General features: G+C 35.5%; 3 protein-coding genes across 6 annotated transcripts in view; all 3 read left to right on the forward strand.

Annotated features, from left to right (window-relative positions):
* Window positions 1-24,300: 24,300 nt before the first annotated feature.
* LOC120074777 (guanosine-3',5'-bis (diphosphate) 3'-pyrophosphohydrolase, putative (DUF2215)) lies at window positions 24,301-30,961 on the forward strand. Its single transcript, XM_039028023.2, has 10 exons — window positions 24,301-24,550; window positions 25,305-25,506; window positions 25,746-25,909; window positions 25,994-26,139; window positions 27,105-27,167; window positions 27,247-27,339; window positions 28,494-28,655; window positions 28,934-29,025; window positions 29,669-29,832; window positions 29,947-30,961. The coding sequence occupies exons 1-10, from the start codon at window positions 24,349-24,351 to the stop codon at window positions 30,243-30,245; spliced, it is 1,587 nt and encodes a 528-aa protein (XP_038883951.1). The 5' UTR covers window positions 24,301-24,348; the 3' UTR covers window positions 30,246-30,961.
* Window positions 30,962-40,200: 9,239 nt separating this feature from the next.
* On the forward strand, window positions 40,201-51,373 carry LOC120073320 (BTB/POZ and MATH domain-containing protein 4-like). Of its 4 annotated transcripts, none has more exons than XR_016528551.1 (5): window positions 40,263-40,938; window positions 48,967-49,312; window positions 49,433-49,819; window positions 49,915-50,043; window positions 50,846-51,373. XR_016528551.1 is itself a non-coding variant. In XM_039026089.2 (4 exons), exons 1-4 carry the CDS (start codon window positions 40,553-40,555, stop codon window positions 51,118-51,120), a joined length of 1,287 nt encoding a protein of 428 aa, XP_038882017.1. In that variant the 5' UTR covers window positions 40,201-40,552; the 3' UTR covers window positions 51,121-51,373. The 4 variants fall into 4 exon arrangements, 1 of the variants encoding a protein (XP_038882017.1); XR_005480737.2 differs by having other exon boundaries at window positions 49,433-49,712; window positions 49,938-50,043; window positions 50,835-51,373; XR_005480736.2 differs by having other exon boundaries at window positions 49,433-49,712; window positions 49,938-50,043.
* An 11,736-nt stretch (window positions 51,374-63,109) lies between these two features.
* LOC120074708 (cationic amino acid transporter 4, vacuolar-like) overlaps window positions 63,110-72,089 on the forward strand; it is a 10,510-nt gene continuing 1,530 nt past the window's right edge. The window contains exons 1-12 of the mRNA XM_039027927.2: window positions 63,110-63,858; window positions 64,846-65,047; window positions 65,907-65,991; window positions 67,432-67,572; window positions 67,667-67,785; window positions 67,866-67,962; window positions 68,696-68,868; window positions 68,995-69,061; window positions 69,544-69,702; window positions 69,804-70,071; window positions 70,772-70,868; window positions 71,865-71,977. Coding sequence (XP_038883855.1) covers window positions 63,687-63,858; window positions 64,846-65,047; window positions 65,907-65,991; window positions 67,432-67,572; window positions 67,667-67,785; window positions 67,866-67,962; window positions 68,696-68,868; window positions 68,995-69,061; window positions 69,544-69,702; window positions 69,804-70,071; window positions 70,772-70,868; window positions 71,865-71,977 — 1,693 coding nt within the window. The 5' untranslated portion in view covers window positions 63,110-63,686. The remainder of the gene's footprint in view (window positions 63,859-64,845; window positions 65,048-65,906; window positions 65,992-67,431; window positions 67,573-67,666; window positions 67,786-67,865; window positions 67,963-68,695; window positions 68,869-68,994; window positions 69,062-69,543; window positions 69,703-69,803; window positions 70,072-70,771; window positions 70,869-71,864; window positions 71,978-72,089) is intronic.

The following is a 72,089-nucleotide window of genomic DNA, read 5'->3' on the forward strand; positions in this document are numbered from 1 at the left end:
CTAACTACACAATCGTCTAGCGCGCGTCTTTTACTAAACGATGAGCATCACATGCTCCCACTACGATCGTTTACCTCAAGTGCCTACGCGATCGGGCAACCAACGTTACGCGATAAAGTAAACGATTTACCCCTGTGTAGCATTAGCTAAACAATTGTTTAGTAAATACTACACGACTATTTAGAAAAATCTAAACGATCGCTTAGTTAAATCCCAACTATCATTTACCTTAGGCTACACGATACGACCAATGTTTAATCTTCTTCTTCGTTAAAAACCGCATTTCCATGCTTCGAAAATTCATCATGAACGACTCAACTAACTCAAACTCTTTGAATTACAGACTCGATTGCAAGTTAATTACGCCCAAAAACATAGAGGCCCTTACAAATTAACACTTTGTAATTCCAGAAAACTTTAACAAAAGGCAATTAAACCCAAAACATTCATCAACTCCATCCACAAATGCACTTAACGATTAAACACAAATGTAGAAACCCATCATGACTGTAAAATGAGTTCAATACAGACATATAATTTGGAATATCAGAACAACCTGGCTCTGATACGAATTAAAGAAAATCGATCACAAGGATTTCCATGAGCAGCAGAAAATATTGTTCCAAATTAAAATCATGTATGAAATTTAAAAATTACAGCCAAAACCAGAAACATACAGTTATGCAAACTATACAGAAATTACAACATGAAAATACAAATGAACAGGGAGAAATGCTACAAACATTTATCGACTCGTCTCCATGCTCTTGCTCACGAACGATCGAACACAGCGACCTCAAATGCTCGAACAACACGATCGCTACATAGCACAAACACCGTGCACTCGTCCTCTGCGATCACCTCGGTCACGAATTCCTCAACAGCACAAACGGCCTCCACAGAACCTCGATAGTGTCGAGTTGAGTATGACACCACCAATAAGGCTACCTTGGTATCCTCGGTGTGAGAATCCAGAGGGTAGGCTCTGTGTAGACTTGGTATGAGGCAGAAGAATGGAGGAAACACCGATCGTGCAAACGATCGAGCAAGTAGGAGATGGCTGAAACCTATCGTATTGTTTAGCTCATCGCTTAGTTTCGTGTCTGTCGCTTACAAAACACTACACGATCGTTTACCTTTTTCAAGCTGTCACTTAGTAAATTGTATTTACTTGAAAACTTCTTTTTCGAGAGATAATTCACAAAATCTCAAATTTCAACATTTGCAAAAACTTAACCTTACTAAAATTAGGAAAACAATTTTCATTTTTTTTTATCTCATAGTTACCATGAACTACCAATAAACTCTAACTCAATTGATTGTTAGAGAAAAATATTTAATTATCCAATAATTAATATTATTATAAATATAAATGATAACCAACTTATCATACTATATTTATAATCTATAGTTTTAATATTTCATCTCATGAAACATATAAACCATAGTTCTTTTTCTTTTCTATGGTACTTAATGTAAATCTCATTTATATTAATCCTCCACTAGATGTATCTCATAAACCAACCAATTATATTATATATAACAAAAATACCTCTTGTCAATTTGAACATTTCAAATCAATACTAAGAACTGATCCTCAACTGAATCCATTGAGCTACTTAGGGGACCTTATGGACATGTAGCTCGAAGCTCCAATAGTATGTGAATAACTGACTAAACTCTTTAGTCACGGATCCACCATCCGTTACCTGTCAGGCACTCCACTAAAGACCGTCAACTAAAGTCTCCTTACCACATAGTCCATCTTAACCAATCAACAGTGCGACAACCCTTCACAGATCGCTTGTAAGTACAGAGATGGGCCAATAACTTTTATGCCCCTATAGTTACATCTAACTCCTTAAGGACCACTAATACCTCCAATGAACATAAGTCATAGTCCTACCATGACTGAGTCCTCTCTTCCAAAGAGAAGTTGTGGCCACTATGTTCAAGCCCCATAATCAGCCCTTAAAGAAGCAATCTCTCTACTTATCTCTGCTTCGAGAAAGGAGTGAATTTCATCTTGTGGATTGAATTCCCAACTCCCAAATCAGACAAGTCCCTAAAAGGTAGGCATGTTGAGTTGACAATCTGGCCACTCTCACCCATACTAATCAAAGGACCGCCGTCAAAGGCATGAGTTCCCAAAACACTTAAGATTGAGGTCGTGTCACCTATGGTCATTTAGGTGAGATGTAAGTCTCTAGTATCAATGGCGTTATATACAGAATCTAGTCATATCGTGGTCTGGTCTTATACAAACTCTTTGTATAGGACACCCCCTCGTACATCTCCACATGAATGGTCAGAATCTACCATCTGTAATAGTTTACAACACTTACAAACCTCTACAAAGCGAGTCGTATCCGTAGTGTCACCAGAATCAGGTATCTTAACTTAATCCTTACACTACAGACCTATTCAGGTTATTACTTAAAGCATGATCCACTTGTATATCACATATACATGCTTAAGTTCACATAAGATAACCATGGAGTTTTGTTTATTGGATATGAATAAATGCCATAATGAAATAATAATTATTTTATTCATCAAACAATGTGTATCATTACAGACAACAAGACTCTGGGAGAATTAGGACACCAATCCCAACAATCTCCCACTTGTCCTAATGACTCGGGAGACTAATGTACAATACAATAGACAATAAACTAGGGCATACCCCAGTATCAGTGTCTAACAGAAGTCAGATCGTTGTTGACGAAGCTGGCGACCACCCTTACAGGCCACACAGTCACCCACATAGGGACTGTGACTAGCAGAAGTCAGATCGTTGTTGGTAGAGTTGGCGACCTCCCCTATAGGCCACACAGTCATTCACATAGGGGCTGTGTCTAGCAGGAGTCAGATCGTTGTTGATGCAGTTGGTGACCACCCCTGCAGGCTACACGGTCACCCACATAGAGGATGTGTCTAGTAGGAGTCATATCATTGTTGACACAGTTGACGACCACCCCTGTAGGCCACACAGTCACCCATATAGAGGTTGTGTCTAGCAGGAGTCACATCGTTGTTGGCGCAGTTGACGACCACCCCTGCAGGCCACACAGTCATCCATATAGGGGTTGTGTCTAACAGAAGTCAGTTCATTGTTGGCGAAGCTGGCGACAACCCATGTAGGCCACATAGTCACCCACATAGAGTCGTGTCTAACAAGAGTCAGATCGTGGTTGACGAAGCTGGTGACCACCCTAACAGGCCACACAGACACCCACATAGGGGTTGCAGGAGTCAAATCGTTGTTGACATATTTGACAACCCCCCTATAGGCTATACAGTCACCCACATAGGGGTTGTGTGTAGTAGTGAGCAACTTCAGGGACAATCTCATTGCAAGGGAGCAAGCATGTATATCCACCAAGGGTACACAAAAAGTATGTTTTTTTTTTTCAAAAATAAAATAAAATGTAGGTCTATTTCTAGAAATTTAAGTAAGATGGACGGGTTCTTTTTTCCTTTTCTCTTCTCTTCAAGGAAGAATAGATGGGATAAAGTTACCAATAAATCCTGTAAATAAAAAAAGAAATGGTAAGCAAGTTATTAAAAAAAATAGTAATGTGTTACCAAAAAAAAATTAAGAAAACAAGGGTGTTAGATTTAACTTTTTTGTTAACAAAAAAATTGGGACAGAGCAAATTATAAAAAATGTAAATTTTAACTTATTGTTAAAAAAAAAAAAAGCTTTAGTTCATTTTTTCTTTTATTTTTTTTCTTAAAATAAAAATGATTGTAAAAAAAGTAATAACAGCAAAGTTTAAAAAAGAAACAAAGCCCTAACACCATTTTTTTTAAATATTAAGAAAAAGAAAGGCCTTTAGTTCATTTTTTTTAAAGGGTTGTAAAAAAGTAATAATAACAAAAGTAAAAAAACAAAAAACAAAAGCCCTAACACCATTTTTTAAAAAAAAAAATATTAAAAAAACGAAAAAGAAAGCCCTTTAGTTCATTTTTTTCTTTTCTTTTTTTAAAGGGTTGTAAAAAAGTAATAATAACAAAGTTTAAAAAAAAAAAACAAAAAAAAAGCTCTAACACCATTTCCCCCTTCTTTTCCTCTTATTTTCCCACACAACTGCCCCCCATTTTCTCTTTCTCTTTGTCTTCCTTCACTTGCCGCTAGTAGAGATGTCTACGGAGCGGGGTGGGATCGAGGATCAGTAGGGTTCGTAAAAATTTTCGCGGGGCCCCGCCCCAATCGGGGCAGAGAATCCCCAGTTTGATCGGAAAATTTTTTCTGGGCCTCGTCCGGGGACGGGGTGAGGACGGGGATGGTATCCCCGCCCCGACCCCGACGCCGATTTTATATAGTTATATTTTTAGTATTTAATAAATATATATATTTATAATATATAAAATAACTTATTTATATGTATGTTTATAATGTATACTATAGACTTATAAGTGTTGTGAGCCCAATATTGAATATATAAATTATAAATTTAAGCCCAAAAGTCAAGCCCAAACTTAAAAATTTGAAAGAAAAAAATGAAAAATTCCCGCGAGGAATCCCCACGGGGATCTAATAGGGGATTCCCCGCAAGGGGGACACGTACCCGACGGGGAATCCCCACCCCCGTCCCCGCCTTCAAATGGCGGGGACAGGGGCAGGGATGGGGGGAATTTTCCCAATGGGGTCGGGGATGGGGGACCCTCCCCCGGCCCGGCCCGGCCCTGTTGCCAACTCTACGGGGATGCCATTCCCCATCTTCATTCTCATTCTTTGTTTCATTCCACATCCCGTGAAATTCCTCACAGGGAATTCGCGGGGATCGGGTTCCCTGTGGGAATTTTTGTTCCGTTATTTTTTTTTTTGTAAAAAGCTAATTAATAATCACTATTGTGAGCAAATTTTAATTAAATAATTAACTTTATCACTAAATTATTTATTATGATTAGTTTTATATGATAATTTTAATTTAAAGATTAATTACTCAAATTTTGGCCTAAAAAAGCTAATTAATTTTTTTAGTAGAAAGAAATAAATATAAATCAAATTATTCACATATATAATCTAAATTTAAACATATTTATTATGTTTCCCAATAAATAATCAAATTTGAAATTTAAATGTAATATTTATATTATAATAATAACAACATAACATTAGATAACCATATTAAATAAATATGTAAAAGCTAATCAGGGCGAGGACGGGGAACGGGGCGGGATCAAGGCCGGGGGTGGGGACGGGGATTGTATTTCTATTCTCTGTCCCAATTTAGCTCAAGGAGAAGTTTTTTTCCCTACTCCCTCCCTCATTCCTCGCCTAATTGGGAAATCCCTGCCCCGTAGAGCCCCGTCTCCATGGAAAAATTAGACATCTCTAGTTGTCGGTCACCGTCGTCCATCCGTGTTTGTTGCTATTGGCCATGTAAGGAGTAAATCAATTTATTTGGAAAAAGAGAAAGCCAAAATACAGCCTGAGGATGAATTATATTTTTCAACAAACTGTACCAGACCCATGTGAAGCCATTGTGAGTATTTCCATTATATTTGTGACATGTGGCCATTATCATTTATTCTTATTATGTAAATATTTAAAAAACCCATTTTTGGGTCATAAAACCTCTGTATGAAAAGGCAAGCTCTGCCAATGGTTATGCAATAAGAAAAGTAACTATTCAACCGAAACTTTTCATAGAAAAGGAAAAAAATCATTTCGTCTTCTTACTTGGTATCAGAGCAAAATCATGTCCACCGCCTCGTTCACTGTGACCTCAACCTCTCCCTCTTTTAGTTCTCCTCCCTTAAATCAGCTGTTGAATCAGGTTACCACCATCAAGCTTGACCCAGGGAACTACCTCCCATGGAGAAATCTGGCTTTGCCCATTTTGCGAAGCTATCGGCTGAGGATCATCTCATTGGCGAAGATTTATGTCCACCCAGGTTCGCCATGACAGATGATCAACCAACAGGAACCGTTCCAGATAGAGATGAAGCTGATCTTGGAGGACAGTACTCAGGTATTGCCTCCTTAACCCCTTAGCAAGGTCTAGCCGTTGCATCCAGCTCATCCTCTGCCCATCAAGTAAATCCACTCTATGAATCTTGGACCGCAGTTGATCAACTATTGTTAGGATGGTTGTATAACTCTATGACTGCATAAGTTTCGCCACTTTGGAGGGTCAAACGAATTATATGTTTCGAATGATTCCACCAATCAATTTCATTTCAATTTATAGAAGATGAGTTTGAATCAGTTGAAAGAAAATCTCCCAAGAAGTTGAGATTTATATAGGGCTAGTTGCATAAATAGAATTCAAGCCTAAAATAATAGAATATGTAGTACAAGGATAAAATAATTGCATATATAGATAAAAAATGGTAAAAGACTAAAAAACTCATGCCTAGCCACCATTTTGTTTGCTTCTTCCCGGTTTTCTCAAATTAAGAGCTATCACTAATAGCAGCTATCAATGGTACCATTGATAGTTGCTATCGTTGATAGCTTTTATCAATTGCCATCGATGATAGTTGCTATCAGCTGTAACTTTCAATTTGAGAAAAATTAATACAATCTTGAAATATTAGCTTTTAATTTGCTATCAATTATTAGTAGCTAATATTGATTCACTTTCATCAATTGGAATCAACGTTGAATTATTACTATTTAAGGCTATTAGTGGCTATCAATGATAGATTTATAAATAGTGATCAACTTCAAAAGAAGACCAACAACTTTGATTACCATAGTAGTCATCCCTAATAATCTTTTATCATGGCTATCACTGATAGTAGTTATCAGTCGTTATCACTAATAGACTTTCATCAATTAGAATCAACCTTGAAATATTAACACTTAAGGCTATCAATGATAGATTTCTATAACTAGTTATCACCTTTGAAAGAAACTCAATATATAGATACTACCTAAGTTTTATCACCGATATCACTAACATCACTCATATTGTGGTTATCAATGATAGCTTATTTAACTGATAACATCACTAATAAGATGCTATCAATGATCTCACTGATATCATGCTATCAATAATAGTTCTCTATCACCGATAACGTGCTATCAGTGGTAGCTTCTATCACCGATAACGTGTTATCGGATAGCTTCTATAATTGATAACATGCTATTAGTATTAAATTCTATCATTGGTAACATGCTATCATGATAACTTATAGGCATTCCACTTATATTTTAGTTCGAGATTCAACTTTATTAATTAAATTCACTAAGTGGCTATCAATGATAGATTTCTAAGTGGCTATAGTCGAAGATTAAGCTATCAATGATAAAAAATATTACTGGCTATCACGGATAGACTTTCATTTACTATTTATATTTATTATTTGTTATAATAATCAAACTTGATGATTGTCTTGTTGGTGTTAAGTCACTTATGAATTGAGTACTTTCAAGTCCTGCATATGAAACTAAGTCTCATAATTCTTGTGAAAAAAAAAAGGAATAAGAAAAAATTCAAATAAAGCAAAGAAAAATTTTAAAAATAAGAGAAAGAGAAGAAGCAAAATCTGAAAAAAAAAATAAATAGAAAAAAAAAAAGCAAAAACCAGACAAATGAAATAAAAACTAAAAGAAAAGGAAGAAGAAAAAAATCGGAAAAAGAAAAGAAAAGAAAATAATAAAAAAAAAAGATAGGGGAAGAAGCAAATATCGGAGAAAGGGAAGAAAAAAAAAAAAAAAAGAATAAGCAAAAACTGAAGAAAGAAAAGAAAATTAAAAAATAAAAGAAAATAAAAATAAAGGAAAGAAAAAGAAAGGGAAAAGAATAAAATGGAAGAAAATAAAAAATAAAGGAAATAAGTAAAAATCGGATAAAGGAAATAACAAAAAAAAAAAAAGAAGAAAAAGATAAAAAGACTAAAAGAAGGTGTACACCAAGATAAGACAAGGGATGGCGAAATTGGAAATTTAAAAAAATTCAAAGATTCACTAGTCAACTCATCCATATTTGCAAATATTTTAAATATGTAATATATTTTTAGATTTTTTTTTTATCTTATTCTACTATGTATTACAAATATCCATTTAAATATGAGTAAGTTAGGATTTCAGAAAAGCCTAAATCTTGGCATTAGAATCTAATTGCAAACAAGAGAGAGATATGTTAGCTTTTTTTTTTTTTTTTGACTTTTTTTTGACTTTTTTTCCATCAAATTAGCAATCTTTGGGTTAAAATGTTGGAAAAAAAATCTTTTCCAATTGATTTTGAGATTGGGATTTTAACAAATTAGTAAGTAGATATTTATGCATATTTCTATTTGGTTGGGATCTTAGCTTCAAACAAAAGAAGATTAAATTTAACAATTTTTAATTTAATTAAATAGAATATTATGGGATTTTAATCCGGGAAAATAAAAATATTCTATTTGTTTTAAAGCCAAAATTTTTTAGCCAAATTTGAAAAGGAAAATTGTAGTTCCATTTTAGACCAAATTGAAAGTGTAGTCTAAAATTAACCATTGTATTAATTGGTTGAATGGATTTCAATTCCCAACAAATTTAAGCTCGTTTTAGTATTTGTAATTGCACAAAATCAATACAAAATCAAATTGTAAATCAAATTCATATTTTAATAAGTTAAACTTAAGTCATTGATCAAAACATAAAATGTTTTCCAAATTCATCTACACAAGAATGTGCATAAATTTTGAAAAGGGACATTTGTTGCATAAGAAATTTCGTTCAATCACAAAATGTCATGTGTCATCCATCTTGTCATTTGATCACAATAATGGGCCCATCAACTTCAAAGGTGTTAAAGCCTAAGATCAGATAAATTTGACTAGGCGATGACCAATTGGGCTTTGAATCATAAATTGGATTGGATCGAGTATTTAAAAATTGCTCTGGTCCAAAATTTGACTAAATTCAAGCCCGCGGTGGAAAATTTAGGACAAAGAAAAGTAATTGGGCCTAAACCCAACTTTGATTCAGACTTAGAAAGTAGTTGGGCCGAAGCCCAAAGCCAAATGGGCCCAAGCCCCATGGAAAGTTCAGCTTGAAGATGGAAAGTTCTGAAAATCAGAAGATCTGAAGATTGAAGTTTTGCAGAATTAAAGTCTGAAACTCCCAAGTTCTCAAGCTCTAAAGGTTTGAAGCTCCAAAGTTCTCGAGCTTCAAAGTTCCAAACTCCAAAGTTCTTGAAAGACCAAAGCTCTTAAGCTCGACTTAAACTTATTGTAACATTTGAGAGAAATAATTAAAAGGAATATATATTGGAGATTGTACTTTTACATACCATAAATTAATACAAATACAAATGTTGAATTCGGCGAATTAAATTTCTCTGGAAAACTTGTCGAACGGTTGTATCTATCAATGTTTATATATTTACTTAATATAATTTTGCATTTTAAAATTTAAAATGCAAAATATGGATACAATAAAAACATAAAAATGTTGTTTTCAGAAATTGTACTATTTGGATCACATAATCCTAAAACAATTTTCAAAAACAAAAATCGAATTGTATGTCAAATACATACTTACTGAATTCAATAAATCTGAAAATATAAAACAAAATTCGAATCCTCTGTTCAACTTCCTCAATTGTGAGTCTCTATTTTATTTGCCATTTACCATTCAAAGTTGCAATGGAGTACGTGAAGCTTCACTTGTTCATTTGTCATCGCAATAAAAACTAAAATCAAAAGTCAATTTTCCATATCACAAGGTATTTTCCTAAAGACCATTTTGACTTAAATCAACATAAAAAAAAGTTTCATTTTTCTACTTTTCAACACCACATTTTTCATTTATATCACTATTGTATATATATTTTTTCTTATTCCCACTTTATTTTATTATCGTTTTCTCTTTCATATTAATAGTTTAACTTTGTATAGTTTGTATACATACAATTTAGTAACATGATTATATTTTATTTACATATTGTATCTGTGTACTTTGTTTAGATTTGTTCAAGCACATTTACGGTGTATTTAAGATTTTCCTCATGATGTATTTTCGCATTTCCACATTATTTTTTTCTTACTTTCTCTTTAACCTTAATAATTCGATGTTATATTTTTGTTTTTAGGAGATCAATATTGTATAGTTTGTTCACATACAATTTAGCAACATGATAATATCTTATTTACATATTATGTTTGTTTATTTTGTTTAGAATATTAGATTTGTTTAAGACACATATACAGTGTATTTGATGTTTGCAACAATTTAATGTTGTTATCAAATTCGAGATTTTATGAAGTATCAACATCAAAGTTGCCCAAATTCTCCAATTTTTTTGGAGCTTAGTGCAATTTTGTGGATGATTTTGACTAGTTTTATCAAAACTATCTGACTATTTCATCAAGGTATATAAGTCTGTATTGTGTCGTTAGTTGTGACTTTGGTTGTACTATAAATCTTAAATTTTGTTAGTTTGAATTTGAAATTAGGTTTCAACTATTTTTTGTTTGAATTTAATATGAGTGTATATCTATACTATATATAAATATATACTATATATAAAAAGAGTAAAATGAGGATAATTTTTATATTCCTATTTTGCCCCTCGTTAATTCTTTAACAAATGCCTATTATAACCTCAGTTTAATGATTTTTTTTCTTAAAAAATAGATTTAAGTAGTTAGTTATTGATTCACTTCCCACCCAATTCGTGGCGTAGATTTAATGGTTAGTTAATTATTTCATTCTCGCTCTTTAGTAATTTTAGATTTGATGTAACGTGACTTCTTTCTTCGAGATACCGTCTTGTTCGTCACTCCTACAAGTTCTTGACTATCTCTCATGTCCTCCTTAACTCTATTATTACTACTCTTATCTCCTCTCCCAACCTATACTTTTCTTCGTTTAATTTTTTGTTTGGATACTTACCATTTCCTCTTGAATTTTTTTTTAATTTGTGTTTGGATTAATTTTCAGACTAAGATTCAATCATATCAAATGAAAAATTGAAAATTCGTTAATTTATTTTAAAAGTATAAACGTAATGTGTTATTTCGACCCTAGATCTTTTCTCCGGGGGATTTATATATACTCTCACCAACCTTTACTCTCTTTTTTTTTCCTTCATTTCATCTTCTTTTTGGTACTTTTTATTTTCTTTTGACATTTTTCATTATTTTCTTTTTTGATTTGTGTTTGGATTAATTTTTATGATAACATTCGATCATCTCAAATGACCATTAACTTTTTTATATACAACAGAGATGTTGTTAATTCAACCCTAAATCTTTATTTACTTTTTTAGATTTTTATGAGTGAAACACTTAAATCTTATTTGTAAGTTAGATTTTGTTCGGTATGTCTTTCATTTGTAACAAAATTTTAATTAATTTTTTTTTTTAGATTCCTAAACATTGAAATTAAAGATTTTTTTTGTTTTTGTTTTTGTTAAATTTTAATTAATGAAGATTTATTTGATTATGAAATATGGGTAGACAACTTTGAGAATCTAATTCTATTAATTTATTTAGTAGAGACAATGTTATTTCAATATTTTTGTTTAGTTTTTTAGATTTTTACGAGTGAAACTCTTAAATCTTGGATTTCTATAGAATTAGAGGATGTTGGATAGAAAATTGGTTTTTTTTGGTTAAATCTTTCATTTGTATCATTTTTTTAAAAAAATTTAATTATCTGGTTAGATTCTAACCATTGAAGTTATTATTATTGTTTTTTTTTTTTGTTAGATTTTAATTAAATGGAGATCTAAAGTCAAGCAGGGCAACCAAATTCATTAATTTGTTTTTTTTTAATGTACAGGTAGTGTTATCATTTCAACTTTGTTTTTTTATGCATCTTTGACTATTTTTTAAAGTTTTTGTTTTCTATCGAGTGGAACACTTTGATTTTGTATTTGCATGAACTTATATTGTGTTGGAGGGAAAGCCAGATTTTTGTTCATTAAATTTTCATTTGTATCAATTCATTTTTACATCATTAACTTTTTTTATATATATTATTGATCATTAAAATAAACATATAAATGAGGGTTTTTTTAGAACTTAAATATATGGACCATTATTTGATTAACAAGATTTTTTAAAAAAGAAAGAAAAAACCAAATATGTCGTGAGTACGGAGTAGACATGCATTAAAATTGAAACTTAGAATTAGACAACGAAGTAAAATAAACATAAATCGAAATTGAGATAATAATTTGATTTGTCGAGTTAATTAAATGATTTCTATCCATGTTTGTAAAATTTTTTCCTCTGTATAATGATATATAAAATCCTTTGTATAACATATATATATATATATAAGAATTAATGTGCAACTTTGATTTTGTCACTTAAATGAAACAATTGGATTAGATATTAAAATACTTATTTGAATGTTTTTACCTACTTAAATAGGTTTTTTGATTGACTACTTTGTTTATTCTTTTAGGAGTTTGCCATTTAAAGAAACAACTTTTTATGGATTTAAATTAATAATAATAATTATTATTAGCAAGTCATTATTAATGTTTTTTAGAACACATCCTTTCGTATTCATATCCAAGGTAAATTCACTTGAAATAAGAAATATATAGTTCTAGACACTATTTTTAAATTAGTCAAACATATATTAATTAAACCCAATGAATACTGAACCAAAATTTTATGTAACCACAATTTAAAATTTCTTATAAAAATTTATGTCAAACTAAATTTCAAGTCACGTGGACGTGTCTTCCAACTAGTGTATATATATATATATATATATAAAATACAATCTAAGCATTTTAAATTTGTTTATTCATATTTGTAGATTGTCTAGTAGTTTAGACCTTCCATAAATATCATCAATTAAATAATCATTTGGCTATATATGTAATAAAAAATCCAATTGCAAGAAAGAAAAAAATTGTGAGGGTTCGTGAGAGGTCGTCGCCACTTCGTCTAGGATTCGCCTAGGGTTCGCCGCTGCTGATACGTTCGCTATGGGTAGGGAGCCGTCGTTTCATCTTTGCGCGGTCGTTTCTGGATTTCTGGTCGTTTCGTCTGGTGTTTTCTGGTGTTATTTCGTTTCGCGATTGACAGAAGCTGGGTGTCGTTTTGCGTTCGTCGATCATTGGGGTGCCTGGTGTTCAATGGCCGTCGTCGACTAACTGGTAAGCTAGCGACTTGTTGACTGGTAGGTTTGAAGCTGTACGATTTTTTGTGCGCGACTAGTAGAGGTGTTCGTGGTTGACTGGTGAGGTTGGGTTTTGTTGGTTGGCAGACGGTGATCTTTATTGAGGTATGGGTTTAACACGGTGAGAGTTGGTGACGATGGTGCGTAAGCGGTCGCCTCTAAGACTGAAGGAGAAGAATGGATGGCAAGTTGCTCGTCAACTTTTTTGTCTGCTTAGACCGGAGATCAATGTGGGAGTGGGTGCTCTTTCTTTGGACGTAAAGGATTTTGGATTGTGTAACGGTCGCTCTGAGGAAGGTGAAGGGTCTAGTATGAGAAGTGTTAGGTTGAAGAAGGAAATTCGGGTTGTGAAGGTTGAACCGGGTGGGCTAGGTATGGGGTTAGTTGATGGGCAGGAAGTGAAGGGGGTGTTTGGGAGCCTTGAGGATGTTAGGGGCCCGGATAAAAATCGAGTAATGAGGGGTGTTGAGGTGGTCCTTGAGGGAACTGGATTGAGCGTGCCTGATGGGAGTGGGGAGTGGTATAGTGCAGGGGGAGCTGGGGAAAGGGTCGATAAGCGTAGAGGCTTTGGTGGGTGGGTCGCGTGGTGTTGGGCTGGAGTTGGGAGGCTCAGGGGGGAAGAAGTCAGACAGTGAGAAGGTTTCACGGGTTGGGCTTGGTGGAAGTGAGGGGCGATCAGTGGACACTCAGGTTCTTTGTGAGCGAGAGGAGCCGGTTCCTAAAATTGGTTTAGCTAGGGGGTTTGGTCCAAAGGTGGTTCAGTTGGAGGAGGGGTGTGGTTCTAGGGGTTATGGATCTAGCGTGAAAAGGGGAATTCGTGGGCAGGCCTTTTTGGGTCTAAGTTGAAGGGTAATTTGGAGTTCATTCCTCCATTGATTGAAAATGATAAAGTTATTATTGAACCTTGTGAGGAGATTATTGATGAGGGTGTCTATATGTGGGAGAAATCTCTGGTTGGTCAGTGTGTGGATGCCAAACTCCCGTATTCTGTTATTTGTCATTTTATTTAGAGAATTTGGGGACGTGTAGAGATGCCAACTACTACCTTGTTGGATAACGATTTGTTTATCTTTAAATTTCGAAAGATAGAGTCACGGGATTGGGTGATGGAGAATGGTCCATGGCATTTGGGTGGCAAGTCCATCTTATTACGACAGTGGTATCCAGATATTGTTCCTAAAACCTTTGTTTTTTATTCTGTTCCTATCTAGATTAAACTAGAGCGTGTTCCGCTGGAGTTGTGGAAGGATAAGGGTTTAGCAGTGTTAGCTAGTGTCGTAGGTAAACCTGTCTTTTTTTATGTTGCAACAAAAGAGCGGCGACGGTTATCATATACGAGGGGTTTGTATTTAGGTGGATGGTGATTCGTTAATGCCTCCTTTAGTCACTGTTAAAATGCGGGATCGGGAGTTTATTATTCCAGTTGTGTATTAGTTGAAACCTCATAGGTGTTCTTACTATGGTTCTTTTTGGCATACTGGGGTGGTGTGTGAACAACAGGGTGTGGAGAAGGGTCAGCAGTTGTGTATTGTAGCAGTCAATGAGGGGTGTTTGGAGAAGAATGGAGGAATTGAGAGTGTGAGGAAGGGGCGGGGACTTGGGTATGGATGCAAGGGGAACTAGCCCAGTGGATGAGATTAAGGGCGCGGGGAGGGTTGAAGAGTTTACTATGGTTAGTCGGCGTAGGCGTGATAGAGGAGGTGTAAGGCATAGGGGTGGTAGTGGGTCACCGGGTACGGCGCCCTTAAAGAGCAGAGTAGTTTATGGGCCCCCTGGAATAACGAGGATTGTAAAGCATGTTGATGATCATAATCAGTTTGATGTTTTGTGTGATAAAGGGGGAGACTCGTTGGCATTGGCACTAGTGCAAGCAAATCCTGATTTGTTATTTGTTATGGATGGGATGTGTGGGAGTTTGAGCAAAGGCCTAGTGGGAAGTGGTAGGTATGATCTCTTGCAAGATTCATGATTTGGTATTCCTGAAATGTTAGGGGGTTGAATGACCCTGTCAAGTGTAGGGTGGTGGCAGACTTTCTAACTTCCTCATCTATTACTTTCTGTTGTTTGCTTGAGATGAGGGTTCGTCGTGAGAATTTTGGTATGGTGATAGGTAGGTTTGGTGATGCTTGGAGTTGTGTGTGTAGCTATAGTGTGTAGGGAGTTGGAAAGATCTAGGTGATGTGGCAGAAGAGTGCCTATGGTTTTTTCGTTGATGTCAGTGGGGATCAATTCATTTATGGAACCTTAGTGGATATTGTATCTAGTGTTAGGGTACATATTGGTGTTGTATATGCCTCTAATCACATGAGTGAGAGGAGGAACTTGTGGTCTCAATTGATTGATGTGTGTGCCTCATGGCAGCTTCTTGGAGTTGTTTTGAGGAATTTTAATGTTATTCGTAGTAGCTCGGAGGATTTTGGTGGTTTCCATAGCTTGAGGGAGATGGAGAAGTTTGATGGGGTGTTATTAGAGGCGGATCTGGTTGAGTTGGGTGTGACAGGTAATTGGTTTACCTGAACTAGTAAACTTTAGGGGAATGGTATTTTGCGTCGTTTGGATCGATGCTTGTCAAATGAGGCGTGGAAGGTAGCTTTTCCGTATTCGGAGGTTAAAGTTGGTTAGTGGGAGATTTCTGATCATAGTCCTCTTCTAGTTTCTATAGGGAGACGAGGAGTAGGCCGCCTCCTACATTTCATTATTTTTCTCTTGGGCGGAGGCAAAGGGTTTTCTTTATACTATTAAGTCCATATGGAGAAGGTCTGAGGATGTATCTCTTATGGTTAGTTTTGTGCGAAATTTAAAGGTAGTGAAGCGAGTTTTTCGTGCTTCTTTTGGTAGACGTATCTTTGTATTAGCTGATGAGGTGCGGGCGGCTAGGCAGGTTATAGAGGCTGCTCAGGCTGCGGTAGAAAGGAATCCTGATTCAGAATCGATGTGTGCGGGGGCAGCTCGGGCCACTGAGGTGTTTTGATCAATAGCGAGATTGGAGAAGGCGTCATTCGGCAGAAGGCTAGAGTCAGGTGGTTGGAGTTAGGTGATCTAAACACAACTTTTTTCCATCATTGTGTCTGTTCTCATCATAGCTGCAGTGACTTGTTACAGTCGTGGATGCTGAGGGGACTCGCAAGATGGTGCATGACAGGGTGGCAGTAGAATTCTTTCGGGGTTGTTTAGGGGCTCAACGTGTGGGATATAGGGATCTTACTGCTCGAATTTGGGATATTGGGCAATTTAGCTGGCTCGAGGAGAGGGTGGAGACACTTGGTTGGCCAGTGAGTCGGGAGGAGATTCAGAAGGCTTTATTCTCGATGAAGTCTGGAAAGGCTCCTGGGCCTGATGGGTTTTCAGTGGATTTGTATAGAGCTGCTTGGAGTGTGGTTGGAGATTATTTTTGTGACGTTGTGCTGAATTTTTTTTAGACATGTTGCCTGCCTGGTGGAGTTAATTCTACTGCTATTACTCTCATCCCTAAGAGGCGGGGAGCTAAATGTATGGAGAAGTTTCGTCATATTTCATGTTGCAATGTTATGTTTAAGTGTATCTTGAGGATCTTAGCTAAGAGATTGTGGTTGTGGTTGCCTGATTTCATCAGTGGTAATCAGTTTGCGTTTGTTCCGAGTAGGTCGATTTTCGATAACATTTTATTGTGTCAGGAGCTCGTGGGGAACTACAAGAAGGACAAAGGGAAGCTGCGTTGTGTGTTAAGGTAGACCTTCAGAAGGCTGATGATTCGGTGAATTGGGATTTTTTTTTTTTTTGGTGTGTTGTTGGCTATAGGTACGCCCCTTCAGTTTGTTAGTTGGGTGAGGGCTTGTGTTACTTCACCTAAGTTCTCTGTGATGATTAATGGTTCCCTTGAAGGGTTTTTTCCTGGTAGGAAGGGGTTGAGGCAGCAGGATCCGCTATCTCTTTTTTTTGTTTGTGATGGTGATAGAGGTCTTGTCCAGGTTGTTGAATAAACCTCTGATAACTTGTAGAAATACAAGTTATTTTTGCTCCTAAGTTGGAACAACTAAGGTTTTTAATGACAAATTCTCCTCATTTTTAGAAGAAACGCATGGAATTATTCAAACATTAACAACTCATGCAGAAGAAGTTTTATTACTAAGTACTGCAGCATTAACGCATTGTATTGCATGATTTCAACAAGAAGTTAACACAAAATTAAGAAGTGTCGCAGGCAAAGTTCTAACGCATGGGTCATGTGTCGGAGGGAATTCAACACAGAGAAGATTCATTGATCCAGGCTGATTGTGTCACATCACCACTTGCAAGTATGAGCACCTGCAGCAGGCAACGTCTAAAAAGCTTCTGAGTGTCAGACAACTGACTAGGGCATGGACTTTAATGCTGCCTATCACCAAGCTGGAGATGACCAACGCCTATAAATAGATGAAGTTCCTTCAGAGTTCGAAGTACAGAAAAATTTGAAGATTCTACTCTCTGTATTAGTGTGGCCGTAGTTTAGATCTTTAAAAGTCATGTTGTGGTACCAAGACGATCAAAAGGGTTGAGAACCACCATCATCGCCGGTCAGGGAGTGGAGGAAGCCAAGCTTGATAAAGACACTTTGTCCAATTCCTATATAAGTGATTGTACATAACTAGAATTGAGCCAAAGAGATACAAGAGATTGTACTCTGCTGTTTGACTCGGTTCCTTTCATCTCATTTATCGCTTTCATTTCATCTGATTAAATATTACTTTTGTAAAGACAATCTGCTTCTTTATAAAATCCATATATTTGATCCATCATACTTTGCCATTGTTTATATCTTGTTTATGTTAAATGCATCTATACTTTATGCAAAAGTTCATTCCAACACTTAAGCCAACTTGATCAATTGGTAAAAGCATCCTTAGCTTAGATTATTCGAAAGAGTAAATAAGCCAGCCATCAAGTAGAATGCCTAGTACATCTAGAGATAGACTTACTGGTGTTTATTGCATTATGTGTTTGACGCATGCATCCTGGAGATAGGTTTTGTATGTTATTCGCATTAAGAAATGTTGAATAAAGTCTAACGCGTAGACAAAGATAAGCAAATCATCCCATCTCATCCACATCACACTCTGGTTTGTGTACATTCATCTTAGATCGACGCATACCACTTACATTAAAATCCATTTTCGCATGATCCATCACTCACTACTCAACTCTTTTTTTATCTTCTTGCACAAGCACAACACTTTGTGTAAATAACATATTTCTCTCATACATTTAGGAAACCCCTACAATAGCTACAACGCAAGGTCTGCGTTAGCTTAACTGAATCCCCGAGTTCGACCCTGGACTTACCAGGAACCTAAATTGGATTTATACTTGGGTCTGATTTAGGAAAACTTAAATGTCAATAGGAGTGTCGTGCATTATGTTGCACATCTCTAACGCACCAACGCGTTACAAATACATAAATGCATCAAAGCATCAACGCATTATTCATACTTAGAACTTATTCTTCCAATTTATTTATACAATACACTCCTAGTGCGAATCACGATAGCAACGAAAAACCTCTTATGTGGTTTAGGTTCCATGATCGGTGTGAGCGTTTGGGCCTAACTCATTTGGTTTTTGCAGATGATTTGATGATTTTCTGTGCAACTGAGAGAGATTCATTGGAGTTTGTAAGGCAGAGTTAGCAGTGGGGGACAGGTTGGGCACACGGGATTGGTTGAGGAGTTGGGGTGTGTTGTCAGAGGGGTGTGTCTTCTGTGTGGGGGAGATGTGGAGTCGCGGGACCATTTTTTTTTTAGTATGGATTTGGGAGAGAGGTGTGGTCTAGTGTGTTGCGTCAGTTGGATTCAATGCATTGGGTGGCTGGTTGAGATGTAGAGTTTAGTTGGTTGTGCCGAGTGGGGCCGGGTTAGGGGTGCGTAGTAAGTTGTTTCGTATTTTCTGATGTGCTTCCATATACTATATCTGGCAGGAGCGTAATCGGTGGCTGCATGGAGGTCGACCGAGGTCGGTGTCTGCTCTAGTTCACCTTATAGTCTCTACGGTTCGTGCTCTGCTACTTCCTGGCGTGTTGACCTTTTTGGTCTTATCTAGTGTGTGTACGGATATTTTTTCTTTTTGAACTTCACATTGTTCTCTGTTTTGTTGTAGCCCCTAGTTTATGGGGTTTTGGGTTCTTTTCTCTGTCTTTCACCTTGGTGGTTTGCGAGTTTGTGTTTGTGTTGGTTCTGTTCTGGTCTTATCCTGTTGGTTTTGTTGCCCTATCTTTGCTTGTGCTTTGTTGCTTTGATGTCTTGATCCCGGGCTGTGAGATCCCCTTTGTTGTATAATAATATCACCTATTATATATATATAAAAAAAAATCCAATTGACCATCTTTCAAAATGACATAAATTTTGCTTAATGCGAGTTTGTGACATATGCTCCGATTTTAGAGGTCAGAGGCTTGAACCCCATTGTTGTACTTAAAAAAAAAGTATAGTCTTTATTTCAGTTCAAGAACGTAAATGGGCTTGGGCCAAAAATCAAATCACATCGGCCCAAGCCCAAAAATACTCAAAACTCTTACCGCGTCACCGAAATGCGACTGCTTGTCACGGACACAATCGGAGCTTTATAAGACGCTCATTATCACATAGACCATGGAAGAAGAAACCTCAAAGAAATTCAAATCCATAGATCGCCACATACTTAAAATTAACCGTGTTTTAAGTATTGATTGGTTCAATGGATTTCAATTCTCATCCAATTGAAGCTGGCTTGCCATAAGTATTTGTAATTGCACAAAAGCAATACAAAATCAAATTGTGAACCAAATTCATATTTTAATAAGTTAAACTGAAGTCATTGCTCAAAACATAAAATATTTTCGAAATTCATCCACACAAGAATGTCCATAAATTTCGAAAAGGGCCATTTGTTGGATAAGAAATTCCGTCCAATCACAAAATGTACGTGTCGTCCATCTTGTCATTTGATCGCAATAATTGGCCCATCAACTTCAAATGTGGTAAAGCCTAAGACCAAATTTGACTGGGCGATGACTGATTGGGCTTTGAATCATAAATTGGATCCGATCGAGTATTTAAAAGTTGTTTAGGTCCAAAATTCGACTCAATTCAAGGTGAAAAATTTGGGCCAAAGAAAAGTAATTGGGCCCAAACCCAACTTTGGTTCAGACCTAGAAACTAGTTGGGCCGAAGCCCAAAAGCCCAAAGGTGAATGGGCCCAAGCCCACCTAAAGCCCATGGAAAGTTCAGCTTGAAGATGGAAAGTTCGGAAGATCAGAAGCCCTGAAGATTGAAGTTCTACAGAATTGAAATCTGAAGCTCCCAAGTTCTCAAGCTCAAAAGTCCCAAACTCCAAAGTTCAGCTTGAAAGACCAAAGCTCTTAAGTTATGGTAATGTTTGAGAGAAATAATCAAATGAATATATATTAGAGATTGTACTTTTACATACCACAAATTAATACAAATACAAAGGTCGAATTCGACGAATTAAAATCCTCTGAAAAATTCGTCGAACAGTTGTATTTGTCAATGTTTATATATTTAGTTAATATAATTTGCATTTTAAATTTTAAAATGCAAAATATAAATACAATAAAAACATAAAAATGTTGTTTTTAAAAAGTTGTACTATTTGGATCACATAATTTGAAAACAGTTTTTAAAAACAGAATTCAGCTTGTATGCTAAACACATATTTATCGAATTCAATAAATCTAAAAATATAAAACAAAATCCGAATTCTCTATTCAACTTCCTCGATTGTGAGTCTCTGTTTTGTTTGCCATTTGCCATTCAAAATTGCAATGGAGTTCGTGAAGCTTCATTTGTTCATTTGTCATCGCTCATCCATACGATAAAAACTAAAATCAAAAGTCAATTTTCCATCTCACAAGGTATTTTCCTAAAGACCATTTTGACTTAAATCAACATCGAAAAAAAGTTTCATTTTCTTACTTTCAACCACATTTTTCATTTATATCACTATTGTATTTTTTTTTATTCCCACTTTATTTATTATCGTTTTCTCTTTCATATTAATAGGTTAACTTTATATAGTTTGTACACATACAATTTGGTAGCATGATTATATTTTATTTATACATTGTATCTGTGTACTTTGTTTACATTTGTCCAAGCACATTTACGGTGTATTTAAGGTTTTCGTCACAATGTATTTTTGTATTTCCACATTATTTTATTCTTACTTTCTCTTTAACCTTAATAATTCGATATTATATTTTTTTTAGGAGATCAATATTGTATAGTTTGTTCACATACAATTTAGCAACATGATAATATCTTATTTACATATTATGTTTGTCTATTTTGTTTAGAATATTAGATTTATCTAGACACATATACAGTGTATTTGATGTTTGCAACAATTTAGTGTTGTTGTCGAATTCGAGATTTTGTGAAGCGTCAACATCAAAGCTGCCTAAATTCTCCAATTTTTTTGGAGCTCAGTGCAATTTTGTGGGTGATTTTGATTAGTTTTATCAAAGCTATCCAACTATTTCGTCAAGGTATATAAGTCTTTGTGGTCTCGTTAGTTGTGACTTTGGTTGCACTATAAATCTTAAATTTTGTTAGTTTGAATTTGAAATTAGGTTTCAACTATTTTTTGTTTGAATTTAATATGAGTGTATATCTATACTATATATAAATATATACTATATATAAAAAGGGTAAAATGAGGAGGATTTTTACATTCCTATTTTGCCCCTCGTTCTTTAACAAATGTCTATTATAACCTTAGTTTAATTATATTTTTTTTCTAACAAATAGATTTAAATAGTCAGTTATTTCACTTCCTACCCATTCGTGATATAGATTTAATGGTTAGTTAATTATTTCATTCTCGCTCTTTAGTAATTTTAGATTTGATGTAACGTGACTTCTTTCTTCGAGATACCGTCTTGTTCGTCACTCCCACAAGTTTTTCGCTGTCTCTCATGTCCTCCTTTTAACTCTATTACCACTACTCTTCTCTTCTCTTCCAACCTTTACTTTTCTTTATTTCATTTTTTGTTTGGCTACTTATCATTTCCTTTTGATTTTTTTTTTTTTTTTTGTGTTTGGATTAATTTTTAGGCTAATATTCAATCATGTCAAATGGAAGCATTGAAAATCTGTTAATTTATTTCAAAAGTATAAAGATAATGCTGTTATTTCAACCCTAAATCTTTATGTTTTTTTTTTTTTTTTTTTACTTTTTTTTACTTTTTTTTGTACTCTACTACTACTTTTCTTTGAGGGATTTATATACACTCTCACTTTTTTTTCTTCATTTCATCTTCTGTTTGGTCTTTTTATTTTATTTTGAAATTTTTCATTATTTTTCTTTTTTATTTGTGTTTGGATTAATTTTCATCTTAACATTCAATCATCTCAAATGACCATTAATTTATTTCTATACAATAAATAAAAATATTTTAATTCAACACTAAATCTTTGTTTACTTTTTTAGATTTTTATGAGTGAAACACTTAAATCTATTTGCATGAATTTAGATTGTGTTGGTAGTAAGTTAGATTTTGTTAGGTATGTCTTTCATTTGTAACAAAATTTTAATTAATTTTTTTTTAGATTCTTAAACATTGAAATTAAAGATTTTTTTTTTTTGTTTTTGTTAAATTTTAATTAATGAAGATTCATTTGATTAGGAAACATGGGTAGACAACTTTGAGATTCTATTAATTTATTTAGTAGAGGCAATGTTATTTCAATATTTTTGTTTAGTTTTTTTAGATTTCTACGAGTGAACTTAAATCTTGGATTTAAATGATGTTGAATAGCAAATTAGATTTTTTTCGTCAAATCTTTCATTTGTACCGATCTTTTTAAAATTAATTCTCTTCTTAGATTCTAACCATTGAAGTTATTATTATTATTATTTTTGGTTAGATTTTAATTAGATGGAGATCTAAAGTCAATGAGGGCAACCAAATTCATTAATTAATTTATTTTTTTATGTGCAAGTAGTGTTATTATTTCAACTTTGATTTTTTATGCATTTTTGTTTTGTTTTGTTTTTTTTTTTTTTTTTTAAAGTTTTTTTATTGAGTGGAACACTTTAATTTTGTATTTGCATGAATTCATATTGTGTTGGAAGGAAAACCAGATTTTTGTTCATTATTTTTTTTCATTTGTATCAATTATATTTTACATCATTAACTTCTTTATATATATATATATATATTATTGACCATTAAAATTAAACATATAAATGAGGTTTTTTTAGAACTTAAATAGATAGAGCATTATTTGATTAACAAAATTTTTTAAAAAAGAAAAAAAAACCAAATATGTTGTGAGGATTGAGTAGACATGGATTTAAAATCGAAACTTTAGAATTGGATACCGAAGTAAAATAAATATAAATCGAAATTGAGTATAATAATTTGATATATCCACTTAATTAAGAGATTTCTATCAATGTTTGTAGATTTTTTTTCCTTTGTATATATATATAAAGAATTAAATTGCAACTTTGATTTTGTGGATTAGATATTAAAATACTTATTTATGGTTTAACGTACTTAAATGGTTTTTTGATTGACTACTTTGTTTATTCTTTTAGAAAGGAGATTGCCATTTAAAAGAAACATTTTTTTTTTTATGAATTTAAATTAGTAATAATAATAATTATTAGCTAGCTTTCATTAATGTTGTTTTGCTTCATATTCATATCCAATTTAAATTAACTTGAAACAAAAAAAATATAGAGCTCTAGACATTATATTTAAATTAGCCAAATATGTACCAATTAAACTCAATGAATATTGGACCAAAATTTTATGTTAAAAAACAATCGAACCACAATTTAAATTTTCTTATAAAAATTTATGTCAAAATAAATTTTAAGTCACGTTGCACTTGTCTTTCAACTAGTATATATTTATAATTTAAACACTTTAAATTTGTTTATTCAGATTTGGTAGATTGTCGAGGTAATTTAGACCTTTCATAAATATCATCAATTAAATAATAATTTAACTACATATGTAATAAAAAATCCAATGACCATATTTCAAAATGACATAAATTTTGCTTGATGCGAGTTTGTGGCATAAGCTCCGATCCTAGAGGTAGATGTTCGAACCCACTTTTGTACTTAAAAAAAATACTTTATTTCAGTTCAAGAACGTAAATGGGCTTGGGCCAAAAAATCAAACCACATCGGCCCAGGCCCAAAAACACTCGAAAACTCCTACCGCGTCACCGAAACGCGACTGCTTGGCGCGGACGCAATCGGAGCTTTAGAAGACGCTCATTATCACACAGACCATGGAAGATCAAACCTGCAAAGAAATTCAAATCCATAGACCGCCACATTCTTTTTCCATTAGGCAAAACCTCCATCTCCAAGCTCACCCAATTCCAATAGCGATTATGGCCGCCTCATCCTCCCTGCCCATTTCCCTTCTTCTCTTTTCCATCCTCTCTCTCTCCTTCCTTTGCCACGCCGCTCACGACACCGCCCTCAAGAGTATCTCTCTCACCTTTTCCTAGTTTCAATGTTTGTTTGTTTTTTCTTCTTTCATTTCTAGCTTTCTTACGAGCTTTTGATGTTTATGGGTGGTTTTCTAGTCTGTGAGAGAGGGCGTTTCGTTTGGTTTTGTGGGAGGAATGGTTGATTTTGTGATCGGGGTGCCTTTTTACCCTTCTGGGTGGCTGTGTTTTTGTCTCCCCGAGTTGGGTTTTCGAATTCATGCCACATTCATGCAGGATGTTTTAGTGATTTAACTGCGGATTAGGGTTTGCTAGTTTTTTTTTGCCCTCTGTGTTGTTCGTTTGAGTCGATTGTAGGTTGTAACTTGTATTGTAAGCAGTGCTTTGTCAGAGTATGAATAGAGGAAAAACGACTAGTTACTAGGGTCCACGAGTGTCAATTCTAAGTCCTTTTTTTTACCAATGTGTTGTGGTTTTATCGTCAGGGCTTCTCTTTATATGCCCGTCTTTCAAGTTCAATGTGTATTTTCAATTGAGTTTCGTATTTGATCATTTTCTGCGCACGTTCAAGATCCTTATGTAATACATTATCTCCTTTAACTGTTTTTTCGTGCGCATCACATCTGATATATTTTTGCTGATTTAATGTTTTGATTTAACATCAGGTGGTATGTAAAGCACAGTTTGGTTAATAAGATTCTCGTGCGATTGATCTGTTACATTTTTGTCTTTTTTTGCTGCACTTTTTTAGTTAACATCCTTGGATTTAATCTCAACATTACAATTGACAGGTATTGACCTCGAGCACCCAGCTGAAGATATATTTCCATCTTCACTTTCTGGAGCCAGTGATATACAATGTGATCGTGTTCGGATTTCTGGTCTTTCAAGATTAAAACTTGGAAGTTTTGCCAGTTCTTTTCGAGTCACTGCAGTTCCATCTGTTGCTATTCCTGAAAGACAACATACAAAAATTCAGGTTTGTTTTCACTGGTAAGTGAGTACCATAGTCTGATATTCATTGCCCACTAGCCTCTTCTAAGCTGAAGAAGACACGAGTATTTGTGCTGCTTACACTGTCCATGGGCAAGTCTCAATGGATAGGATTCAAAATCTTTTTGAAATACTGAATACTAGCGAAACTACAAGTCAAAAAAGTTGGAAACTTTTTGTTGTCTGCAAAAGCTGCTCCAAAACAACACTTCTAATACTTTTCACTGTTAACTCTGCAGGAACAATTCACTTGGATTGTGTCTGTGTGAAGATGATGAGTGGAAAACTTTTCAAAAGGGATTGTGGAGCTCCACCATGTCTCCTTATGAAGTCAGATATATTGATGTTAAAGTTATTAATGCCACGCCTCTAAGTGGTCCTGTCACAATTGCTATTGAAGAAGGTGTCTATAACATTGGCTATTGAGTTTCAATCTTAAATTATTTTACTTGTATGTTAATTTTTTTTTCCTTCTAATTTCTTGCAGATTTTCAAAGGTGGCGTCTGTTGTGTCTAGCTTTGGGATTTATGTTGCTCCTGCTTGCTCCTGTTGTCAGCAGCTGGGTTCCTTTTTATTACAGCAGTTCAATGGCACTCGGCATTTTCCTCGTCGTGTTAATCATTCTTTTTCAGGTACCAAATATTAACAATAAAAAAGAAAAAGTTCCTATCCAAAATAAGACTAACATTAATTTTTTTTTGACTCCCTAGTTCCTAGTATATGAGGGTAGTATGTTTAAATGTTTTTTTTTGTATGTACTTTATTTTAATGGGAATTGGAGGTGGGTTGGTGCCAAAAAATAAATATTCGGCTTTAAATTTTCTTATTTTCTGTGTTTTGTTAGATAGATCTTAATCATGAGATTTCTGAAGCTTGGAAGAAATTAGGGGTTATCTCAGGTTTAGTTTAGGTTACAATGAACACTTACATTAAGATAAATTAACCCGGATCACTTTATACCAGATCCTATCTATCAACTGAATAAAACAACAAATAAATTACAATTGGATAAATAATCCTATGCAATGTGTCATCATAATTATGAAACCTTGTTTAACATGAATTTTTTGCTACACATATCAAAATTTCATATCTATCACCTCTTTTTCATGTCTACTTTTTCAATTGGCTTCCTCCTTTATCTGAATTTACAAATTAAATACATATATTCGATCAGCCATGCAAATTTAATTTAGTCATTGCTATGTTCTCCTATGAGTTTATTTTCATTGTTCGAGTTCTCAGGTTTGCTGTTCAATGTTTATCTGATTACCTTATATAACATACTTATGAAGGAAGTTTAATATTTGATCAGGGGAATTTTAATACATGCGATGACATGGCTGAGATTTATTATTCAGAAATAACCACATGAAGTTAGTAATTACTGGAAATTGATAGTGGACTATTTCACCCTACAAGATTTGGATATTGCAAATTTCACGAGCAAGTATTCATAGATTATAGTAACGAAGAATTTGAGTCCATACCATATCTTTGTCAATTTGGCGGTTGATGAACCAGAACCTTCCATGCTAGTATCTTATTCACAAGCTTAAAATATTTTCTTCCCCTTACTGTATTGTTAATCATGCAGGGAATGAAGTTGTTGCCAACTGGAAGGAAGAATGTCCTTTACCTCACTGTATATGGATCAGTGGTGAGTATAACATTAGAGTTTTTGCATTTACTTATTTCAGTCGAGCAATCCTTGAAAGTTGCATCATCGTCTTTTCCAGCTTGGAGCAGGATCCTATCTTGTTCACCACTTTGCAATGTTGGTAAATTCAATTCTTCTCAGTTTTGGACTGAAAGAAGAGATGCATAATCCTGTAAGTCTAAGCTCCTCTTGCTTTTACTTTTTAACGCATTTCAAATGAGATTCTTAACTTTACCTTTTAGAGTGCATGCTTACAGTATATTCAAGTTCATTGCATCATATGTATAAATTTATAGTTTTTATTTTATTTATTTTTGGATAACAAATGGAAACACATAGAGATATATTTTTTTTAAAAAAGGAGAAAGGTGACCGCCTAAAGGCTAGGAGTCATCTCTTCATATGTGAGAGTACAAATAAGGGTGTTTTGGGAAAGTAGTAGAGTAAAGGTATAAATATAATGGTAATTAGAAGAGGTAGTTTGGTTATAAATGGAAGGGGTTAGGGTTTGTAGGAGAGAATCATTTTGGTAAGTTAGTCCTTAATGTATTGTTCGTGGGAGAGTCATAATCCTCTCGAAAGGCTATTGATATTGTAATTTCTTCATTGATATTGCAATATAATTATCTTTAGTGTGTTTATATATTTTCTGTGTTTAGATATCCCAACATTTTCTCTTCTTTTATGCTGTCTTATTATTGTTTTCCCCTCACAATCTTCTAATATTTGGAACCTACATGGTGTATTATATAACAAAGAAGGTATGTGACACTTGTGTTGGTCCTCATATCTCTTTAGAGGGATCATCTATTCGTTTCTGTAGAGGAAAAAGAACAGAAGACCCTTATTTTTCTATTCAATCGTAACCACGAGTTAGAAAAATTGGACTTGGGTAAAAATCTATTATCATTGATGTATTAAATTTATTAAAAAGAGGGATAAGACGATCCCCAATCCAAAGGAGTTACAACAACGCACAAAAAAGTTTACTTATTTATTTATAAGAAACAGACTTTTCATTATTAAAAGAGGAGTTACAAAAGGAAGGGGAGATGGGATATCCCCACACAGCAAAGGAGTAGGGACAATTTGAGATAAACTATAATTGCAAAATAATTTAGAAGTGGACCTACTAGAAGCAAAAAGGATGACTAAATCCCATTACATGCTGGTGATTGAGGCCTGCTTATTTCAAAATAAATGAATGAGAACCTTTCATTAAATCTAAGGACTGAGATCAGTGACCTATGATCGCAATTATATTTCTTTTTTCTTTCCATTGATATATTTGCTAATTCTCGATCCTTCTTTCTCATATGCTTACAGGTTGCCATCTTTTTACTTCTGGGGATCGTTCTTTCTGGAGCTGCCTTGGGTTACTGGATTGTCCGAAAGTTTGTGATCTCAGAGGATGGGAATGTTGATGTTGGTGTGGCCCAGTTTGTAAAATGGGCAATGCGTATAATCGGAGCTACGTCTATCTTTCAGGTGTGTCAATGCTTCTGTGTCTTGGATTTGTGCCACATTTAAACTTTTAATTAAGAATTTCATTAACCTGAATAAAGAGGGGGAATCAGATAGAAGTTGATTTCTTGGTGTACCCTTTCAAAATATTTTGTTACATCTGGAGTAATATTTTCCAAGTTTATTTGAAATTTTTCTTTTTTTAGAAAAGAAGTCTCAAGTATTTAACTGTTATGTATCTTAAGTCTTTAAAAACAATATAGTCAAGTGCTTAACTGTTCTGTGGTTCATTTATTTTACAGAGTACCTCTGACGCTCCTTTAGCACTTGGTGCCTTTGTTTGCTGTTGGGCCGTCTGCTATCTTATCTCCTCTTTGAAGCGGCTTGGTACCATGTAAGTCATCTGCTCGTCTATTTACTTTCTGAAGTGGTCTGGTTAGGTCTGAGTTCAATAATACTTGCCTTTCTACTTTCTTAACATGTTTAAAGCAGATGTTTTTCAATCAAAGAATTTTCTGGAGCAATTTTAATCATTTTTATGCTCTGCTGCATCTATGACAATTAAAAGCTTTCACTTGTTTAAATGTTGAAATTTTGAAAGTGGATATTTCATATTTTTCTCGGAGAAAGTTACTTCGGTTAGATTGGTGATCATTTTTTCATCTTAAATGTCATACAAAATAAGTATGTTTAGTGGATCTTGGAGAACACCAAGCATTTCCTCTCCCCTTTTTACCTTTTATCTTAACAATAACGGTGGCTTCTCATTACTTCCTTAAAAAACAGGTCAAGTATGTGAAATCCTGCTTTAGTCTAGTAGATAGTGGCGAAGGCCTGGTTAACTCATCTATTTGTACCAATGGAACTGTTTACCTTATCAATTCATACTCTTGTATTAATTGCCCCTGGCCCGGTTCCTTCTCCCCAGCCTCTCAGGTTGTTCTTGTTGTGTTCTGAAATATGGTTTCGGATATATATATATATATAAAATACTGATCATATCATCAGACCACCTAAAATAGTTTTATTTTTGTTAGGAATCAATCATATTCTGGATCTGGCAGCCCTTGGAAACGGCAGAATAAGCAAATTGTTGGGAAGCGGATTCATCCTGAATTCCTTAGCCGATCAAACCCTCAAGACAGGAAATGGAGAGTTTCTGATAGCCACAGCCCAGCTTGGCCGAATTCGCCTGTTAAAGGTGCTGTTTTCAACTTTTTCTGTTGGCAGTTTGCTCTATTGCTTCGGCTATTGTACATGTTGACTATCTTTTGTTCTGCCTCTTACCATTTCATTGTTTGATGTGTGCTTGCAGGGATGATCTCTCCGTCCTCCGGGGTGCAAGGTCAAGACTACTACTCGACCTTCCACAAGACCCGCAACCGAAAGAAGTTCACAAAGAAGGCCTGGGATGATTTCACTAGAGATTCGACCCGACAGGCATTGGCAGAGTGGGCATCATCCCCTGAATTCACAGATTGGATCATGGAGCATGCGGACAGGATTCAACTGCTCCCAAGTGATAGTTCAGATGAAGCTGTTGGAAGTGAATCTGATTCAACCAATGAGAATGTTGTTGCTAGTGGCAGTAGGTTCAACTTTTTAAACTGGTAAGACTAGGCATCTGTATCTCCTAACATGGATAAGCATAGGATCTAGGTTAGTAGGTTCTTAGGAAATTTGATTCTGCCGGTTGAGATGCACGAGTTTGGCGAATTTTCTGAACCACAAATCTAACAGCTAGAAGTGTCTCATAGATTAGGTCAACCTGTGAATTTGCGACCCTGACACACATGGAAAAATCGACCTGGCCTGATACTTCACCGGTATCATATACCGTGTTATGTTGTGTCACGTGATTTTATTCATCGCATTTGTTGAATTGGCCAGCATGGAATCGAGTCAATCTAAGATGTAACCACGACCTGAAGTGTTATATGTTTCAGAATCATCCATGATTCAACACAATCTGCAACTCTGCAAGCCAGAGACGAGGTGGGATGCGTTTGACACCTCTACTACACACAGCTTTTTATGGCATTTTTTTAGTCCTAGAGATTGAAGCCACATACCTCCTTCCCAGTTGAGTTTCATAACTGTCTGAATGTATGGGAATGAGTGGTGCAGTTTCTTTCCATTTTTTTTTATAACGGTTGTCATTTTCAAGAATATTCTAATTGTAATCATTGTTCTTTTGTAATAGTCTATCATTTAATTGTCTAGATGAGACATCTGAATTTATTTTTGGCAATGTAAACTAAAGAAACTTGGAATATATAGATGAAAAGAAAGAAAAATGAATAATAGAAAATTAACATATTTTTTTGGTCCATGTAGTTTTGATTTCATTCTATTTTAATAGAATTTCTGTAATTTAAAAATCTTCGAAAGAGCTAGTTTATTTTCAATAAATTTTAAATTTAGTTATTTCTAGTTAGTTTTATGTTTATCCTTAATCATCATTGCTAGTAAAGTTAATCTCTCAAACTTATCCAATTGGTGTTATATTAAATAATGTAGTTTATTTTCTGTTAATTAATGTTAGTGGTAAGAATTAACAACACAAAACAAGAATCTAGGAATGTAATTGAAATTGGAATTTTTGAAGCTTGTGGATTAAGTTGTCAATATTTAGACTAGACTAAATAGCTAATTTAACTTAAAATTAAACCAAGCTTATTTATGTTTCATGAGGAGTAAATAGTTTATATTAAATATTAGCTGATTGACTTCTTTTGCAATAAATCACTTCAACAAGACAAAAAGGTTTTCTAGGAAAAAAAAAAAAAAAACAACAACAAAAGAGAGAAAAAATGTTAGAAAAGCTATTAGAGAATTGTTTTGTAAGAATATACTTGGTTTGATTGTGTTTTGTGCATTTGTGAGGTCATGTGCATACTTTTCAAACACAACTTATTGTGTTAAAATGGTTAAAAAAATACTTCTAAACTTTATTATTTGTTTAAAAGATGATTATTCTTTTTTGGCAATGGTTAGATTGTTGGATAAAAATTGAAAAATAGGACAGTATAAGAATGATATTATAATTTATTATAAAAATTTAGGGACTAAAAATGTCTTTTTTTTTTTCAAAATTTAATTGATATTTGTTGTTTTTTTAAAAAAACTATTCATCAATAGTTATAAAGGTTAAATTACAAATGTGGTTTTTATAGTTGGGAGAAAGTTAGAATTTAGTTCATATGGTTTATAATTAGATTTTAGTCCATGTGATTTGATAAAACTCTCATAAATAGTCTCCATCGTGAGAAATGTTCATTTTTCTCATTTAGGCGAGAAATGATGGAAGAAGTGGGAAAATATTCATGTAAGCTAAACAAGGTGACGTCTCCCTTCTCAGTCCCCACTCCATTTTACTCATTTTTTTTAATTTATTGTAATTATTATTATTACGTGATTATTATCATTATTATTGTTATATAAATATTATATTTAAATTTCAAGTTTTATTGTTAATAACTCAGACAATGAATTTGTTTATATTGAATATTTAAATTTAAATTATATATATGAATAATCTAATAGGTAATTATTTCTTTTTTATATGAATTTTGAGTAATTTCTCTTTAAATTCAACTTATACATGTGAATTAATCACGTCAAAATTAACAAAAAATTTAGCTATTTAATTAAAACTTTTTAAATAGTAGTTATTCAAGTTATTAGGTTCTTTTAAAAAATTGGGGGAGGGGGGGGGGGGGGGGACTCCTCATGGGGAACTCGATCCCACAAGGAACCCTACCCTATCCTTCCATAATTTGTTAATAAAAAAAATGTGAAATCAACTTCAAAGTTTGTTGATTCAGTTATACACAGAACTGTCTATAAATACTTTTGTAATCTTTATTTATGTACTTAGAAAAATACATCAGAAGAAAGAAAAAAGAAGATACTCATCTCTGTAAAAGAAAATTATCTCTCCTTCTCTTAATGAACAACTTCTCTCCGTGGATGTAGGCTTTTTTTTTTTTTTGCCGAACCACGTTAATCATTGGTATCTTTGCTTTCCTCTCCATCTACTTCACCTTCTTGCACTGGTTCTTCATCTAAATCTCCATTATTGCAGCATTTCGATAACTCCTCCTACTTTTATTTTTCTCTTTCGTTTGGCATTTAAAAGAAAAGAGTAAACATTTGTTAGTCATTAAAATCAATCCATTTCAGCGAATGCTTGCAATTAAATCTGATCATCAACGTGTAAGGTCAAGATCTTTCTTCACGTGAATTGTGCTTTTAGCACAAGGTATTAGCTTCCAGCTGATTTCAAAAGCAGCAAGTGGTTTTCCTCTTCAGGTCTAATTTTTACGTTTTGCAAAGCCCAAATCAATCTGTTGTTCCTTAGTTTTCAAATCCCAACAGAGTAACGAGTGGTATCAGAGCCTGCAAGAAAACTTCAAGATTATTCAAGAACTAAAAGAAAGTGAATCTTGGAGCTTTTCGAAATCAAAGGAAAAAGAAATGGCAATACTAAGATATGATATTGAGAATTTTGATGGGAAAGGAGTCTTTGGCTTGTGGAAAACCAATATCAAAGCAACCTTGAGGCAACAAAGGGCTCACAAAGCTCTTGAAGATCCAACCAAGCTACCTACCACAGGAACAGAAGAAGAGAGGGAGAATATGGAGCTAATTGCTCATGGTACTCTTGTTCTTAATTTGTCAGACAGTGTATTAAGACAAGAATGGACCAAGAAATAGCATTCAAGATGTGGACTAAGTTGAATGAGTTGTACGAGACAAAGAACCTGCTGAACAAGCTTTTATTGACGGAAAGGTTTTTCACCTTCAAGATGAGCTCCTCAAAGTCCTTAACAGAAAATCTAGATGACTTCAAGAGGATTACAATCGAATTTAAGACTCAAGGTGAAGAGATTGGAGTCGATAATGAAGCCTTTGTGCTTTTCACTCACTACCAGATTCCTATAAAAATGTTAAGATTACCCTAAAGTATGGTAGAGACTCTTTAACAACTGATATAATAATCTCAGCTCTTAAAATCAGAGAAATGGAACTCCTAACCAGCGAAGAAGATAAACCCATAGCTGAGGGTTTATTTGTTAAAGGGAAGTCTAAACAAAGTAACAAGGAAAAAGGGAAGCAACATTCAATAGAAGAAGGTAAAGAAAAAAACCAAAGTTAGATGCAAATACTGTAAGAAGTTGGGACATCTAATCAAGGATTGTAGAACCTTGAAATGGAAAAATGAACATAAGAATAAGCAATCACAATCACAGCCTCAACAAAAAAACCAGCAAAGTCAATCAGGAAAAGCCTTAGTCTATGAGGACTCCTATTTTTATTCAAATGCCCTAGCTACATCAAATCAAAATACAGATATTGGATCAGATAAGAACCTAGACTGGGTTCTAGACTCAGGGCATTCTTTTCATATGACACCCCACAAGGATTGGTTCAACACATACAAAGATCTGGATGGAGGCTCAGTATACATGGATAATAATAACTCATGGCCAGTGGTTGGTATTGGTTCTGTGTCACTTAAGCTTGAAGATGGATTAGTCAAATTACTAAGAAATGTTAGACATGTGCCTAAGTTGAAGAGAAATTTGATTTCACTAGGCATGTTTGACTCATTTGGTTGTGAATATAGAGGAAAGGAAGGCTACTGTGAAGTTTTGAAGAATAGTAAGCCTATTTTCAGAGGGATCAAGATAAATGGGGTCTATGTTGTTCGAGGAGTTCAGAAACTACATTCAGCCTCAGTTGTGACTTCTAAACAGCCTACTAAAGGAGATCTTTGGCACAAAAGATTTTCTCATATTAGTGCCAAAGGTCTACAAGCTCTTGTCAATCAAGGAATTCTATCTAAGAGAATTCATCAAAGCCTATCCTTCTGTGAGCATCGTGTGATAGGCAAAGCTACAAGGCAGAGTTTTATCAAGGCTCAGTATACAACCAAGGTCATCCTTGATTATGTGCATTCGGACCTATGAGGCTCTTCACCTTTCCGATCTTTGAGTGGAGCCATGTACTTTTTAACCTTTGTAGATGATTACTCTAGAAAATGTTGGATATTTTTCCTTAAATCTAATGACTTAGTGTTTGATAAATTCAAAGAATGGAAGACTATGGTTGAAGACAGCCAAATAAAATGTCTTAGAATTGATAATGGGCTCGAGTTCTGTGTAGAAAAGTTTAAAGTTTTTTTGTAGACAATAGGGGATCATTAGACACAAGACTGTTAGGTATACACCTCAACAAAATGGGGTGGCAGAGAGATTGAATAGCACAATCATGAAAAGAGTGAGAATTGTCAGATGCTATTATTTCTGAGAAGTTTTGGGCTGAGGCAGCATCCTACACAGTCTATACTCTTAATAGATGCCCTCATGCCTCTCTTGATATGCTAACTTCAGAAGGAAGTTGGACCAAACAACCTTCTAACCTAAATAATCTAAGGGTGTTTGGTTGCACAGGTTGTGTACATCAGAACAAGGGGAAGTTGGCTGCCTGAGCAGTGAAATGTATGTTCTTAGGTTTCATTAAAGGAGTGAAGGGTTTCATAATGTGGCATCCTACAGAAAAAAGGTGTATTATTAGTAGAAATACCATTTTCAGGGAGACTGAAATGTTCATGCAAAAACCTACTCCAATTGTTACAACGCCTTAAGGAAAGTATGATACAATTGAGGTGGAGCAAGTTCTTAACCCTACTACTGATCCCTCAAGCTCACAATCACATTTTGATCAACTACCTCAACATGAAGAAGATGTAGAAGATGTTATTTTTGATCCAGGGCACGGGGAACCAGATCTAAGGGGTTATAGCCTAGCAAGAGATAGACAAAGAAAAACTATAGTGCCCCCTTCAAGATATGATGACTATATCAATTTAGCTCTAAATGCTTCAGACCTAAATAATGAAGCTGAACCCTCTACTTTTGAAGAAGCAGTAAGCTGTCCTAAAGCTAAATTGTGGATAGAGGCAATGAATGAAGAAGTTGAATCACTTGTTAAGAATGACACTTGGGAGTTGGCTCTCTTGCCTAAAGGGTGCAAACCAATTGCATCCAAATGGGTTTATAAATACAAGGAAGTATTCTCTAATGTTCAAGGACCTAGATATAAGGCTAGGTTGGTAGCTAAGGGATTTACTCAAAGACCAGGTGTTGACTACAATGAGATAATTTTCTTCCGTGGTCAAGCAAACTTCTATCAGACTATTACTGTCCATTGTGGCTCAGCATGATCTAGAGCTAGAGCAACTTGATGTTAAAATAACTTTCCTACATGGTTTCTTAGATGAAGTCATTTAATCAACCTAAAAGGTATGAAGTCAGAGGGAAAGAAGATCATTTTTGCCTACTTAAAAAGTTAATATATGGCCTTAAATAGTCTCCTAGGTGTTGGAACAGAAGAATCAATGATTTTTTACAAAAGAATGGTTTTACTAAGAGTTCTTACGATAGCTGTGTTTATATAAACACTAACACTTACTCACATTCTATCTATCTACTTCTCTATGTGGATGATATGTTGCTATCAAGAACAATTATGCAATACTTAAATAAAGTTAAAGATCTACTTAAATCATAACTTGAAATGAAGGACATGGGTAATGCAAACAGAATATTAGGCACTGACATAATCAGAAACAGAAAATCATGCACACTTAATATTGATCAGTTTCAATATTGTCAGAAGTTATTCGAGAAATATCACATGACAGAAGTTAAATCGGTTTGTACTCCTATTGAAATCATTTCAAACTTTCAGCAGAGAACACACCAAAAGAATCAGATATTGAACATTTGAAGATAATGTCAACTATTCCTTATTCCCAAGTTGTGGGAAGTTTAATGTACCTAATGGTATCTATAAAACCGGATATTGCTTATGCTACAAGTCTGGTAAGTAGGTGCATGGCTAATCCGGGTAAGAGGTATTGGGAGGCAACTAAATAGATAATGAGGTATCTTAAAGGCACTTCAAGTGCCAAACTACTGTATCAACAATTATCAGACAAAGAACCAGAATTAGTAAGGTATGTTGACTCTGACTATGCTGGAGACTTAGACAAGAGGCGATCCCTATCAGGTTATATCTTCCTATATGAAAGGTGTGTTCTAAGTTAGAAGGTTACATTACAGTCAGTAGTAGCCCTCTCCACTATTGAAGCTGAATTTATAGCCCTTTCAGAAGCAGTAAAGAAGGGACTATGACTAAAAGTGAAGGAAATTGGAAGCGAGATTTCCATGAGCAGTGGAACAAGACTATTCCAAATTACAATCATGAATGAACATATGTTTACAGTCGACTTAAAAAAAGCGGTTATACAATTCAAATGCAGAAATTATAGCATGAACAATAAATGCATAAAGAGACAAACTCTACGCACATCGGCAGAAACGTCTCCACGCTTCGTTGCACATGAACACTCGAAAAACAGCAGCCTCGAACACCCGATCTACACGACCGCAACACCGTAGCAACACAATACGAACACTTTGCACTCGTCCTCAACGATCTCCTCGGTCATGAACTCCTCCACAACAGTGAACGACCTCTACAGAACCACGAACTGCCTCCAGAAAACCTCGACGATGTCGAGTTGAGTTTGACACCACCAACAAGGCGACCTTGATATTCTCGGTGTGAGAATCCAGAGGGTGGGCTCTGTTCGGACTTAGTATGAGGCAGACGAACGGAGGAAACAACGATCGCGTACACAACTGGGCAAGTGGGAGATGGCAGAGACTTATCGTATAGGTCGATGCTCAATCGTTTAGATAAAGCTATGCGATCGTTTAGCTATATCGTTTAGCTCGGTTTGTCGCCTACAGACTCTACACGATCGTTTACCTTGGGCAAGCGATCGTCTAGCAAAACTATGCGATCGTTTAGTAAATACTACACAATCGTTTAGCTTTACTCTGCACGATCGTTCAGCTCGTTCAGCCGTCGTTTAGTAAATCTGAATTTACTTGACGACTTCGTGAGTTTCTTTTGCGCGGAAAGAAAACCCAAAAACTTTTTCAATCTTTTGTAAAACTTTTTTTCAAAATAGGAAAACCATTTTCCTTTTTAACTCACGGTTACCATGATCCAATAACTACCCAATACTTTGGTTATTTAAAATAAAAAGTATTAATTATTCAATAATTAATATTATTATAAATATAAATGATAACCAACTTATCATACTATATTTATAACCTATAGTTTTAATATTTCATCTCATGAAACATATAAACCATAGTTCTTTTTCTATTCGATGGTATTTAATGTAAATCTCATTTACATCAATCCTCTACTAGACGTATCTTATACATCATACCGATTATATCATATATAATCAAAATACCTCTTGTCAATTTGAACATTTCAAATCAACACCAAGAACTAGTCCTCAACTGAATCCAAGCTACCAAGGGGACCTCATAGACCTGTAGCTCGAAGCTCCAACGGTAGGTGAATAACTGACTAAACTCTTTAGTCACGAGATCCACCATCCGTTAACTGCCAGACACTCCACTAAAGACCGACAGCTGAACTCTCTTTACCACAGATATATTATATGTCCATCTTAACCAATCAGCAGTACGACAACCCTTCACAGATCGCTCGTAAGTATAACTAGGCCAATAACCGTTATGCCCCTGTAGTTACATCTGTTTCCTTAAGTACTACTAATCCTTCTAATGAACATAAGTAATAGTCCTACTATGACCGAGTCTTCTCTTCCAAATAGAAGTTGTGGCCACTATGTTCAAGCCTCAGAATCAGTCCTTAAGGGAACAATTTCTCTACTTATCCCTGCTTCGGGAAAGGAGTGAATTCCATTTTGTGAATTGAGTTCCCAGCTCCCAGATCAGACAAGTCCCCAAAAAGGTAGGCATGTTGAGTTGGCAATCTGGCCACTCTCACCCATACTAATCAAATGACCGCCCTCAAAGGTAGGAGTTCCCAAAACACTAAGGATTGAGATCGTGTCACTTATGGTCGTTTAGGTGAGAAGTAAGTCTCTAGTATCGACGACATTATATACAGAGTCTAATCATCTCGTAGTCTAGGTCTTATACGAACTCTTTGTATAGGACACCCCCGCTCCACGTCTCCACATGAATGGTCAGGATCTACCATATGTAGTAGTTTATAACACTTGCAAACCTTTACAAAGTGGGCCGTATCCGTAGTGTCACAAGGATCAGGTATCCCACCTTAATCCTTATACTACAGACCGATTTAGGTTATCACTTAAGACATGATCCATTTGTATATCACATATACATGCTTAAGTTCGCATAAGATAACCAAAGAACTTTGTTTTTTGGATATGAGTAAATGCCAAAATTAAATAACATTTATTTTATTCATTGAATAATGTGTATCTTTACAAAACAACGAGACTCCGAGAGAATTAGGACACCAATCCCAACAAAAAGGGCTCCTACGTGATTTTGGGATTAAGCAAGATACAATAAAGATTTTTTTTTTTTTTTTTTGTGATAATTAAAGTACCATACATTTGTCTAAGCATCCTTAATATCACAACATAACGAAGCACAGAGATGTGAAATTTCATTTCATACGAGAATAGATTGAAAATAAACAGACTGAAGTGTTAAAAGTACATACCTCAGATAATGCTTTCGATATGTTAACCAATACTGTCACTCGGCTCAAACTTAAAAAATGCCTCGATATTATAGGGTTTGAGCTGAGAGACAAAGGTTGAAGAAAAAGAGGGTTAGCAAAGAGAAGTTGAAGAAACTACTTGAAGTTAAATTTCAAGGTGGAGATTGTTAATAAAGAAGGTGAAATCAACTTCAAAGTTTGTTGATTCAGTTATACACAAAACTATCTATAAATCTTTTTGTAATCTTTACTTGTGTACTTAGAAAAATATATTAGAAGAAAAAAAAAAGAAGATACTTATCTCTGTAAAAGAAAATCATCTCCCCATCTCTTAATGAACAACTTCTCTCCGTGGATGTAGGCTTTTTTTTTTTGGGCCGAACCACGTTAATCCTTGGTGTCTTTGCTTTCCTCTTCATCTACTTCACTTTCTTGCACTGGTTCTTCATCTAAATCTCCATTCTTGGAACATTTCGATCCTCTTACTTTTCTTTTTCTCTTTCGTTTGGCATTTAAAAGAAAAGTAAACATTTGTTAGTCATTCAAATCAATCCATTTCAGTGAGTGCTTGCAATTAAATCTGATCATCAACGTGTAAGGTCAAGATCTTCCTTCACGTGGATTGTGCTTTTAGCACAAGGTATTAGCTTCCAACTGATTTCAAAAGCAATAAGTGGTTTTCCTCTTTGGACCTAATTTTTACTTTTTGCAAAGCCCAAATCAATCTGTTGTTCCTTAGTTTTTCAAAGCCCAACAGAGTAACATAATTAAATGAGAAATTTCATTGGATGAGGAATGAAACGAGGAGTTTCTAACTTTTAAAATCACAAAGACTAAATTCTAACCGTTAAACTTTTCGAAAAAAGAGACGAAAATTTAAATTTCTAACGATCATAAAAATTAAATTTGTAAACTAATCTATTTGTAAAATGACTCGTATCGCCTGAATAAATGAAATCTAACTTTATACTCTAGTGCATTTTATACATTGTGGAGTTGATGACCATATCTATTGTCTAGATTTCTTCATTTATTTATGGGAGATGAACTCTTGGTTTTCCCCTTTCCCTCAAAACTTCTATTGCCAAGTAAAAAAGAAACCAAAAAACAAAATCCTTCTTCCTTCTTCGTTCTTACCCAAATCTTCCATTTCATTCTCTCTGTAAATTCTCCACCAAAACCTTCACAAACTCCATATCCGCTTCACACCCAGTTCCCTTTTCATCTTCATGTTCTCGACCTAGGGTTTCAATTCCACGTTCAATCCCATGAACATCTCATTTCTTCACCCATAGCAGAAGATGTACTCCCCCAACAAAAGCCCTTTAGCTTCTCCGACCAGCTCCCGTTCTGTTACTGAGACTATCAATGGCTCCCACAACTTTGTGATCAAGGGTTATTCTCTCGCTAAGGGGATCGGCGTGGGAAAGCATATTGCTAGCGAGAATTTTTCCGTCGGAGGTTATCAGTGGGCTATATACTTTTATCCTGACGGTAAGAATCCTGAGGATAATTCGGCTTACGTGTCAGTGTTCATTGCCTTGGCTAGCGATGGCACTGATGTCCGTGCCTTGTTTGAGCTCACTTTGGTAGACCAGAGTGGTGATGGAAAACATAAGGTGCATAGTCATTTCGATCGCTCGCTTGAGAGTGGGCCTTATACGCTCAAGTACAGAGGTAGCATGTGGTAAGAATTTTGTTTGTGTTAATGTTTAAGTTTTCTCGTTTTTGTTGCCTGTGAATGAATTTAGAACCTAGGGTAATGGTTAGTTGCACGATGTTTGTTCAATTGCCATTCATTTTGACGTGTTTAGAGGACGATTAACAAACATAAGAAGGATGTTTTAGATTTTCAGATTCGCAATATATAGAGAGGATTTTTCTTTTACCTTTTATATCAATGTTGATAGCTAAAATTAAGCAAGGATGCTATTTCAACATCTATTATTATTTTGACACATACTGAAGTTGTCGAATCCACAATGATGAACTTATGGCATAATTGACGAGGAACTGTGGGATGTGCTTTATTGCAGACTCTCTGCTGTCTGTGTGCTAAATTACCTATCAAATCGCAGAGTTACATTTTCCCCCCTCCAAACAAGAAATAAAAATTGAATTAATGGAAAGAATCAAATGCCCAAAGATACAAAAAAGACCTCCCAATTTATAAGAACATTTTGCACAGAAAATTTCGAGAATGGTTTAGAAAAAATACAATTGTGATGACAAACCATTATTTTGCTAGTTCTAAAAACCTGTTTGATTGCCTTCCAGCCAAATTTCAGAATTATTGGCTTTACCTGAATTTACCCATAAATGTGGTCTTGGAGGTAAGGAAGGCCCAAGAGAAAAGATAAGAATATAGCTCTTAGAGCCATTCAGCTATCTGAGAGCCTGAGGTATGCATTGCAAATTAAAATCCCATAGCAATTGACTCCAGCAAGCCTTAGCAAAGAATTTATCAATCTTGCTTCCTTGGATCCACATAACATTATGAGGACATTGAGGGCTTAAAGAGCCATATTTCTTTATTTTAGTCCACCAACTTCTAAACCTCCTTACAAGATGGGCCAGCTTGCCAACGTTGTCGCTTTCCCAAAAGAAATCACATTTTCTCCTCAACATTGAGTTGAAAGGAAGAGCTTCTTATCCATACTTCTCAAATTTATGGCTAATAGCATCCCATTAGACGCCAAAAAATGTTTTTTCAATGGCCTTCCAACTCGCATTGTTTAGCCACACATATGAACTATCCACAAGGCATTTCATTATTTTGGTAAAAATATCATGGTGAATATTCTCTTTCAACCTGAAATCTTCTAGGCCCTTAGTAAGTAAAGCTAAATTGTTCTTCATTAAGTTGCTAACTCGAGGCTTCCATAAACTATAGGCAAACACTCGTTGTTCCAATGAGTCAGGTGGCTCCCTTTGGCAGTTCTCAACTCTCTATTTCTCCAATTCAAAGGAATCTTTTTTGGGCATCTTAAAAAGGGAGTATGTATAGACACATGCTAAATAAGGTAGCTTCAAGAAGAGAACGCCTCCCTCATTTAGAGAGGTAGGAATTCCATCCTCCTTTTACTTAATTTGCCTTTTAGTCTCCGAACCTTGTCCCAAATACTCAAGAAGCGACATGTTAACAATGCAATTCCATTCCAGGGTCGCTGATGAAACTTCATCCCCTTCAATATTGAGACCAACCAAGAGAGGTTTAGAGAGATTTATCCTAAACCCGATGTCATCTCAAATCCACTTACCATATTCTTTAAATTATAAAGCATAAAATAGTCGTGGGCCAAAGAAAGCAACGCGCCGTCATCAAAATGCAAGTGAGAAATGTGAACCACTCCACCTCTAATGGAGAGCACCTTGAGAAAGCCATTTCTAATCCATTTTTCGATCAACCTATTGTAAACATCTGCCATCAATACAAACAAGAAAGGATCAAGCGGATTGCCTTGTCTTAACCCCCTAGTAGCATGAATCTAACCCCCTGGTCTACCGTTGATTAGGATGGAGAAAGAAGGGTTCGTAGTGCAGGCTTTAATCCAACCAATATAGCAAATTCCGAAACCTTTTCGCTTTAGCACCTTAAAAAGAAAGTCTCAATCAACCATATCGTGAGCCTTCTCAAAATTAATTCTGAAGGGCCACTCCTTCTTGTTAACAACTAAGTCATCAAGTAACTCATTGACAATTAGAATTGGGTCGAGAATTACCTTCCCGCAATGAAGGCTGATTGGCTGCTACTAATAGTTTGATGGAGGATCTTTTTCAATCTCTTAGCTAAAACTTTTGCAATAAGCTTATAGAAAATAGTGATCGAACTTATTGCTAAAACTTTTGCAAGAAGCTTATACAAAATAGTGATCTAACTTATTGGTTTGAAATCAGCAACTTCGGTAGCACTCTATTAGGGAGAAGACAAGACAATTGTATGTTTCATTGATACAACAGTTCAAAATGTCATATTGAACACTGTTAGCACCTCATTTTAATGATGTTCCAAACCTTTTTAAAAAATTCTCTAGTATACCTATATGGACCTGGAGATCTTCTTTTTAAACCAAATCATCAAAAGGATCTTCCAACAAATCATCAATAGCTTCCTTGATTTTAGTTTTAGAAAAAGGATCTTCTGACAAGGAACTACTATGGGCATCGATAGGCTTCTTGTCAATGTTGGATGGAATATAACGGTTGCCACTGTTTGTAGTAAGCTTTGCAAAGAAGGAAACCAATTCACTCACAATCAATTCTGCTTTGAGCATCAATAGGCTGCCACTCAAAGCCAAATATTCACCTTCCCAAGAATTTATTTTTATTTCTCATTGTAGGATTGGTAGCCACTAACTGTCGACTTACCCCTAAATCATCTTCTAATTCAACTATATATAATTACAAATCATTCCAAATCATTTGGCCTTGGCTCACCTACCTCCCTTTTAGACCCATCTTCTCCAGTAGCTGGAGAGCCTTGATAATAATAAAATCCTTCATGGACTGAAAAGGAGACATTTGCCCTTCCATCGTAGAGGTCACATCCCCTTTACTTCTTTTTCTATCTTTTTCCTCTTCTTTCCTAAGGATTTTTGCTTTTTATTAGAAGGTTGGTACCCACTGCTCCCTTTAGATGGATAAGTCATTTCAAAGTCCATTTGCAAAGGTAGGTGACAAGTATGATTTCTCTGCCAAGCAGTTAGCGTTCCTTTTCCCCAATATTTCATCCGTAATATGACTTCTTTTGCCTTGGTTCACGAGCTGTCAGTTTTTGAGAAATATCCAATTGTTTTTGTTGTCAATGTGAAAATCCATTTCTGCTTGAGGGGAGAAACAACCATGAATTGAGACTATCCAACCAAAAAAGTTGGAGACGTCTTTTCACTTGGTCTCATTAACTTAGCTTGAGCTGGGATGACCCCACAGCAATTTCTTGCCACCTTGATAGCAACTTCTAGACATTTAGACAAAGCAATCGTTTTAGTAGCATACTTAATAAAACCTCTACATTTCCTGCCTTCTAACTTAAATATATTTTCATGTCCACATATACCAAGAGGGTGAAATCTAAATTTATCCAACCCTATAGGAGGGAATAACCTGTGATCTTCCTTGTATGGAGCAGCTCCATTGTTCAAATTTCAATGTAAATGTCCCTAGTGTAACCCATCCCCTATTTTGCACTAGAAGAGCTACTTTTGAATCAACAGTAAGGCCCTATCGGCTTGAAAGGGACTGACCATGCAATTTTCATTAACTAGCTCTGAAGAGTCTCATTAGCTCCCCCTTTTTTTTTTTTTTTTTTTTTAATAAGAAACCGAGTATTGTATAAAAAATGAACAAAGGATAACAACCATTACCTTGAAACCAATCGTTATGGAAGTTTTATCAAATGATACAATTATGGTGCTCCAGGTGAAATCATGTAGCGTCGAACTATTCCCTTTTTCTTTTGAGATAATAGGGCTCTTGGATGTTTCAATACCCTCGTCATTTTTCTTTCTTCTCAAAACATCTGCAAAGGAGCTACTAGACACCTTGACCCCATTCTCTAACTAGTTTTGGCTATTGGAGACATAAGGGCAGCCAGGCAGGCATAGAGACACATTAGAGATGGTGAAGAGAACTATAACAAGTCCAGACATAAAGATTCCTCATCCTTTGGAAAACATGGGAATCCTGCAACAACGAAAGTAACTTTGAAACCTTTGACGGATTCTTGTTTAATTTCTTGTTTAAAAAAAAAAAGGAAAGAGAAAACAACGAAACCCCAAATGATAGAGAAAGAATTAATTGAGGGCGGCAAAGTTGAGGCTATAGACTGTATATTGCAACCTCATATTAGACATATGGTATAAATAGGGAATGTGAAGCAAAGAGATTTCTTCCCCACCCAATAATCCCCTCATAAATAGGTATCCAATTCATACCCAATGGAACAATTCACAAATTGGGAAAAGATAGGGGAAGTTGAGAAAATAGTCTTGTTACAAGTTTCTCCGAAGTTCCAAAAATCCCACTTACAGGGACTCACTCGAATGGGTGCGTATAATCTTGTCTTTTTACCTGGTCGACAGGTGGCTGCAGTATTTAGGGTTACATGTAGGGTCCGAAGCACAAAACTTTTAGGGTTAGTTGAGTGCCTACTGAAGACTTCTTACTCGATGTCTTTTTCAAAATTAATTTGAATAAAGTTTCCTTGTTTTTCCATGAGCATTACATGCCTTGTTGCAAATTCTTGCTTAATAAATTGCATGCAAAGAACATTCCAGTTGGTTTGATCCACTAACTTGTGGAGCGTTCAAATCCTAGGCAAGGAACTAGTTTTCTCATCTTGGATCTTTTTGGTTCAGGTAATTCACCTTTATCCTTTTCTTGAGGTTGGAATTGAATTGATTTGGGTTTTTGGTGGTTGTAAGTTAATAAGTTGATGTAAGAATAATAGAAGTTAATTGGTAATTAGGCAATATTTTAAGTTAATTCCCTTTTTACCCCCACTTGTAATAAAACTCTATAAATAGGAACATTGCCCTCTTGTATGAAACACATTATTATTCTAATAAAAGATTTACAATCTTGATTCTTGGAGGATTTGAGGCTATTTAGGCTACGTCATAAGTCCTAGTCACTTTTGGGTTCTTGCTTCTATTCATAATTCATCAAACGACTCAAATCATTCATATTTTTCCAAAGATCTTCCTCGTCCATTTGTGCCTAGGCCTTAGTGATGTGTCTATGCATGTAGACATTTGAGCATTTGGACCACATTCTTTAGAGATTTTCTTTCACCCGACAAATTGTGACAGAATCTTGCTGGTGCTTGGGGTTGCCTTGTCTCTTGATTAAGGTTTGCAGGCTACAATGGAGGAGGCCCTTGTCCCTCCTTGTAAAGGTAGATTTCTTTCTCGATTGGGATTCTTGGCAACATGGTTTGTTTGGTTAAAACGATAGAGAGGCAAGTTTTTACTGGTGTAGAGGGGTTTTGGGATGAGATTTGGAGATTGACTCATTTTAGTGTCCCTTTGTGGCCGTTTGCGACTAGTTCTTTTTGTAATATTTCTTTTCTAATAGTTTACAACTGGAGTTCCCTATTACGAGACTGTTTTAGTTTTTTCTTTTGGTGGCTTGGGTATGTGTCCATCTTGGTTTTTGTTGTTGTTCTTCTGTCCCTCTTAGTGAAAATGGTCGTCCTATTATTTTTTGAAAAAAGATCAAAAGCGTTTGATATATGTATGTGTGCATGCCTGTGTGTTTGTAGGTCAGGTATTATTGATTTTTTGGGAGAAAGTAACTATGTGCTTTCTCCATATTAAATTTTTCTTTGGTTGCATGAATTGATTAACCATCCTTTCTCCATAACAATTTTATTTTTAAGTTATGGACAAAGTTTTTCCCCTACCAATGTAATGTTCATTGGTCTTGTCTAAAGGATGTCCATTGTTTGTTGACAAGGGTGTATGTGGATCGGGATGGGTCTGAATCAATACCATACTGGCCCATTCTTGGCTGAAATTAGCAAGATAAATCCAAATCAAAGCAATAAACTACTTTATTTAATAATTATGCAATTGAATCAACTCGATTGAGTTGTATTTTGGTTTTTGGCTAGCAATCCAATTTTTCGTACTAGATGTATCTTTGGAGGCTTTGGCTACCCAGAGTGAAAAACTTCTCAACTGTGTAACCATCTTCCCCTTTGGTCATATAATGTGGCTTGAAAATTAAGCATGTCTTTGTAGTAAATCTTGACTAGAGAGTGGTGCAACCATACCGATTCTAGTGCACCAGATTCCATCAAAATGTGCCAGTTAAGCATGTCTGGGCGAGAGTAGTGCAAAATTGTGAACCTAGACCTAGGAAGTCCTTGTGTTGCACCCCTTAAAAAAACCTGCTCGAGAATTAGTATTCCTTCTTGAAGAAATCCCTTGAACTTTGATGATTGGAGCCTGGTCGTTGTGAAAATATGTAGAAAACTATGGAAAAAGAAACATGCTCATCTTTCGAGAGGAGGCCCCTTACTTTTGCTTAATGGGTTCTTTCTTGCTTGATCAATTTTCTATGGGTTCCCCCCCTCCCTCCTAAATAAAGGTCCTAGAAAAGTGGCCAAGGAGATTGTAAAGCTCATAAGAAATTTATATGGGTATGCAGAGGACGGGAAGGGCGATGGATCTCATCTTGTCGAGTGGAGCTCAATCTCTCCATGTTAGTACAGGGGGTGCTGGGTTTCAAGAATTTGAAGTCTAGAAATATTTCCTTGGTCTCTAACTAGGTTTGGCATCTTTTTCACGAGGACCCTCTGTGGTTTTTAACCATTCTTAGCATTTATGGATTGAACTTTGAGGATGAGAGCTGATTCATGAAGCCGGAGAAGTCCAATTGGAAGGTGCCCCAGAATTTTTTCTCTAAGTGCAAGTTCTTGATGGAAGGTTCCTTTCTTTTATTTTTTTGTTCGTAGTTGTGGTACAGGCAATAAGATTCTCACTTTCTTTCTTTTTTTTTTTTTTTTTGGGAAGACTCTTAGTTTTTCCACAGCATTTTAAATATGTTTCCCCCCCTCTCTATATTGTAATTGAGTCAATGTCAGACAGTGAGGTGGTTGACTGGATTCTAGTATTTGACATTTGTTGAAACATGTTTCCAACGTCCATGTCTGAAAAGTGTCAAGCACATCAGTGTTGGGCACATACAAGTTAGGATAGAGTGTCGGTGATTCACAGTTATATTGGTTATACAAGAATTCTCTCATCTTTGATGATTTTGCTCTGTGCTCCCTAATATTCTGGTGACTGGTAGGATTGTGAACCTAACACGTGGACTACCGTTAGCTTTTTCATTTTATATTCCAGCTCTTGAGCAACTTAAAACTAAGTGAACTAACTAATTTTTAATTTTCTACGTGTTTCTTTTTCACTTGTCTCTTGTTAGCCATCTTCTTGCTATTGGATATAAAAAAATAAGGGTTTTTTTGGTTGGCAATCCAAATGTTGTTTTATGTTTTCAGATTCACTGAGTACAACAAATATTTGGCAGACAACTTGAATTCTGTTTATAAAAATTGTTTTTGGATTTTGTGATTCAAATTGTTTAAATTATGAAAACAATATTTTTATGTTTTCATTATCTCTAGATTTTAAATTTTAAATTTTAAAATGCAGTATTATATTGAATAAAGATGAAAACATTTAGAAATACTGTATGTTATGTTATAAACATAATTCATTTTTAAAAATTAAAATATGTATTATGTAATGTATCATAATTATATAATATTACAAAACAATAATTATACAAATTTTTTTAACATAAAACATGTTCATAAATAAATTAATAATTGTTTATTGTTAACTAATATTCAGTTGGTGGATACAAATAATTTTATGATTTATAAATATAGTATCAAACACATTTTAAACAATTGTTTTAATAGAATTCAATTTCTGAATCGGTTACCAAACACATATGTGAAAATGTGAAATATAACTTTATTTTCGTTGAATTCCTTGTTTTCAGATTCCTCACCAAACATGCCCTAAATAATCCTTTTAGTTTAAAGTCCATTATCAAAGTTCGCATAATTACATTAAAAATTTTGTGACTGTGGAAAGGCTTTCCTTTCACCTTTTCCTTTCACAAAATGGAATTGTATGCAAGCTTGTTTTATGGTTTATATAGTTTTTATTATTAATTATTGTGTTACTTCCTTTGGTATTAGGGGCTACAAGCGCTTCTTCCGAAGGACTTCACTTGAAACTTCGGTTTTCCTCAAGGATGATTGCTTGAAAATAAATTGCACTGTTGGTGTTGTTGTATCTGGAATAGATAGTTCAAGACTACACTCCATCCATGTCCCTGAATCTGATATTGGAGCTCATTTTGGTACATTGCTGGAAAATGAGGAGGGTTCAGATATCACTTTCAATGTGTCTGGGGAAAAGTTTCGTGCTCACAAGTTAGTACTGGCTGCTCGCTCTCCTGTTTTTGAGAACGATTTTGTGAATATGATGGAAGATGATAATGATGAAATTCTTGTAACAGAAATGGAACCTAGGGTTTTTAAGGTGAATTCTCTTGAGAACTATTACTTTTGTCACTTCCAATATTTAATTCACTTTACTTGTAGCAGATCTTGGTGTGCTTCTTCACGTCTGCTGACAGTTTCTTGCTTTTCATCTGAGCAGGCTTTGCTGCATTTCATTTATAGGGATACTCTCCCAGAAGATGATGAGTTCTTGGAAGCAAGCTCGTCTTCAGTTCCGTCCTTGCCTGATTCATTACCTGCAAAACTGTTAGCTGCTGCTGATAAATATGATTTGCCCAGACTTAGATTGATGTGTGAATCTGTACTTTGCAAGGACATATCTGTGAACTCCGTATCCCATATTCTGGCCCTTGCTGACCTCTATCACGCTGCTGATTTGAAGTCTGTGTGCCTAAAATTTACTGCCGAGAATCTTGTTGGTATGTTTTTGGCTGATTTTCATTGAAGAATTACCATTCTATGGATCAATTTCAGCAGCTATGCATATTCCATAACATGGAGTAGAATTATAACATTGTGCTTTCCGGTAATCTTTCTTATGTTTAACATGACTGAAATAATACGAATAATGGTATAGTTGAAATTTGTGTACGCTGCTGAGCATTTGTTTCTGTGAATCAGTCTGCTGAACATTTGTCTTTTAGGTGACTTGGGCGACATATTACTTTTCTAATTAGGATTGCGCCAGTGTGCCCGGCCGTTTTTTCTTCCTCACATCTTACAATTGGTCGAAGAAACTCATGATTGTTGGTGTGCATCTTCTTGAATAAACGTTTTTTTGGTGGCTGAATCCTGTTTTTTCTACTGTCTTGAACTCGTTGATAATATAGGTTTTTCAATTCATGATGCAGTGTTGTCTGCCTAAACTTTTGCCCATTTTTCTTTGGCTTTGTTTTAAGGAAACCCAGTTACTATTGAATTTTCACTTCACAACGGGACCAAGAATCTCAAGAAACTAGGAACTTGTTTGTCCTTTATTATTCCTCTAATTTTTTTTTTTTTTTTCATGCTAAGAATCTGACTAGTGGATAAACTATTTTCTGAAAGGAAATATTATAGGCCCTAGTCCATTATACATCCTCCAGGAGGAAGAATTGCAAACCTAATCAATAGGGTAGTTACATGGTTATCATCATCATCATCATCAGGAAACTGAGAATTTATCCACACAAAAACCCAAAAGACAAAAGACAGCCTAAAGGCAAGGGTGAGAGAACTTCTCCCTAAAGCATATAATAAAGTGATGCTTTAAGGAGATTTTGTGTGTGTTGTGGAACCTTTACTATGTAATTCTGTTAGACTGTTACCATAGATGAATACAGAATGTCCTGAGATACTGTCACATTTTGGCAAGACTGAGTTTTTGGGCTCCTTGAATTCATGATAGGGCTGTATTCTGTTATACTTTCTGTTAAAATAGTGCTATTCCGGCTGTGCTTTACCAGTTTGCATGCACTATGATATGCATTATTTGAAGTTGTCTATTCTCTTTATCTTGGATGTGGACAACTTCTCTTTATTCATAGCCTGATTGTCCAAAGGTTTGGTGCAGCTGTAATGCAATCCGATGGGTTTGAGTTTCTCAAAGAAAACTGCCCGTTGCTGCAGTCAGAGCTTTTGAAGACAGTTGCCGGGTGTGAGGATGAGGAGCTTAGTGGAGGAGGAAAGAGTCGTAGCGTGTGGGCTCAATTCTCTGACGGTGGGGATACAAATGACAGAAGCGTGAGGCAACTGACCTGGGAAAATGGAGAAAGGAGTCGAAACCTGTGGGTGCAGCATTCTGATGGTGGGGACGCTTGCATACGGAGTCCAAGGAGAGAAGGCTAACACACATAATTGGTAACTTACTATTGTGGTTTGTATAATAACATTTATGACATGAACTTCAGAACTACCGAGTAAAAGCGAAGATTTGTAGCAATAGAGAACGTAAAGGGAAAGCATTGCTCTCGTTGTTTATCTATTGTATGTGGAATCAGGAAATTGGCATTTGTGCTTTGACTAATTGCTTTGGAAGATGTCATAACCTTTGTAATGGATGTTGCTTGACTGAATAAAGCTTTACTTGTTCAGAACTAAATGGATTTTTTCAATTGAACTTCTACACTGTTTTTTCTTCTCCCAAATCCCATCCCAACCCCTCATTTTTCTGCTTAATTTACTTTCACAAAACAAGGGGTGTGAAGTTGAATTTGAACTCCCAAGTCCCATTGGAGGACCATTTGTTTTTGTTTTTGTTTTGTTTTGTTGGGAAAGTTGTGGAGGAGAGATTAAAAAGTCTTCTCTAAATGGCTGGGAGCATTTTGTATTGTCTTAGGGAATATTCTCCTCTTGATGTCAATATATTGTAAGAAATGCTTTACATATTGGTTTGGGAGCATTTCATATTGGTGTAATTGGAAAAAATAGCTTAAAGGGGACTGGAAGAACATATGGATTTGACAGACAGAGCTAAAGACTATCAAGACAGATGTTTAGAAATTGAGTATCATGACAAATGTTTCAAAGGGTTTCGACGAATGAGAGACTTGGTGTCGACGAAAGCAGTCGAATGTATATCAACTCAAGTAGATGTTCAAACAAAAAAAAAAAACGTCGGATGATACAAGGAAGGTTTTGGCTTCTCTATTGCAGCAGGGCTTACATTGAGGTAGGACCTAGGCATCATCAACTAATCTTGGAGGGGTTTGTTCAGAAACATGAGAGGGATCCCGCTTTTAGAGGAGATGATTCAAGTTCAGGGCTATTTTGAGTAGATATGTATTTTGAAATTCACAAACTAACTGATTGTGAGGAAGTTATTGTTATTGTGGTGAGTTTTGAGGGAATCCCTTTATCGTGGTATTGCAGGACTAAAGGTTGGGTCAATTCGAAGATACGTTTATTAGAGCATTTCTTAGCATCTATATAATAGAGTCTTATTTTCCAATCCTCCTTTTTGTTGGATTTTCAAGTCTTGATACTTTGAGATGAAAGGACGAATTGATTAACGTGAGATGAAAGTTATGATTGATTGTGGGGCAATCTATAACTTCATTCCTTAGAGGGTGGTTGGTGGATACTCTAAAAATTGTTGATAGAGACAACATATTAAGGAAGGTAAGGAAGTGTACTAGACAATGATGTTGAACCACTTAACAACTTCTTACCTCTCATACTTAGAGGTGTCAATGTGGTGTTAAGTGTGCAGTGGTTACATATAGGGTGACTGGGATTGATTGGAAATCACTAAACATGAAGGTGGACCATGCACAATCCCAAGTAATCTTGAAATAGGAATATTCTCTCACAAAGGTAGATGTGATATTGAAGGGATAATCAAAGTTTGGGATGAAATGAACTAGAGCTTTTTGATATAACTCACAACTTTTTCTTCTGCATTTGACCAAAGCGAGTCAACTGTGATGTTATCGGTTACAACAACACCAACATCGATAGTCTAAATGCCCAAGGAATATGAATCTTTGTTGGGAGAGTTTAGAGCTATTTTTTTCTACATTTGAAGTGAGTGAATCAACTATGATGTTATCTTTTACAACAATACCAATATCACTAGTCTAGTTGCTCAAGGAATATGAAGCTATGTTCCACTTACCGAAAGGACTATTGCTCCATAATGAAAAAACAGGATTGAAAATCCTATATTATCAATATGAAATGGAACCTAGGGATTTTATGGTGAATTCTCTTGAGAACTATTACTTTTGTCACTTCCAATATTTATTTCACTTTACTTGTAGCAGGTCTTGGTGTGTTTCTTCCCGTCTGCTGACAGTTTCTTGCTTTTCATCTGAGCAGGCTTTGCTGCATTTCATTTATAGGGATACTCTCCCAGAAGATGATGAGTTATAATCATCGTGACATTAATCATTGTACCCAATTACCTAAGGGAACTTTTTGATGAATAATCTGTTTTTAAAGACTTATAGAAGATAGAGATAACAAGACTAGAGAACAGATTGGTAATTGCAGTAATTCTTCAACCTAATGTTAGCCCTTATTCCAATCCAATCTCATTGGTAAAGAAGGGTGGGCCTGGAGTTTTTGTATTGATTTTCATATTTTCAATGACGTGACTATATTGGTAATCAAAGAGCGTTTTGGCGAGTTATATGAGTCTCAAGTTTATTCTAAACTCAATCTTAAGTATAGATATCGTTAGAACCTGAGAACTAAATGATAGCTCCCTAAATGAGTTATTTTATTGTCTCTAGTCACGTTCGTTTATAATGATTAATATGTTCAAATATCTATATTTGTAGGAACTCGAGTAATGCATGCATTTCGGAGCGTTAAGAGCAATTCTGGGTTAATTTGGACTAATTAAGAGCTCATTGTAGCATTTAGACTTCAAAAGAGAAACGACGAAAATACCCCAAGGAGGCCTGACACTACGTGGCGCAATGCACAATGTCTCAACCCTACTATGACTGAATGGGTTGAGACTCCCACGAAGTGGACAAGACAAGAAGCATGGATGATGACATCCAAAAGGGTGTCACGATTAGGCCAAAGAAAGGGCAAGAGAAGTGAAGTGCCATGATGTGATTGAGGAGGACGATGCATCATCCAACACACAAAGAAGAGTGAGCAAACATGTCAGGTTGAACATCAAATAAGAAGACAAGCACCAGTGTCATTGGTGGTGTCATTGACAAGCTTAGTGGTGGCCAGATGGGTTCCGGGCCATGACCTTGGAAGTCAGGGTCTCGTCGCGAGTTTGGATGAGCGGCTCTGGAGTTAGATGCATATTGAGGAAATATGAAAGCACGTCGAATCTTATGTCAATCAGAGTTTAGACGAAAGCTCTACGCTGGCGAGTGACCGTTCGCAATAATCTATATGCATGGGTGGTAGATTAAGAAATATTCAGAAAGCACTATAGGGGGAGGCATGATGTTGGCTCTCCACCACCCCTGGCCTTCGGTGCCTAAGTGAGCTGCCACATGACACATGAGGCATGTGCGAGTGTTGTGGGATGAGTGTCCCGGAAAACTTCCTGTGAGGAGGAGTAACTCAAGGACCGTGTCGGGTGGAACGAGTGTGCCGATATTGTGCCTTCTCGGAAAGAGTGGAGGTTGGTACATATGCTTAGGTAGCAGCACAATATCTTCAAACGACACGGTACGATCGCAAGTGCCGTCATGCCATGATGATGTTAGTATTGATGATTGTCCCATTGGTCCTGGTAAATGCGAATGACCCAAGAGTCGGTTCTCGATAGTTGCCTCCCTATGTGAAATGAAGTTGTATGTCATCCTAAGGTTCGGGTGGCATCCTTGAATACTGGTGGACACCTGGTGAGTGTCGGAAAGCTAATTTTGCCTCAGTTAGAAGCAAAACTCATCTCGGTTGGCAAGTGTAGCTAGTTCATGTTTCAAGATGAGGCAAGAAGCTTATAGTGAGTTTGATATAGTAGGATTGACCTTGTGATAGGTCAAGGCTCATGCCGGTAAGGTCTTCAGTCGATATGAGGTTGGGAAGATCGAGTGATCGAGAACTAAGGTGAAAGAGAGATGATGGAATGTACAAAGGGGCGACGTACATTGTCGAGATAAGCTAAGTTGTAAACGTCAAGTTGAGAACACACGATTAAGATAATGTCACGGGCGAGCGAAAGAATGCTCTCCGGTATGGATAGTCGAACAGATGTTCGATGTGAGTCGTGAGACAAAAGGTTACGTAAGCTCGATTAAGAATGAAAGAACCTCGTCTGATGGTTTGACAGAGTAAGATGGCTCGAGAAAAGAATATATTGGCTAGGATTAGCCTTTAGGCTGACCTTGTTTGAGCAAAAGATCATGGGCTGCACGGTTGAAGAAGTATGACTATGACATTTGGTATCAGAGCTACACTTTGAGTGTTGAGTCAGACCTCGAAGACAACCCATTCGTTATCAGAGTGACTTCACAAGTGTGTCAAGAGTATCAGTTCAACAGGGCAGTTGTGGTAGTCCGTATCAGAGACAGGATAGCGTAAAAGCCTGACTTTTTAAATCTGAACGAGTGCTAAAAGTCGGTTACTTAGTTGAGAGGAGTCAAACTCGTCAATAAGAACCAAGCTCTATTGCTTAGGAGTTTGGCGGTTCCGTGTTCGGTCCTAGAAACGAGAAAATAAAAAAAAATCAAACAAATCAAATTCAGATTAGGCAAAAAGTGGCCAATGCCCTGACAAGCGAAGTTTCACATTAGTGGCCCATTGATGTGAAATGGTCTGAGACTGAGTGCTAGAAGACAAGTTTAAGAGGAAGAAAGGTGGTAAGATCTCATGGAACGTTAGATTGGGGGCAATGCTAGAAGAGAAAGAATCTGTCTATGTTTGCTCACCCTGAGTAGACACGAGCCATAATGTGCTCTTAAGACAGTGACAAGAGCTTGAAAGGGGAATTGGGGAAGTGACATTCACTTGCCTTAACTTCTTCATAAGCCAAGAAGTTGTGCGCTCAAGTATGTTTGTTGTTGTTTGCGGTAGAAACGAAGCTAAATGGGAGATTGGTTGGGTGATACCTAGACCTTAATCCCTTTTAAGACAAGTCAGATGGTCACTTTTGAGGTATACGAAGGCCTGAGTGATGTTTGTGCAATTCAAGAGGAAGCAACATTGCAACCGTTGGGTTAGCGTTGGCAGTGTCTGCGTTGACTCTTTTGGGAATCTATAAGTAAAAGATGAGACAATCAAGGCAAAAGTACGAATTAGCAAGATGGCCTTCAGGCCGTCTAAGAGAAAGAGAAAGAAAAGTGTTTCTAGAGAATTAACAAGTGGCCATGGGGGTACACCATGGCCAGAGAAGTGTTTCTAGGGCACAAGAAAAGGAAAGAAAGGAAAGAGATAGAAGGTGAGCCAAGTATGGTGCCTTCAAAAGAATCATTGCCATCTCGAGGGACGATGTCAGTGGTTGCAAGCAGATAAGTTGAGAGTCAAGAGAGATGTCATCGACAAAAATGCAAAAGCAAGAAGAAAAAAGAAAAGAAGCGTCTCGAAAGTGGACATTGCGGCTAAGAAAGAGCTGTCGAAGAGGGAAGTAACTCGAAAGCATGGGTTGCTTACTGTAAGTATGCTCCGAAAGGTGGGAGCACGTGTGTCCCGTAAGCCAGTTCATGAGAGTTAGATGGTTGGCTTCGCAAGAGGAAGGTAAAGTCGCCAGAAAAATGAAAATGAGCGTCAATCTGGCAAAACTAAGTGCACGAAGAAGAGAAAGCATGCATGAGTTTCAGTTAAAGCAACTTGCAGCTTATTTTGCCACAATTGCTGGCTCAGTATCTAAGACCGACTCGAAGGGGAGGAGTCATCTTTGGGAAGGACCAGGAAAGAAGAGTTGGCTATCTCGGCATAAAATTCCATTGTCAGTGGCTCAGGAAACAGGAAAGTTGACACCAAATGGGCTTGATACGAGGGCAAAAGTGCTTGAGTGTAGTTTAATGTTTTGGTGAGATGTTTCAAGCCAAGTCCTCGAGTGGGGCGCAAGTAGGTCCACAAAAGGGAATAGTCTTATAAGCATTGTACCAATTTAACGTGGTCTGAAGCGCGAAAAAAAGGGAAGAGCAGTTTCAGTTAACCTATCTAAAGTAAGAAGACGTCATCGAAGACGATGACGAGAATAAGTGGGGGAGAATGTCTTGGCTCTACTATAAGGAAAAGCGTCATTCGGGATGATGACGAGATTAAGCAGGTGAGGATGTCTTGACCTTATTATAAAGGCGAGCATTATCGAGAATGATAGTGGGAATAAGTGGGGAGAATGCGTTAACCCCGAAATATTGTCATCAAGGACATTGACAATGTTAAATGGGGGAGAGTGTCTCAACCCTACTATGATTGAGTGGGTTGAGACTTCCATGAAGTGGACAAGACAAGAAGCATGCATGATGATAACCAAAAGGGTGTCATCCATTAGGCCAAAGAAAGGACTAGAGAAGTGAAGTACCATGATGCGATTGAGGAGGATGATGCATCATCCAACACACAAAGAAAAGTGAGCAAACATGTCAGGTTGAACATCAAATAAGAAGACTAGCACCAGTGTCATTGGTGGTGTCAATGACAAGCTTAGTGGGGGCCAGATGGGTCCCAGACCATGACCTTGGAAGTCAGGGTCTCGTTGCGAGTTTGGACGAGCGACTCTGGGGTTAGATGCATATTGAGGAAATATGCAAGCACACATCGAATCTCATGTCAATTGGAGTTCAGACGAAAGCTCTATGCTGGCGAGCGATCGTTCGCCATAATCTATATGCATGGATGGTAGATTAAGAAATGTTCAGAAAGCACTATAGAGGGAGGCATGGTGTTGACTCTCCACCACCCTTGGGTCTCGGTGCCTAAGTGAGCTACCATGTGTGTCATGGCATGTGTTGACATTGCGACTTCTTGAGAAGAGTGGAGGTTGGTACATATTCTTGGGTAGCGGCACAATATCTGCAAACGATACGGTACGATTGTCGCCATGACATGATGATGTTCGTTTGATGATTGCCCTGTTGGTCCATGTAAATGCGAATGACCCGAGAGTCGATTCATGATAGTTGTGTCCCTATGTGAAATGAACTTGTATGTCATCCTAAGGTTTGGGTTGGCATCCTTGAATACCGATGGACACCTGTTGAGCGTTAGAAAACTAGTTTTTCCTCAGTTAGAAGAAAAACTCATCCCGATTGACAAGTTTAGCTAGTTTCTGACTCAAGATGAAGTAGAAAGCTTACAACGAGTTTGATAAAGTAGGACTGACCCTGTGATACGTTAGGGCTCATGCTGGCAAGGTCCTGACTCAATATGAGGTATGGGAAGATCGAGTGGTCGAGAACTAAGGTGAAGGATAGATGGTGGAATGTACGAAGGAGCGACGTACATCGCCGAGATAAGCTAAGATGTAAACGTCAAGTTGAGAACACACGATTAAGATAATGTCAGGGGCGAGCGAAAGAATGCTCTCCGGTGCGGATAGTCGAACAGATGTTTGATGCGAGTCATGAGACAAAGGATTACGTAAGCTCGGTTAAGAATGAAAGAACCTCGCCTGACAGCCCGACAGAGTAAGATGACTCGAGAAAATAATATATTGGCTAGGATTAGCCTCTAGGCTGGCCATGTTCGAGGAAAAAAGCATGGCATTGCACAGTTGAAGAAGTATGACTATGACACACAATGTGCTATACAACAACAAATTTGGACGACACCACACCCCCATCGCAACCCTAGACCCTTTTGTGCGTAGCATTACAATAAGTTAACCCATAGAAATACAGTAGCGTCGTCATGTCTATAAATATTTCTTTTTGTTTTAGGATTTGTGAGGGGCTTGTAGATTTTTTTTTAAGAGCTCTAAGCTTGGTTTCTTGGCCAAACCCCATGGGATTCTTTGTATTTTTTATTATAATGAAGATTATTACGTCGAGTATTGCGTTTTGATGACTAGGTAGGGCCTCAGATGGAAATTTTGCTGTTTGTTGGGCACTTTGTTTATGAATTTATGATATTTTGATGAATGTTAATGAATCTTTATGATTTTTCTGATTTTCTATTTCTTGTGTTTAATTCATGTGCCATGTATGTTCGATTAGTGTGATAGATTAGTCGTCTCAAAACATAGGTTGTATATGGATGCTATGTATTTTGGGATTCATAATGAAAACATGATTAATTTGAGTAGCTAATAGGTTGAGTTATAGTTATTGTCCGATCTTTAGGATTACCAAGATCATCCGTAACGAAAGATAATGAAACTTAAAGAATAGAAAAGGGTTAGATTAGACTAGATCGGTTTAATCTAATGTCTAATCAACCCAAGTGCTTAATGCAATTAACTGAGTAATAAGCTTTGCATGACACTTATTTAGTTAATTTAAGAATTGACATCAACAATTAATTTCTATTAAGGGAATCTGTCCAACATTAGTGGACAGTCGATTAGACTTGATGATTAGATAACTCAATAACCCATTTCATATGATAAATCAATAAATTAATCCATAGATGGCCTAATAGACTCTTAATTGGCGAAGGCAATCTCGTGCAATTGTTCTCTTAATCTATCTTTTTTTAGGTAATACACATACAATTTTATGATGTAATAGGATTGGGGTAATTTGGTAAATTCAAATAAATCTTGGTTAATTACATTTTAGTTTCCTAATTAGTTTTTAGCTTCCTTTTAGTTATCCTCTTAGAATCCTATCTTACATCTAATTCTCTATAAATTCTTTCCTTGTATTTAATAACTTTTGATTCATTAATAAAACTCTCTCATTAGTTTTACACCAATTTTCATCTCTTAAATCAAATTGTTGCCGGTAATTGCTTTTATGCTTCCATTATTTTTAGGGAATTTGCAATAGGTGACCTTTTTAAGATACTATATGGCAGCCCTATTACACACTTTTATTATTTTATAAATATAACAAAATTTTCAAATCTAGGATTTTATTTATTGTTTATTAAAAAAAATTTCCTCATTTCACGATATTCTCTTTTTTTCCCTCTCGTGTTTCCAGTGCATCTCTCCTTATGATTTTTCTTCGATTGTTTCAATTTATTTTCTTTCCTTTTTACTTCGATTTCTTCATCGCCATCACTGTCTTGCTCATACATTTAGAAAGTTCTTCGTCATATTGATTATTGGTGGCATCACAGGTTTTTCCCTCTTTTCAATATTTTTAGGATTTGGTGGTTGAACAAGCTTTGATATATTTTTTTTTCTGTTTTTCTTGAGATTTATTTTGTATTAAGTTAAGTTGTGGTGATCAATATCATAATGTGGAATGCAACTTTTCGTTTGTTTGTTTTTTAATGTTATTTTCTTCCTCATTATGCTACCATATAGGGAAAAGAAACATTTGGCAACAAATTGAATGTTTGGGTATAAATATGGTACAACAAATAAGGAGAGAAAGACTATGGATATCAAGTAATATTATAATTTTCAGTAAACCAAATTTTGTGTATTTTGATTTCCCTCTCGTTTATTAAAATTTAATGCGTTTTTGTTAATTGATTGAAAACATAGAATGGGGATTGTTATTTGAAGTAGAATAGGAGGAGTGCGTCAATCAATATTATTCACAATTAACAATTAGTATATCACATAGTAATCATATAATAATAAATATCAAATGAAAATCAGATAGCAACACACAGGCATGTACACACACATTAAAGAAATAATTATTTGACAAGATAGATAATGAAATTGTTAAATAAAATTTACACACACAATGATATATATATATATATATAGTTTTTATTTGAAATATGAATTGAAAAATATTATAAAAGAAAATCGATGAGATCATCATCTTCATTGAAGAAACAATTATTTGACAAGATAGGTAATGAAATTGTTAAACAAAATTTGACAAAATTTCATAATATAAAATCTCGTAGAGAATAATTGTGATGCACTAAAATAATCGTTCTATAACGTCCCAAGCCCAAAATTTGGACCAAGATTCAAAATTTGGATTCGACACTTTATGACCCTAACATTCTCCTGCAATCTGACAACGTTATTCTTGCTTCTTGCTTGTTATGAACTCTTTCTAAGAGCGAGGACTATCTGCACAAACCAACAAGAATCTTTTTAACATACTTTGTCCCCTTACATGTTTCCTAGAAAAATTTCCAAAAGGTCATCCAACATAAAATTGCTTCAAATTAAGCATGTTTAGCTTTAGAGTTCCTATGATTGAGCCACCGAAAAGAATGTACATCTTGTTGATATATACAATAACTTTCAATTCTTTTAACCCTTTACCCTTTCTTAACCATACTTTCATCCTTAGAAACTCTCTTATTCTGATGTGATGTCGGTTTATTTATTTTGACCTCCTAAATTCGTAGCGTTACACCTTTAACTAATTTATGAATTTTATAATTGATTATTTTTTTTCTTAAATTTTAAGGAAAATCCATCTCAACAAAATTTCTAGATCCGTCTGGTTGTAAATCAATAATTTCTAAATAAGCTAAATCTGTCACGAATCCCAAAATTCTATTTGAAATTCATTTTCTTTCCCTTTCTTGTTTGTCAAGTCTGTCGAAGTGAGCAAATTAGAATTGAAGACTACTTAATATATATAGTACAAATCTCTCAATACTTGTCCACTTTATATCCATCCATTTTGATCTATATATTCTATACTTTTCTTCAATTTGAACAATTGTAAAGAAAAAGGATCCATAGAATAAAATTGAACATATCAAAAGACACTGAAATCAACTCTAATTCTTTTTGGGTTCAATTATATATTAAGTTTCTTGATTTTTTTGTGTTTAATAGGTCTACCAATTTTAACCCGTGTTTATAAATTATAAATGATTTCTTTTAATCTATAAAGTTCCTAAAATGTTTATCATTGATTCATCAACTTTTTATTTTGTATTTAATACGTCCTCAATTTATTGGCTTGAGAAATTCCCACACGTTGCTGGTCTTGTATGTTATGCCAACCTATTCCTCTAATTCGACCTCATCGTCCAAACTAACTTACATGAGAATATTTGCACTAATGTGGTGTCGAGCTGTCCACGCTCTGTTGTTTAAGTTAGTAGAGGGAGTGTTTCCTTCAGCTAAACACATAGAATAGGATTACAATTTTTCTTTTGAGTTTACTTACTTCTCCTCTTTCAAGGTTGTTTGACACTCTCTTGTGGTTATGTGTAACACCCACGACTTGAGAGTGATTGCGACCCTGAAGGTTACAAGGCGCCAGAACCAAGCCCGACTTGGTCATTTCACAATCAATATAATTCCTTTGGCTTGACTGGTTGGCCCATAATTCGAGAGTCTAACTTTTTCCTTTTGGGATGTATGGTTTCCCATACTGCCTCTTAATTTCCCTTGTGGTAGAATTTGCCTATAGATTTTTCGAGCATACTTGGGGCAACCCTCAATATTCAACATCTTTTAAAATTCATGAACTTATTGGGTTCAAATCAAATATTGTGTTTCAAACACATTTATGATATTCCCTTTATTGTCTAAGGGAAAGAATGTTATATTGAGGCTAGCATGAACATAACTCAACAAATATAAAATATATACCCTCCATAAAGAGGTTGAAGGATCGAATTTTATACCCTACATATTTTGCACCACAAAAGGGAAAAAAAAAAAGAGAATATCATATTGAGTGTATTAATAAACTGTAAATTTTCGTACACTAATTGATTATTGAACTTTAATTTTTTTTTTCTAATAAGAACATCGAGTTAAAAAAGTGTAGTCCTAAATCTATAAATTTTCATTATATGTATAATTAATTTTCAAATAATTTTGGTGTCTAATAAATCATTGACCTATTCCACATTAAAAAAAAAATTCATGAATTATTGGACATATTATGAGAAGTTCAGTGCTCTATGAAACACAAAATTCAATTTTATGTATAATAAACTCATTATTTTCACAAATGTTGTATTACTCAAGTCGACATTCTCATTTCCTCTACATCCACCAATGTTCCAATTCTACAAGTAATAATTGAAAAACTCTCGATCCTTTTCTTCGCTTGGTGTAAATTCTAAAAAATGTTGAATATATTTAAAACTTATTTGATATAAAATTTAAAGTTCGAAGAGTTACGAGATTCAAACATGAAGTTCAAATATTAAACTGGTAATCTAACCATTAAAAATGTAATAACTCCTATTTTAAAATCACTAAAATATATCATTCAATCTATGAAAAATTAAACTTATTTCTTTTAAAGCATACACTAACAAATAAGAAATTATTTAATCATTCCACGTATTTAAAAATTTAAAACGTGTCTAAAAATTTCCAAAAAGTGTGTGTTATTCTGACAAAGGGAAAAAAAATCCTGAAAACAAAAGGGAAAATGAAAATTAAAGAAAATCTTTTGGCCCAAAGATTAATGGCCTTTTTATAGATGAAAGATTTGAAACGATTAGAATCCATCATTTTTCTTTCGTTCCCAAGCAATCAAATTGAGGACGGGAATGGAAAATCCAACCTTGTATGCAATTGCTGACGAAAATGGAAAATCTATCTACTACTAAACTAATCCCGATGCCATTTTTGATATTCTAATTCCAATTATTCGTTTGCCGCAAATCGAACGAAACACAGAATCTGAACAAGGAGGGCCAGCCATTGAAGTTCTTAGAACCGTGAAAGAAGGTGTCCCAGTTTCAAGTTTCAATCAAAGCAGATAAGCTTCTTCCAAATTTTGTATCAAAATTTTAGAGTATGGTCTGTTAGGTATAATGGGATTATGGGATAGAAGGGGTATGGTGTTATATTGGGAAGAGTGAAGATAAACACAATCTGATTATCAATTATTTCTGACACCCATTTGGATTTTTGATGAAAAATGGAGATGGCTTTTAAAGAACAGTGATAAAAACCGCTAGTTTTGCCATCTCGCTTTGTGAATAATATGCTGGTTCGTAACCAGAGTTCGAGGGATTCGGATGTTGGTTATGGAAGAAGGTTATCTGGTGTTTTTGAAAGTTTGGTTAGGAGAAAACAGGTAGATTCTGAGAATGTAACAAGGGAGAATCATCGTCAACTTGCTAAGAAATTATCTGCACTTGACCTTGTTGCCATTGGTGAGTTTTTGGGCTTCTCATGTTTCTGCTTTCTGTAATTTGCTTCTTCTGGGGTGGATTGAGCAGGAGTCACGTTCAATGGTTGTTTGAATTTTTCTTCTGTTTTAGCTTCTTCTTTTCCTAGGACATATGGGTTACCATGTTTTGAAATTAAGCTTACCATGTTTTGAAATTGAGCAATGTCATTGGGAATTAAGCTGCTTATGTTGTAAAGGCAAGCCTATGAGTTTTCTGATGTCAGTTATGTATAAGAAAAAGGAAACAAAACTTTTAATTAAATAAATGAAAAAAGGCTAATGCTCAAAATATAAGGAAACGAAAAACAAGAACTTGCCAAGAATACTTAGAACAATACATAGAACAATATAAGATAATTAAATTGGGGAAATATAAATACATTCCTGGTTGAGCATAAGTCTTAAGATTATTCTGTGAATGGATAAGAAAAAGAGTTTTAAAAAGAAGAAGCTTTAACTATGGCAACTTCGAAATGATCAAGCTAAGGCCTATGCTTGAAAAAATCATTGGATCCTTGGAGAAACAGCACTCAAACAAAAGATATTGAAACCGGAAAACAGGCTTGACTTCAACTCCAGCTACACAGAATATGGTGAACAACCATTCTTTTACCCTCTTATGGCCTCAATAGAAGCTGAAAAACCATCACTTCATCAACCTTTAAAACCGACTAAAGAGAGAAAATGTAACCCAAAGGCAGCTGCCAATGCCAAACTTAATCAAAACAAGGGATTCAACTTGCCATAGATGCTATTTGCCACTTTGCACCAAAAGAATCTTCTTTGAATAAAACCTTCAGGAAAACTCCAGACCCAAATGACATAGCTCAATGCTTGATTTTGTTATTTGAATGTGTCTATCATATCTCAGAACATACAAATTCTTCCCTGTCTATTGGGTGCCTATTATTTTTGGTTGGTTAAACTAAAAGGGTTATGATGTGTGATGATTGCTTTGCCTCCTCCGCAGGAGTTGGAGCTACAATTGGAGCTGGAGTGTATATTTTGGTTGGAACAGTTGCCAGAGAGCACGCGGGACCCTCTCTTACCATATCTTTCTTTATTGCTGGGGTAGCTGCTGCACTCTCAGCATTTTGTTATGCAGAGCTTGCATGTCGGTGCCCATCTGCTGGGAGTGCCTATCACTATACATACATATGTGTTGGAGAAGGGTATGACAGTATTTTATCACTGCAAAAAGAAATAGTAAAATCAAATTTTATAATGGCATTAATATCCGAGCTAGCTTACACATTGATTCACCAATTTCACAGGAAAACTACTTGTCTCTAGAACATTTGGTTGTTAGAAAATTCAGAATTTTAATATCTATTCTAGGTTTGAGTCCACAACCAGTGTTTTTAAATGCCCCAAGGCGCACTAAGGCTCAATGACCCTCTGGAGCCTAGGCGCAAGGTGCACAAAAAGGCATAGACTTTATTTTGTGAGGCGCACTATATATAAAAATATTACATTAAAAAGAGAGAGTATAATTGAAGTGGAAATATGGATAAAGGGACCCCAAACACAAGAAATTTTGCATTTAGGTTTGGTAAACTTGATTCTTTTTATTAATAATGAAGGAAAACCCTTAATTATTACTATTTTTTAAAAATAATTGAAAAGCCCCAAGGTGTAGGGCTTTGATCCTTGGAGCGCCTGAAGCGTGCCTTATTTTGTGAGCCTCACTTTTCCAAGGCGAGGCGCTAGACTTGCGTCTTGGGCCTGCACGCGCCCGAGAGGGCTTTTTAAAACACTGTCCACGACCACAACCCAAGGTTCCCATTTACTTCTCTTTAACTTGCCTCCTTAACCATAGGCCAACCCAAAGTAGTTTGAAATAATTGTGTCTATCAAGGCAAGCTAATTATTGAAGGACAATGGGACTTCTCTTTTACTATTAATCTGAAATAATGTGTTTTGTTTTGAATAAGGAATAAAAGATCTTTGTGTGTGTGATTTTTTTCCTGCCTGTAAGCAGCTAGCAGCATATTTGCAACATTGTTAATGTGTGTGGTTGATTACTCTCAGAGTTGCTTGGTTGGTTGGTTGGGCTCTGATTTTGGAATGGACAATTGGTGGTTCTACGGTGGCTCGTGGCATAACTCCCAATCTGGTATCGTAAAAACTTCTTACATTTATTGACACTCATGCTCTTAAACTTGAGACTGGACTACTAGTAGCATGAATTTACAAGATTATGGAACTTTCGGGGAATATTTTTCTTGAATAATAATAAATATAAAACTGCCAACTTGAGCATGACACAATTGGTTAAAGTATTATATCCTTGATCAAAAGGTTAGGGGTTGAAATCTCAACTCCTACATGGTGTTGAATTAAAAAAATAATATAATAAAATTAAAAAAATATATCTTTTAAAGTTCGACAACCCTGATAAGCACTGGAAGGTACCATATGGAGCCCTCTGCTTCAGGCAATGAGGCCATGCTATTAAGATGAGGTTGGACATTTCAGCTAGCCTGTTAATAGGGTGATGAAAGGTAACAGTACAAGCCTTTGGTGTTTTCCTCTATTTTCTGAAACCTGTTTAACAGGCACTCTGTTTACATTTTAAGACGAATGTGATTGAGTTGAGATACTTAGATTTCCATTCTCGTATGCTTCAACCAATGCCAGGCTAAAATAAAAAAAAAAAGCTTCCTTTATTTAGTTTATTGAAATTAAAAATAGTCTGTTTAGGGATATGAAGATTCAGAGGCGACTCATCGATTGAGAAGAAGCTAAATGGATCAACCTTTTAGTATTCAGGGGTTTTACCCAAACCAAGAAAGGTTGGACTCAGATTGGATGCATATCCTTTGGGCTTTTAGTGGAAACCAGGATTACTGAGCAAAATCTATTTATGAATCTGCCACGAAAACTAGGCAGTTGAAAATTTTGAATAATGCTGTTGAACTGAATATTTCTTGAAGATTGCTCTATCACTATTTAGATTTTCCTTTTTTCCCCTTATTCTGGTGCTCATCTTTCCACTTCTCTTTAGCAATGGTCTGTTGCAATTGCTATTGGAAGCTAACATCTTAAATAGATAATGATAGCGAGCTCACTGTTTCCTATTCTAAATGTGAAAGAAGGAGCTAAAAGATGCATTCTCAAGCTCAACCTGCAAACTATGTTAGTTGCTTGTTCTATCACTATCTGGAAGTTGGAACTCGCTGAAACCTATATTAGCCTCCATACTGAATAAGAAACAAGACCGCTTATTTTATGTTTTAACAAGATTCAGTGTCAGGAAAATCACATGGCCAATACGTACTATATGTCATATGAAGTTCCAATAATTGTCCAATCTTGTCTCAGACAACTGGAGAGGGGACAAATTGAAAATAAATAAATGATGTGGGAGCTGGGATAAATAAATCATTAGTCACTTGGTCATGTTGGCTGATGATTAAAGTAAAATATGGGCTTCAAGGAAAAATATTTTCTTCATTTATTCTGTCTCTTCCTCATAAGCTTTTGTCATGCATGGGATGTTTATGGTGCTCACTTGCTCAATTTCTGTTGATGCTACTGTTTCTGTTCATTTCAGGCACTGTTTTTGGGAGGTCAGGATAAATTACCTGCTTTTTTGGCCCGTATTACCATCCCTGGACTTGATATTGTCGTTGATCCATGTGCAGCAATCTTAATCTTCATTGTTACTGCACTTTTGTGCATTGGGATAAAGAAGGTGTTTTTAGTAGATCCATGAATTTTTTTTCCTATCACATTTGGTCTTTAACTTGTAAGTTCCCTCATTGTGAAGTACAAGGGTTATTTTTCAGAGTTCATTGGCTCAAACGATAGTCACAACCATAAATGTCTGTGCTTTGCTTTTCATTGCTATAGTCGGTGGATATCTGGGTTTCAGAGATGGATGGGTTGGTTATGAACTTCCAAATGGGTAAAGGAAACTATTTGTTTGTGAATAAATTTTTCTTAGAACACATGTCCCTTAGTTTCGGCTTTCTCATGTTCTTGTAGGTACTTTCCCTTTGGTGTGAATGGAATGTTTGCTGGGTCTGCAGTAGTTTTCTTTTCATATATCGGATTTGATTCAATTACTAGCACTGCTGAGGAGGTAATTTTTAAACTAATATATTGAAAGTTGTAAAGGATGTTCCATGATTAATTTTTATTGGAAATAGATGTGAGTTTTAGCAGCTTGTCACAGGTGGAAAAAAACAGAGACTGTTTCAGTCCTTTTTTCCCTGCGCTTGAAATTAATTCCATGGAATATCTTTTATATGCATATTGATGATGCATGGATGATATTCTTACCAAATGTTACAAAAAGGTTGGCAAAGATAAATTTTATACTCGATAACATTATCTCTCTGGGTCGTATGTTTATTGTCCTAAAAAGGGAAAATGACCTCATTTATAATTTATGTTGACAATGTCATTCTCACTTAAGATCATGAGGAAGGGATTATGGATAAGGATTTAAACACTGACAAAATAGGGATTTTAGAAATTCTGTTTCATTTGGTCTACTTGATGTAGGGGCATTTTGGGAATATTCTGTAATTTCCATTTATATTAATTTACAATTTTAATTTGTTTTCTTTTTAGTTTAGGCGTGAAAACACTCTTTCCCTTTGGGGTCTATTTAAAGGGGTTTTAGGATTAGGATTAGTTAGGTAGTTATGTGTAAAACAATCATTTCCCTTTGGGTTTATTTAAAGGGTTTGTCTACATTTCTCTCTAATCAATAATACTCTACTTCGAGATTTTCTCCAAGATTTTGAGTCTACACCACTACTTGATCGATTTCTAGCATTTCATCACTATTTTAACTTTTAAATTGACAGATGAAGAATCCTCAGCGAGATTTGCCCCTTGGCATAGGACTCACTATGCTTGTCTGTAGCATTTTGTATATGCTCGTTTCCATGGTGATCGTTGGCTTGGTACCATATTATGCCTTGGATCCAGACACCCCTATCTCCTCTGCATTTGCTAGCTATGGTGTGCAATGGGCCATGTGAGGATTCTTTAAATTGAGGGAAATTCATAGGAGTCTGCTTGTTCCACTTCCACTTCCGCTTATTTTTTATTTTTTATTTTTATTTTCAGTATTCCTTTTAAAAGCTAGCATTTTCATTCTTAGGTACATAATTACAGTTGGGGCAGTGACTGCACTTTTTGCTAGCTTATTAGGTTCAATTCTTCCTCAGGTAAGTTCTATAAAAAAAAAAAAAATATTGTCCACGCTAGATAGTAAGGCAATCATGGTTCATGGTTTATCGTTGATATTGGCAACTGGTCAGTTTGTTGGTACGGTTATTCGTTTCTTGAAGATGGTAGATTTTTTAAGGTGGTTACTTGCTGGCGATTGTGGCAATACTATATAATATATATTTGTTTTTCCATTTAATCAATCAATATTATTCTATTATTATTACTACTGGGGAATTGGGGTCCACTCCTTGCGTTTGCATGGCCATGTTTGGGAGATAAGTTGTTAAATTTTCACTCTTGAGCTTGAACTAGGATCTCTCCAAACATCCCAAGCCCTCACACCAGGCACCCTGTTGGGATGCATTGCTTTCTTTAATGTTAATATGATCTATTTAATGGCTAAATTTCACACTCCTTTGGTGAGAAAGAAATCTGCCCCGAATAATAAATTAAACTTTTTGATGCATTTATTTTCCAGCCCCGGATTCTAATGGCCATGGCTAGAGATGGATTGTTACCCTCTATTTTTGCAGACATCAATAAACACACTCAAGTTCCAGTAAAGGGCACCATTATAACAGGTCTCTTTGCAGCAGTTCTGGCCTTCTTTATGGATGTTTCACAGTTGGCAGGAATGGTAAGTCGGGATTTTCATATAAGCTGGCGATGCTATAGATAGAATACATTGAGATTCTAATCCCATCTTCTTTTCTTATATGCTTCTTCCGTGGATTACAGGTTAGTGTGGGAACACTTCTTGCATTTACTACTGTTGCAATATCAGTTCTGATACTCAGATATGTTCCACCACATGAGTCCCCACTTCCATCTTCACTTCAAGAGGCTATCAACTCAACATTATCACAGTTAGATGGTGAGAGTCAGAAAACTGATAGCAATGTCCATGGAGATTCATCTGGTTTTGGTGAGACTAATATTCAAGATTCAAGCGATGAGGAAAACAGCATGCTCAGTTACCCTCTTATTGAGAGAGAAGTATCTAGAGGTTAGAATGACTGCTCTCTCTACTTCTTGGTGAAAATTTTCCTTAGTACTTTTATAAGAAACAGCCTGTTTGTAAGTGAAAGAATATATGCATAAAGATTGAACATAACCTTAGTACTTATTTTGCAGTAATGTGACATGCTGCTAGGCACAATGGAAGGACTTTAAATTCACTTTTAAAGCATCACTAACTGTTGCAAAGACTAATTTTAACCTTTTCTTTAATGGCTTAAGCTTTTAGATGTTATGATTTAAGATAGAATTAGAGTATTCATTTTAGCATTAAAGCTAGGGATTTTTTCCATCAATAATCTGTTAATCCCCGGATTGTAAATGGTTATGCTAGGTAGGAGGAATAATTAGGGAAATTGAACTACTGACTTTTAATTAGCTTTAGCTGGGGAGGGGATTGTGTTAACTGATGGTTATCATTTTGGGTAAGGCAAATATAGTCGTATTAAATCTCCAATTAATCCAAAAGCTTAAGCTGATGGGTGAAGGCAAACTTAATATCATATCATCTAACACTCTTCCTCACTTGTGAGCTTGAAATATGAGGAAGATCCAACAAATGGAAATCAATACCCTAGTTTCATGTAATTCACTTGGCTTGAGAACTCAGTAACTACTTATGTTGCTAACCTTTTCTTTGTCGGAGCTATAAAGTTGACACCTTCAATGCAAATTTAAAATGAATGCAGAAGAGCAGAGGCGAAAAACTGCTGGTTGGGCTATTGCACTTGTCTGTATAGGAATTCTAATAGTTACATTCACAGCTTCAGCTAAGTATCTCCCCAGGTGATCAACTTTTAGAAACCTACGTTTTTTGTTTTTCAATTCATATGCCATTAGTTTTTGTACACACTAATTCTTTTGATTAGACTCATTGGCCCAACTTCATGAAATACGAAATAGCTGGTCGTTCAAATATTGTTGCCATGCCAGCTTGTAAATACTCTCTCTTTCCTTATTCACCAAGTAAATTGCTGCCTCAAAGTGAGTCCTAAGATGACTTACATTAGAATGAAGTACGTTCATAGCATCTACAAAGTATATAGAATTGATCAAGGAAATAGGAAAAGAAAGAAATGATGTGCTGCCTAAAATATACGAGCAAGATGATTATTTTTTATGGTCATGCAGCTGATAAAGTATTTCCATATTTTAACAATGATTGAAGATAACTATCTTCTGTCTAACTCTTTTAATGGATCATATGAGCACTGGTTTCTTCGTCTTAGCTCCATGGAACAATATACTACGAGAAAAACATGGAAGAATTGAAATCTTAGTTCGTGTATGGATGATATAAACTACCGAAGCAACAATTCTAATGGCAAACAACTAGAATTGTTACTCACTACATAAAATAGTTTTCATTGACCAAAAAATCCGTTGGATAATAAAAAATATGCATACTGCTGTTGAATTATAGATAAATAAAGAAATTCAAAACTATGCTTGGAGATATTTGGAAAGAAAAAAAGTGAATAGTTCATGACATTCATTTCTACGTCCCAGAACGAGAATACCAGGGCTGTCTTCCACTTTCAAGAATTGTGTTAGCTGTGGCTTAGTTCCATCCATTTATGTTTATCCTTTTTAGTCTTTTGTATCTTGCTTAATCTGCACCTCCCAACTTGTGGCATTATCAACTTGATAATAACATCTCGAGTATCTTTCCATTTGTATTTTGTTCCATTTGCAAGGTTGCACCCTGCTGAAGTGTAATTTCTATTTGAAAAAATTCTTTTATCCCATTTTGAATTCAGTTCTAATGATTTCTGTTACCAGCATTCCTCGCTTCGCCTCATGTGGAGTTGGTGGAGTTCTTGTAGTTGGTAGCCTGATTGTGTTGGCTTCTTTAGATCAAGATGATGCAAGACACAGCTTTGGCCATAGAGGAGGTTTGTATCATTTTATACTGTTATGACGTCATAATTATTTATCTGAGAGTGAATGGATTCATCTATATTTCATCGATCTATAGTTTGATTCTAACTATGAATCAAGTCGAAA

The sequence above is a fragment of the Benincasa hispida genome, chromosome 3 (assembly GCF_027475165.1).
Source record: "Benincasa hispida cultivar pf3 chromosome 3, pf3_genome.v1.1, whole genome shotgun sequence".
NCBI lineage: Eukaryota > Viridiplantae > Streptophyta > Magnoliopsida > Cucurbitales > Cucurbitaceae > Benincasa > Benincasa hispida.

Excerpts from the sequence above, each read along its gene's own strand:
- LOC120074777 (XM_039028023.2), top strand. The coding sequence starts at position 24,349 with ATGGAAGATCAAACCTGCAAAGAAATTCAAATCCATAGACCGCCACAT. Across the intron at positions 25,910-25,993 it reads CACAATTGCTATTGAAGAAG|ATTTTCAAAGGTGGCGTCTG; the intron begins GTGTCTATAACA and ends AATTTCTTGCAG. Across the intron at positions 27,168-27,246 it reads TCACTGTATATGGATCAGTG|CTTGGAGCAGGATCCTATCT; the intron begins GTGAGTATAACA and ends CGTCTTTTCCAG.
- LOC120073320 (XM_039026089.2), top strand. The coding sequence starts at position 40,553 with ATGTACTCCCCCAACAAAAGCCCTTTAGCTTCTCCGACCAGCTCCCGT. Across the intron at positions 49,313-49,432 it reads TGGAACCTAGGGTTTTTAAG|GCTTTGCTGCATTTCATTTA; the intron begins GTGAATTCTCTT and ends TCATCTGAGCAG. Across the intron at positions 49,713-50,845 it reads TACTGCCGAGAATCTTGTTG|CTGTAATGCAATCCGATGGG; the intron begins GTATGTTTTTGG and ends GGTTTGGTGCAG.